Genomic DNA, 72,089 nt, shown 5'->3' with positions numbered 1-72,089 from the left:
GCTAGAGAAAGCGCTTAGGATTTAATAAAGTCATGTAAATTTTGTGATGCATCTGCGCAAGTGATTCTACATAAATTGGGCATAGAGATAATGCCTGGCAGATATTTATTAAAGCAAACCATAATGGATTGCAGGCTTCGTGGAATTCTTGTCTCGAAGTAAGTGGGATTATCTCTGGAATTGAGCAACGTGCGCTACACAAATAACATGCAAGGCCGCATTTGCAGCTGAGCAACTAATTTAGCATAGACGGCAGGCGGTCGGGGCACGAAATTAGTATTCCTTAAATTATGCAGACTAGATTTCTTCAGTCCTAATTGCATCTTGTATTGACCTTTTGTGTTGCCTCGGATTATCTATAGCTGAGGCAACGGCTTAAGTGTGTAAAATGCAATCAAGGTAATTCTTGAACAAAGATAAAGAAATATAGAGAACGTAAACATCATAATGTTTACGTTGGGAATAATATAATTTTGATAACAAGGTGTTTTCTTTTTCAAATTTCTATTAACATAGCAAAAAAGGTAGTACTTCTCATGAATTGCATTTATAGAATTGTTAGATTTTGTTCAGATATAGAGGCTAAAATTATTTTCAATATTAAATGTGTTTAAAATGTTTTTTGGTGCTATGTAGAAAAACAGTTAAACAAGAATTAAGATTAATCAGAAAGCGGTGAAACGCGCCATCTGGTCAGTGTTACTGGACCGGTTTTATGTTCTCGTATTGACAAATTTTATACCCGTGCATAAATTGAAACCCACCATATTGCCCAGTGTACGCATAAAAAATGTTCGCTGGCCGATTTCCAGCCACCAGTGATTATAGGGGTTGGTACAAAGGACACTGCCGGAAGTTGTTTTTCAATCTTTTACTTAAAAATTCAGTCAGCCTACTAACATAAATAAACTATTGAAGAAAAAAATGCTTTACGAACTCGTCCCGATTGAAATTAAAAACAAAATTATATGTTTTGTTATTCGAAGTAGTTTCCTACTCATTAAGTTCTGTTTTTTGAGCTTCAGTCAGAAAATGATAGATATTTTAAAAGAAAAAAACATATGCTACAATTTGGACAAAAGTTAATTGTCTAACTTAAAAAGTTTTAATATATACCTAAGTAACATAAAATTTTTCCTAAAACTTTTTCTGGCGACAAACTAAGTGTAATTTTCGCACTCTATAGAGCAAGATCCCAGAGCCGTAAGACACAACTTATTTTCTAAAGAATGGATCTTTCGGTTCTCAGTAGTCTTTCATGTACTTTTAATACCTGCATGTTTGTGAGACTTGCCCGGTGACACCTGCGCAGGTACCAGGCGAGAAAGGTAACTAAAAATCACAGTTACTTAACTTAAATTTTTATGACTGATTTTTATATATATTTTATTGACTATTACTCTGAAGTCATATCAGAGAAGTCAGACGCTTTCCATGCGCCAGAACTTTTGTCAGACGCTTTAAAGCTCTATCAAAAAAAAATTAACTTAATTTATTTTTAAATGTCTGACTTTTATGTATGTTATTCAGATAACTATTACAAAGTTGTATTAAATCAGTCAGACAGTTTGTAATGACCAAACACCCCTTAAACACAAGAATTACTCAGCCTCGAGTATGAGCGCGATAGCACAATGCGCATGCGCGTCAGAGTAAAATATCTAATATTTGCAAAATTACTTACTGTTTTCAATTTCATATTTTTGCATATCTATTCAAATACGATGAAATTTATAATTAAAATAATAATTAATCATTTTTAAAGTAATATAATATATTGCATATAAATAGGGGAAAATGAATTTTTTTGTAGCAATAAATAGCCTTTCAAAAGGAATGATTTTTATTTTATTTAAAAAATATATCTATAATTTCAATAAAAAAATAATTAATTATGATTAATCAATTGAATAATTATTTTATTGTCTCTTTATCATCTTCATCATCAAAATAATCATTTGAATTTTCATTATTTATTAAATCTCTATACTGTCCACTCAAGTCATCGTCCTCATCATCAGTTAGATTGTCGTTGCTGGCAGAATTTTCCGTAAAAATAAAATCATAAACAATTAAAAAATAGTATAGTAATAGTCAACCTATAACATATAAATATAAGTGAAAGGCGACTAAGGGATAGGCTTACAAACTTGGGATTCTTTTTTAGGCGATGGGCGAGCAACCTATCACTATTTGAATCTCAATTCTATCATTAAGCCAAATAGCTGAACGTGGCCATTTAGTCTTTTCAAGACTGTTGGCTCTGTCTACCCCGCAAGGGATATAGACGTGACCATATGTATGTAGTCTACTTTAATTTCGACACCACCGCAACGGCTTCGATGGTCCAGTGGTTAGCGCGTGAGACTGTAAAGTTGGCGGTCCGAGTTCGAGTCCCAACAATAACAAGATATATATTAATGTTTATTAAAAATGTGTTTTTTTGTGTTGTTTGAGTATTTATTAAAAAAACTGAAAATCAAAATACTACATATAATCATACGGTAAAAATATTTTGTCTGTACATTTAATATTTTGACTGAAACAAATAGAGAATTTTTTTTTACATTTTTTGTCTGTCTGTCTGTATCAGACTGTATGATTAAGATTCAACTCGAACTTTACGCGGACGACGTCGCGGGCAACAGCTAGTATGCAATATATTATATTATTTTAAAAATGATTAATTATTATTTTAATTATAAATTTCATCGTATTTGAATAGATATGCAAAAATATGAAATTGAAAACAGTAAGTACTTTTCAAATATTAGATATTTTACTCTGACGCGCATGCGCATTGTGCTATCGCGCTCATACTCGAGGCTGAGTAATTCTTGTGTTTAAGGGGTGTTTGGTCATTACAAACTGTCTGACTGATTTAATACAACTTTGTAATAGTTATCTGAATAACATACATAAAAGTCAGACATTTAAAAATAAATTAAGTTAATTTTTTTTTGATAGAGCTTTAAAGCGTCTGACAAAAGTTCTGGCGCATGGAAAGCGTCTGACTTCTCTGATATGACTTCAGAGTAATAGTCTATAAAATATATATAAAAATCAGTCATAAAAATTTAAGTTAAGTAACTGTGATTTTTAGTTACCTTTCTCGCCTGGTACCTGCGCAGGTGTCACCGGGCAAGTCTCACAAACATGCAGGTATTAAAAGTACATGAAAGACTACTGAGAACCGAATGATCCATTCTTTAGAAAATAAGTTGTGTCTTACGGCTCTGGGATCTTGGACTACTACACGTAAAATAGAATAACTTGTAACAAGAACTGAAAACTTTCAGCATGTCCGTATTAACTTGCGAATTCCCTTGAACTTATTTTAGTTGTGGTTTCGAAAACAAATAAAAAATATACTACAGTTTGTTGTTGTTAATTGTTCTTGTTCCAATTTTAAGTCGGATTATCTTAATCTAAGTCAACAAATGTTGGTAAGTGTTTTCAGGTCATTCATTTTTTTATCTCCATTGCATATTTTTACTTTACATTATTCACTCAATTTTTAAACTTCACTTGTTAAAATTTTTGATAATTGCATTTTTCATAATATAAATTATATAATGAAAAATGCAATTATATAAATATCTCTTTTGGCAGTATTATATATCTTATATCCTAATAGTCACTTTTACTTTCACAATATAAACTTACCTAAGTGAAACTGGCCAAGCTCTTTTATATCTTTATACGAGTATTTCATTAGCACTAAGTTTTCACCTCTAGCATACAGGCTATAAATAATGCAGCTGGTCATTATTCCCTGTGAAAATCTTTTATTCATCCGTCGGCGCCGACAACTTATTATTATCGGAATCTATTTAAGCGGCGTTTGGTTTGTTTCAAGTCCCAATATTAATAAAACTGCCATTTGAGTGGCCTTCTTTAAAAGATGGTGATAAATATCCTTGAAGATATTCACGTTTTAATTAAGGGCATCAGAATGATTTTAAAAGAAATCTCTTTTTTTAACCGCTTGTTTTTATTCTGACGATGTTTTTCCTCATCGTAAGATCATAATGCTAAAACAATCACTTGTAGTATGCATGCACTACTACATTTTATTTTTGAAATTGATAGTTTTAAAACAAAGAACGGTAATTGAATAAAGTGAAGGATCTTTCTTCCTCTCCGAAGAGCGACTGCAAGCGGTCAAAAGCTGGTAAAATTATGAGAATTACATAATCTATACCGACCATATTTACGACTTGTTTTATAGTCACGTATAGCAAGTAAACAAGTCATATTTTACACCAGATGTGCCACGTGACATAAATACCATACTATTAATATGTAGATAGTCGTTAGGAAACATTATCATTCATGCAAGAATTTTTCTTGTGAACGTTTTCCTGTGTATGGACTGACGACGCTGCAAACGCGTTTATATTTAGATCGAATATCCTATCATATTTGGTGTTATGTCGTATTTTAGTGATTAATTAGTAATATTTTCGGCTTTAGGCTGAGAAATCTGGAGGAAAAATACCAATATTATTAGATAATATTAACTCATGAAAATTAAACACTTTTGTTAAAGGTTACTTTTCGATAAGTTGATAACAATGCAGTCACACTGAGGTCAGACCATAGTGTAAGTTCTCTCCAAGAAAAGAGATGCGAAAAAATTGGATATGTCCTTTTCATTTTAATCTTTGTAGATAGTCAACGACGTATGAGATATAGCCTTCTTGAGCCTAAATTTGATTCCCCACGATCTTTGTCCCTTTTAGGTAAGGTAAGGTAGGTAATTACACTATATGTGTTACTTAATATTCTCCTTATGTTAGTTAATTTGTGCAAGCATTTAGGATCACGTCTCTGGTTTTGACAGCTCCTTCATTTGGTCAAAACTCCTTACAATAGGGATGTAACACGCTGGAATAAGACGAAATGTCTTTATGTATATGCAATGAGTTTGGCATCAGTTTCTGAATTATTTAAACTTGATTTATAATGAATAGTGGTGGTCTCTCAATTAGTAAACGAATTATTGTTATAACATTTATAAACTATTAAGCTTTGCAGTAAATTCGAAATTAACGGTAAGTTATTAAAACTATGACTGACAATTAAATTATAAGTCATTCTTAACATGGCCTTCGAGTCTTGTTAACTATTGACTCTGTCAATCTTCAGGGAAAAGACATGTGTGTGTCATATATTACGATGACAGATAATAAAAATACCCTTTTATTCCTACTTATCAAAACTATATTACCATACTCTATACGTTAGCAGGGTCTTAAATGAGTGGATGTCACGTCGCCAGCACTTGTCCTAAGTTTCCGAGCACTAGCTCCATGCCATGTCTTCAACTTTTCACATAAACTCCACAACTTGTACGTTTCAGCTTATAACAAATTGCCATACTACATTAAACATATTGAAATGCTTGAATATTATCTTCCCGCGCATATTGTAAAAGTCAATCAGGAGAAACGCTTACAAACTTTAAATGTTTCTTTTAGGCGTAGATGTATTCTACCTATTCTTTTAATTTATTTACCTCCGACCCGACAGAGATAAAGAATACCTACAGTTTCGCTTGGTCGAAATGTTGTGTAAATTCAACCCTAGGATTGAATTTACATGATTAGGTAGATAATAATATCAATGTTAGTGGTAATCCTATTATTATTTAGCTTTGTTTCTCTTGCTAGGTAAAGACTTCAGTAAAAGAGAAAAAGACAAATTTGTATCTATGCCACCACTTTATTATCATGATAACCTCTTACCATCAAGTTGAAATAACAAACTGACTTTTACATTGTTTAAAACCACTACTAGACAAATTAAATATCCCACCATCTAGTTATTCAATTTTCACCCTCACAGTTTATTTTCTGTCGACAGTTGACAGTGAATGAAAGTTAAAAGTTTTTGCAAGATGCTTTTTTCCACCGAAATACGTAAATGTTACTTATCAAAACTTCTTTGACAGTGTTGACACGTATGGGGCGATGAAATTGAAACTATTTACCCCCAAGAGTAGAGTGATAAATTGCTTTTTCGACATTTTGCCTCGAGACTATATGTGTGTGACGAAAGTAGTGGTCAATCAATATTGTTACCTCATTGATTTATCTTTGAGTATTCCTAGTCACCTTGTTGTTTCGAACTTGGAGTCGACATCTATATAAAATAAACCCTTGCATTACTGAATGACTGGCCAACAGACAGCGCACAGCCTAGAAATTTAGTATGTAGATTACTTCATTACGGAGCTTTTTCATATTAAACAATTAAAAAACTTCATATTTTCTTTTAAATAGCCCACCAAAATAACATAAAGAAAACTATAAATAACTGGGTTTTAGCTTATGTTTCTTCAGATACTACCTATCTTTTGGTTCTACAACTCATGTTCACATTTCAAATATGTTAATTAAAACCTTAAATGAGTACACGGCTACACGCCCCAACAGAGTTGAGGGTTTGTAACGCTTGTATAATAAAATATTAAAAGAACAGAAGAAAACACACATATTTATCATGTGTTTATCTCTTACAATCAAGTTATCGAGGCTTCATATTGGAATTAAAGTTTATATAATAGCAGGTTCCAATCCCATTGCCTAAAAGAAAAGCCTTTTCCTCGATTGCCTTTAAAAACATGCACACGAAACCATTAAAAAAAAAAACACCTAACTCCTCACCTCACTCACTTACTTCACTATCACTTCCATCTTACACAATATTTGCCCGGTTAAGGGTAACACACTTTTAATTTCTTTGAAGTATACACTTCTTTTTCTACGAACGTTTTTTGTCTAGTGCATTTTTTAGCTCCATTTCTAAACATTCTCTGATTTGTGCTTATAGCTACTTGCGGTGAGTTTAGTGCTGATCCTGGGTGCAACAAAGCGCTTTATACCTACGTTGATGAATGCGACCCAGGTTAGAGCATAAACTCCGCACTTCACATGAAAGTCATCTTAAGTTCAAAATTTGTATTGCGTTTCAGGTTTACATTGTTTTGGTTAATAGTGCGGTAGTAAGAAACTTCAATCATAGTCGTAAGATCCTAGGTTGCAGCTTTGTTTATAAATAATTTTTTTCAATAACTAATATGTTTTTTACAAATATACATATAGTCACGTCTATATCATTTGCAGGGAGGCCAACAGTCTTGAAAAGACTGAAATGCCACGTACAGCTGTATAGATCGATTGTGATTGTGATTTGTTTGTTTATTATGTGACAGAGAATTCCTTTTGTGGCTATCAATTTATCTGTTGTACATTTTACGTGCATGAAGTTTCAATTAAAAAAAATATTTTTATAAAAAGAAACCACACATACTATTAAAAATGTATCGATGAGATATGCATAAATAGTATACCTATTTCAAACAACCGTGCCGTGTGGTTCCCGGCACCAATACAAAAAAGAATAGGACCACTCCATCTCTTTCCCGTGGATGTCGTAAAAGGCGACTAAGGGATAGGCTAACAAACTTGGGATTCTTTTTTAGGCGAGGGGCTAGCAACCTGTCACTATTGGAATCTCGATTCTATCATTAAGCCAAATAGCTGAATGTGGCCATTCAGTCTTTTCAAGACTGTTGGCTCTGTCTACCCCGCAAGGGATATAGACGTGACCATATGTATGTATGTTCAAACAACTCTATTTTTGGTTGGGATGAAGAATAATGTGTTTTAAAAGTTCAGATATTATCAATATTGACACAGGATGTATGTATAGGACAGTTTCATTTACTTTAACCTACAGAATTTTGGGAACGTAGTATTACTTTTCGATAAAAATACCTGCAAATAATTAAAGGCATGAACAAATTACTTGTGACGTATAGGACTAGGATCATATTCGAGATTACCTTCTGATTGAACCGCTGTAAATCAAGAACATCTTTCTCTCTTTGGCGATTTTCTTTCCTACACAACATTTATTTTTATAAATAGAAATGAAGAAGAAATAATTTTAATGTGAAATACCATTTGCGAAAAATAATCATAGCGAATATTGAGATTTAATTATGTATGTAACTAAATTATACACCCACCCACATTCAATGTGTTTTTTTATTAAAATTCAATAGAAACACAGTGTGTTTTGTCTTTCTTGATATCGATAAAACAAAATAAAATTGGTAGCTTTACCTAAATTTAATACTTTTGGGTAATTATCTTTGTTTAAAAGTTAATTATAGTAAATATTAAATTCACCATAATTTATTTTTCCTCGTGCGATTTAGACGACTTTGACAACACTCCACTTGTGAAAACTACATTTAAATCCATGAAGTAGTTTTGTAGTAAACTACCCACTATTAGTTTTTAGGGAAAAAATAATGTACAGAACAGATATTCGATTTTTTCGCCCTTTTATCTTTAAAATGGATATTAAAAATGAATTAGTAAACAGGAAATTGTAAAAAAATTATGTAAATAAAATACACGTGAAATTTTGCAGGAATCATATTTTGGACGGAATTTTTGTCAGTTTTCAAGTTTGTAGATTAAAATTGTTTATTTCGATAATAATAAAATAAAGCTGTCAGAGTCAGAGGGCTTTTCATGAACTAATATAACTATCGTGACCCCCACAGTCACAAACGACATTGCCAAGAGAGTTCATGCCTAATAATGTAAACGTTGAATCATAAACTGATTTTGTTTTTGTTTGGAGTACTTTGTAAAGATATTGAGGAAAGCAGTGTATTTTCAGAACTAATATATTCGGCTATGTTTATTTAATTCATAAAATAACATGAACGTTCTAAGCGTACAGACTTCATCAATCTAAACACAAGGCCATTGATCCCTCTGACGCAGTTTCAGGCAACTATTTTGGTGAAGCGAGTTATGTACAACTTGATTTGATACGGGATACATTAAATTTTTATATGATAAAATTCTAATAAAAACAAAACTTATGTAGGTATCCATTATATCAAAAACATTCATAACTTTTACTTAGGCTGTGGAGTTGAACGCACATGTTTAATAATGTACCGTCGTACAATGTTCTTAAAATTATTATAATTTAATAATTATAATCCGACTGGTAAAATTGCAAACAAGCAGTAATTCTGAAAATAGAAAGAAATCCATTACACTTGTTCCAAAGACAATAATTATTATCCTATTACAAAAGTAAATGAAGAAATTTGAAGATACCCTTGGTAATTTGTCCTTTCTGGTCCGATTACACAAAGCGAAAGTATGGAAGTACAAAATGTAAGAAGCCACTTGGATTATTTTTTTCCACTTTATTTCTTCCCGGCGGATTGACATAATTAAGAGTCAAAGTTATGATGAAAGTCGTTTTGCTAATTGCACAGTAATTCCTTAATTGGTGTTTTAATTTTGAGGGAATGTGGCTCCGACAATTTAATGGCAATATTAGTAAAATGGTTGAAACACATAAACTTTGCGGAAATTTGTTACATAAATTTTGAATAACATTAATTGTGGAACTTGTCAATTCAGTAGGGAAAAATTTTGAAACACGGACACACAGACAAATTAATAAAATATAAAATACATATATAAAATCACGCCTCTTTCCCGGAGGGGTAGGCAGAGACTACCTCTTTCCACCTGCCACGATCTCTGCATATGCATATCTGCATACTTCCTTTGCTTCATCCACATTCATAACTCTCTTCATGCAAGCTCGGCTCTTTATTCATAGCTCTCTTCGCTTTAATAATACCTTAGTATAAATTTAAAGGTAACCTTGTTTTCAAACAATTCATAAATATAAATAAAATAAAGTTATATATATGGTATGTATGGTATAAAATTAGGTTATGTATAAGTTGGTATATATGTTCCCTATTTATTTTGAAAAACTTTTTGTCTCCTTACAGTTCACTAGCTGCGATAAAATTAGATCCCAAATAATAAAGTTTATCTATGGTTTAATATACTTTACACTACGTTATATAGATGATATCTTAATAATGCAAAGAATTCCTGTCGTGTCATATGGGTGATTTAAAATTTCTTCAATCGAGTTTAAAGAAATTAAATCCTTTTTCCTGAAGTGTATAAAGTTCAAAATGAATTTCAGAGGCCAACTGTCCGAACATTCATCAAACACAGCACGTTTGCTCATACAGTGGTCCTTGCGATACCACGGAATAACTGAACTGTGATCTTCGGTTGTCAGTCTGGATTGGCTTCTCGGTATTTATCTTGGATTTGATTTCACAGACATTCGCTTGTGATTCACGTTGAAACTAAAACGAGAATTTATATTCACCCAAGCAGCATACAATCATTGTAAGTATAATATTATTACATCTTTGGCGAAAGTGTTAGGTTAAGTTTCCTTTAAAATGTCATGTTATCCCAAATAATCCCAACTAATAACATTATAAATGCGAAAGTAAGTTTGTTTGTTTCTTATTCATGCATTACCTACAGAACTAATTTTTTTGTAATTTCGCTATATAAAGTATCTGGAGAAGGGCATAGTGTACTTTTTACGTTTACGAAACTAGTATTTTTTTCTGTAAATGGCGCTGGTGTTGTGTATAAATAATCCTACGATAATAATTCTATCATCCATACCAAAAAGGAGCTTTCACGATTTAACTGATAATTATATATTCGTCTCATCTCCTTAATTGGCTATATCATGAAATACTGCCGGCCTACTTTTGACATAATTAATAATGGCACGAGAAAAAAAACGTCGAACAATGTTTTATTTGGTATGTTTGAAATCTGAGCAAGTCTCAATATGCCGCAAAAAAACTTATGATTTGGCTAATAACCTACCCGATATAAAAATATGCAGAAAAAAGGTAAACGACTTTATCGACTAACTACTCTATAACGACGTTTATAAGTTTGAAAATAAAAGAAATTGGTGGAGTTTGTAGGGCTTAAACCGGGACACGTTTTGTAAATAGTTTCTTTCATCGTACGTTGGAAATAGACGTTAAAATAAATTTTCTAAAGTGTACCTTTGCTTTTATTTATAGACGCTAGCTCTGAACAGGAAAAATATCGAAGTAGGATATCGGATGCGGCTCGCAATTTGCTTCGTATGGCATCCGGCTTGATTGGACCGTGAATGCCAACAATACGAATGCGTAATTCAGATATATGGATGATAGTGATCTCAGTAACAATCAATGGAATGTACTGTTCTTCCATGTTGAAGACCCTGTCCTAAAGGGAATCAATACGTGGTATAACATGTCGTGTGTTTGCCATTGTGTTCGGATTAAACAAAAATATTAGTGTCAGATATCATTCTTAAGTTCTACTCGTTTAATAAATCACTAAGGTAAAGTTCTAGAAAATTTTACAGAAACATAAATGGGTTAATATTATTAGCAGTAATTATTACTCAGTTCAAAAATTTTAATGAAATAAAACATGAAACAGCTGTACTCGGGTCGTGGGTTAGATAGAAAAAATATTTCATAAAAAATGTTAAGCTTTAAATCCAAAAATAAATAATAAAACAGTTTATGGTTTTATTATTTTCGTTTTTTTTATCTCGTTTAAGAGAACAGATAATCTTAAAGGAAATTCTAAAATAAAATTCTTTGAATTCATTTACGTCAAGGGTGTAGTCAAAAACTTCAATCTTCCCGGCAAAAATCCCTTTCACAGAAGCAGTATTATGAAGACGGTGGATGAAAGGAGTAAATGGCGCGAAATAATCTGAGCTCTTAGTTCTACGTTGCTGAAAACGAATTTATTGCTCCTCGATACTTGGAGCGGCGCGTTTTATTGACACCTTCGAAACGCACCAAAGTATAAATGAGAATATTATCACTAATAACTCTCTCACCATAGTCAATCTTCAGTGTTCAACTGTTGGTGTTTACGCGGGTTTTATATTTATATAGCATGTATCTAAGCGATACAAGAATTTATTAAATTTATCTAGGTTTAAACATTTCTTTATTTTTGGTTCTAGCTTATAGCGTCTTTAACGTTCTTATACTTCATAGCCAGAAACTACTTAGCATATTTCATATCTGTTACAATATTTCTTTGCCTAGACTGAAACCGAAAATGACGACGTAATGTTTTTTTACTACCATAGATCACAAAAGTGGGAATTCAAAACACTGAAACTTTCAAAGCTAACGTATGTTCAAAATGAAAACGTAAAAATTTCGCTTCGAGTATGACCTTAGACTTCTAACTATGAGTAGAACGAAATATTATAGAAATCGTGTGTAAAGAAGTTGCGTAGATTGACTCTTCAAACAAGAAAAAAGTTAGGTCTAACAAAGATTTATTTTTTCCAAGAGGTGTTACGCTTTCCTCGATGCGTGAACTACATTCGCACTTGGGCAGTTATTTAATCTGTGTTACCGTAGTGATGTTATTAGTTACTTTATTTTCATCAAAATGTATTAGTGTTATTTCATGCTGTTTTGATAGCGAAGGATAAATCCAGTGTGCCAGCTGCTTCTCTTCGCGATTGTCCTTTTAGGCGATGGGCTAGCAACCTGTCACTTTTTGATAATCAGATTTTTTCACCTCAGATACATCATCAGGCCATATAGCTAAACGTGGGCTTTCAGTTTTTTCAAGACTGTTGGTTCTATCCACCTGCGTGATAAATAGAACCAAATAGATGTGATTATATGAGTATATATAAAGATATTTTTGTTTTGTCTGCATCTAAAATATAACGTAAAAAGGAGACAACGAGTTCGGCAACATCATAAAAAGTAAGCCGGGCTTCGCGCGGACATAGAAAAAGTCAAACAAAAAAGCGGGCCTGTTGTTAAAACTCGCACGTAAAACTGAACGGAGTTTTTCACGGATTCGTTAACCAGTTAGCCGAATGAAAGCTGTGATAACAGTGGTTTTACAACTGAAGGTGTGATTAATTTTTTTTATGAAAATTATGTTCTTTCATCACGAAATTGGTTATTATAATAAGTATAGTATATTAAGATGATATAATTTAATTAATATTTTAAAGGTGATTTGATTATCACATATGACCATTGTCACTACACCCAGCCAAGCAAAGCTATAGCCTAGTCTAGCTGAATAGACCAGGGGTTACAGATTTTAAAGGGAGAATTATACGCTCTAATAAATATTTTGAAGCAAATTTTTGAATATTTAAGCTCAATTTGTTACTTCACAGAAATCGTCCGGCTGAACGTGGCCTTTTAGGACTTAGAAAACTGTTGGCTTTGTCTACCATATACGGGATAAAGTAGTGATATTTTATGTTTACAACTGCAGGTACACCGACACAGTAGCTAATAAAATAATCCACAGGCTAGATACATTATTTGAAGCATCTAATATTTCATGCATCCATGTCAAACATGTCTGACAGGCTCTCTTTTGAGGTAGAGGGAACACTGAAGGCGATACACTTACTAAGTCCGTTTTGAAAAATGATGTTTTATTCAATAGTAACAGTTCAGTGGTGGAACGTTTCATTATTCTAATGCCTGAGGTGGGCGATATTATAAAATAACTAGATGATAGAAATGATGCATGCAGGTATATTATTTATTCAAAACATAATCATAAGGTTTGCCTCCCATGATGACAGATGTATCAAGAGTTATTACAGCAATGTACCTAGTTTACCTTTTTTCTATAGCCTTGGAATGTTATGGTTATGTGACCATTGATGTGAAAGATTAGACTCAATTTACACTAGAAAAAGTTATATTATATAGTTAATGAAAATTGATAATTTTTCTAACAGAGTAGTTCAATATAACCCAGTGTTTGAGGTAGCATACACCTGTATCAGAAGTCCACACTCTTCTATAATAATTATATCACAGTACCATTAATTTTCATTATAGTTATAATAATAAAAGTAATAGAATATGAATGTTTATGTGCAAGTATGTATCTTAGTATGTGCACGTATGTGTATACAAATAAAGTGTATAGATTTTTGCCAAATACTCAACTGTTTGTCACAATTGTATTTTGTGTGTAATTAGATATATTTTTATTATTAATTATATTGTATATAGTGCTACTGATTTTTAAATTGTCGTCTAGCAAATGCTGTCTTGACAGCGGACTTCGCTATAATTGCGATGTTCTACGTTTTGATATACTATACATAGAAACGCGATATGACAAGTGATTGATGATTTAGTATACAGGTAGAGATAGTAACTTTTTCGAATAAACAGGGTCATGTACGGAGGTCAAACTCTACGTTTCGATGTCTATCTTCAAATTTATTAAAGTTATTCTACTTTTGCATAACTTTCGATGAGTTTTAAGAAACTTTTATTGTACCATAACTTTTTGTTGTGCTTTTTAACGACATACCACATTCGACGACCACATTCACCGCGTTCGTAATCTTTGAAGAGATCAATTTTGAACTGCAACATAAAACAAACATGTGTAATCGGCCTTACGGTAGCGTTATAGGGCTGTATGCAGTGTCTTATCTGTTGATCTCATATTTGCTGAAGTATCTAGATAGGCCAGGTGTTGCAAAGTAAATGTAAATATTTTATTGTGGGGGCACAAACAACGCCTGGGAGATCAATAAAATTTGTTTGTTTTGTAAAATGCCCTCCGCTGTCTGCTTTATAGATTGTGTACATGAATAATTCAAATACGCGAATGGAAGAGTATCTGCCAGTCCATTTGTTTTAATGTTTTGCTTGATGAAACGTGAAACTTCCAAACCTTTTTTGTTGAGAGGTCGTTTATTATAACATACATACATACATACATACATAAACTCACGCCTCTTTCCCGGAGGGGTAGGCAGAGACTACCTCTTTCCACTTGCCACGATCCCTGCATACTTCCTTTGCTTCATCCACATTTATAACTCTCTTCATGCAAGCTCGGCGGTTTCGGGCACTTTTGACCTGACCCTTCACCAGGACGTCCTTAATTTGATCAAGATATGTTCGTCTAGGTCTTCCCACCCCGACCTTTCCCTCCACACTCTCCTTGTATATCTGCTTAGTCAACCTGTTTTCATTCATCCTCTCCACATGACCGAACCATCTCAACATACCCTTTTCTATTCCTGTAACTACATCTTCTTTCACATCACAACATTCCCTTATCACGCTGTTCCTTATCCGGTCACTCAATTTCACACCCAACATACTCCTTAACGCTCTCATTTCCACTGCATTTATTCTGCTTTCGTGCTTCTTTTGCCATACCCAACTTTCACTCCCATACATTAATGTCGGGACCAACACGCCCCTGTGCACAGCCAGTCGAGCCTTTTTGGATAGTTTCTGACTGCTCATAAAGGCATGCAAAGCTCCATTCACCATGTTCCCCGCGTTCACTCTCCTTTCAATATCACTATCACACTTGCCATCTGATGTAAACTTTGATCCTAGATATACAAACTCTTTCACTTGCTCAACTTTTTCTCCTCCAATCAAAATATTACATGCTGTCATTTCTTTCTCCATTTCAAAAACCAGTGTTTTAGTTTTACTTACGTTCACTTTCATTCCTTTCTCTTTTAAAGCTTCATGCATACAGTTTACCATCTCCTGTAACTCCTCCGCTGATGACGCCAGTATAACCTGATCGTCGGCATAGAGCAGACATTTGACGAGTAATTCATTCATCCTTAATCCACTTTCAGACTCTTTCAAATCTGTCAAACAACTATCCATAAATAGGTTGAACAGCCACGGTGACGCAACACATCCCTGCCTAACACCTTTCTCAATCTTAAACCACTCAGTGTGCGCCCCGTTTATCCTGACACAAGCACTCGAATCCTCATATAAGGATTTCAGTGCTCGTATTAAGAGACTGCTCACCCCATGCATAGAAAGTGCTGACCACAATTCATTCCTCTCAACTCTGTCATAGGCCTTTTCCAAATCCACGAATGTGCAATAGACTTTTTGACTCTTGGCCAAAAACTTTTCGGCTATGCACCGCAAAGAAAAGACCTGATCAGTACATCCCATTCCCTTTCGAAATCCCGCTTGAGCATCCCATATTTTGTCATCAGTTTCATTCCTGACTCTATTAATCAATACCTTAGCATACAATTTGCCGACGACGCTAAGCAGGCTTATACCACGATAATTTTTGCAGTCCAGTAATTATTATAACAGATATTTAAATTAACAGCGCAGTTATCATTTTCTGAAATATTCGTTTAATATATTGTACTTTTACTTTAAATTAAATTTGTAAGACTTAAACAAGTTTTATTTTTATAGAGATCTTTATAACTAGTTTAATTTTCTAAATTCTGCAAAGGAAATATGACATTTCCGCTCCCGGAGCAAAAGTTACCTGCGACAAGTGACAACATCAACTAATTAAAGCTCTTAACGATTTTGAATAGCACTTTGATGATACAGATGAAAACGTCAGAGACATATTACCCACATTTATATACGGACTAGATAGTGAGCTAGGAAACTCAATTAACGTGCCTGTTGCCAACATTACCTACCATGTCATCCTAAATAGCTTCTTAGGATGTTGCTAACGAACATGCTTTCGCAATAGCATTTAATTACACAGTTATTGCATTATGATACGTATTAAATATCGGTTAGTGGCAATATCTTCACAATACACATACTATACACAGCTTTTTTACAGATATGCTTGGTCTGGTGAAAAAAATATAAAAACAAACTCGATTAAATTATAATTTCTGCGTGGTTTCCGGCACTTTAGAATAGAACCACTCCATATCCGTCCCATGAATTTCGTAAAAGGCGACAAAGGGATAGGGACTTCTTAACTTTATATTCCGCTTAAAGGCGATGGGCTAGCAACCCGCGTCACTATTTGAATCTCAATTTTTATCATAGAGCCTTACAGCTAAACGTGGCCTAAGAGTCTTTTCGAGACTGCTAGCTCTGTCTACCCCGCAAGGGATATAGACGTACCTATATATATATAGATATATATATAATATATTATATACCTATATATATAGGTATATAATATATACCTATATATATGCACATTATCTTTTGTGGTCTTTAGTACTTATTGCATCCAACCAGGAGACATCGCCCTCATATGATTACGAGTCAGACCTACCAAAATCACTCTCCAAATGATCTACTCTCATTCCGCAACAACTATATACTTAAAATATTATCTTTCCTTTTTCTTTTCAACTGTAACACCCTACACTCACCCTAAGTAGTAATTAAATTGAGATTAATTACGGTACCAAAATGTTTTTCTCCCTCTAATTATTTATTACTTCAGACTTCCTGTTATCATCATGAGAAGTTAACTATATCATTAAATAGATTAGTGAATACAATAATCTCACTAATATATATTTTAGAAGTAAACATACATACATATAATCACGTCTATATCCCTTGCCGGGTAGACAGAGCCAACAGTCTTGAAAAGACTGATAGACCCCGTTCAGCTGTTTGGCTTTATGATGGAATTGAGATTCAAATAGTGACAGGTTGCTAGCCCATCGCCTAAAAGAAGAATCCCAAGTATATAAATAAGCCTATCCCTTAGTCGCCTTTTACGACATCCATGAGAACGAGATGGAGTGGTCCTAATCTTTTTTTATTGGTGCCGGGAATCACACGGCTACTAAACATGAAAGTAAAAAATTTCTTCCTAATTTTCATGTTCTTCTTTTACATATATATACATACATACATACATAAAATCACGCCTCTTTCCCGGAGGGGTAGGCAGAGACTACCTCTTTCCACTTGCCACGATCTCTGCATACTTCTTTCGCTTCGTCCACATTCATAACTCTCTTCATACAAGCTCGGCGGTTTCGGGTACTTTTGACCTGACCCTTTACCAGGACGTCCTTAATTTGATCAAGATACGTTCGTCTAGGTCTTCCCACTCCGACCTTTCCCTCCACACTCTCCTTGTATATCTGCTTAGTCAACCTGCTTTCATTCATCCTCTCCACATGACCGAACCATCTTAACATACCCTTTTCTATTCCTGTAACTACATCTTCTTTCACATCACAACATTCCCTTATCACGCTGTTCCTTATCCTGTCACTCAATTTCACACCCATCATACTCCTTAACGCTCTCATTTCCACTGCATTTATTCTGCTTTCATGCTTCTTTTGCCATACCCAACTTTCACTCCCATACATTAATGTCGGGACCAACACGCCCCTGTGCACAGCCAGTCGAGCCTTTTTGGATAGTTTCTGACTGCTCATAAAGGCATGCAAAGCTCCATTCACCATGTTCCCCGCGTTCACTCTCCTTTCAATATCACTATCATACTTGCCATCTGATGTAAACTTTGATCCTAGATATACAAACTCTTTCACTTGCTCCACTTTTTCTCCTCCAATCAAAATATTACATGCTGTCATTTCTTTCTCCATTTCAAAAACCAGTGTTTTAGTTTTACTTACGTTCACTTTCATTCCTTTCTCTTTTAAAACTTCATGCATACAGTTTACCATCTCCTGTAACTCCTCCGCTGATGACGCCAGTATAACCTGATCGTCGGCATAGAGCAGACATTTGACGAGTAACTCATTCATCCTTAATCCACTTTTAGACTCTTTCAAATCTGTCAAACAGCTATCCATAAATAGGTTGAACAGCCACGGTGACGCAACACATCCTTGCCTAACGCCTTTCTCAATCTTAAACCACTCAGTGTGCGCTCCGTTTATCCTGACACAAGCACTCGAATCCTCATATAAGGATTTCAGTGCTCGTATTAAGAGACTGCTCACCCCATGCATAGAAAGTGCTGACCACAATTCATTCCTGTCAACTCTGTCATAGGCCTTTTCCAGATCTACGAATGTGCAATAGACTTTTTGACTCTTGGCCAAAAACTTTTCGGCTATGCACCGCAAGGAAAAGACCTGATCAGTACATCCCATTCCCTTTCGAAATCCCGCTTGAGCATCCCATATTTTGTCATCAGTTTCATTCCTGACTCTATTAATCAATACCTTAGCATACAATTTGCCGACGACGCTAAGCAGGCTTATACCACGATAATTTTTGCAGTCCAGCTGTGACCCTTTTCCTTTGTAAAGTGGCACGATAACAGCCTTACACCAATCTTTTGGTACTCGGCCGCTTCTCCAACACAAATTGAAAAGGCAGTACAACTGACTAGCTACTACGCCTTTTCCTGCTTTAAGCATCTCGACCGACACTCTATCACACCCAGCAGCCTTTCCCGCTTTCATACTCTTAAGTGCTTCCACAATTTCGAACATTTCAATTTCGCCTTCCATCTCATTCTCTTTTTCTTCGCTATAGCAGAAATCTTTCTTATTTCCTTCCTTTTTTTCAAATAAACTTTCAAAATAGTCCTTCCATATCTTTAGTACACATTCTTCTCCTTTCACAACGCTACCATCCTGGCATCTGATCCTAGTCAGCTCTCTGGTTATAGTATTTCCTCGGGCTGACCTTACGGATTTCCAGAATACTTTCAGATTTGACTGAAAGTCTTCTGATAGCCTTTTATCAAAATCCTCTTTATACTCTTCTTTCTTTCTAATCACAGCTTTCTTAACCAAATCTTTCATTTTCTTATATTCCTTACGTGCTTCATTCACATCTTCATCTATAACCTCTTGCATTCTTAAGTTAGCTTTTGCTGCTAACAAATCCAGCCATGCTTTCTTCTTTAATCGCACAAGTTCTTGCACATCTTTACTCATCCACGCATTTTTGTGATTTTTTCCTTTCCTTCTTCTACTTACACCACACACTTCAACAGCTACTTTCACAATTCTTTCTTTAAATTCCTTCCATCCATCTTCAATATCGCTCATTTCCTCTAAATCTTCAAATTCATCCTTCAGTCTATTAATATACTTCTTACCTACATCCATATCTTGCAAATTTTCTACTTTTACTCTTTCCAAAGCGCTGGTTTGCTCCCTTACCCTGTGCCGCCAGCGATTGAAGATACCCCTTATCCGGGATATCACCAGTAAATGGTCCGAGTCAATGCCAGCACCGCGATATGCACGGGTATCCAGCACTTTGTTCTTCAATCTTTCATCTACAATCACAAAGTCTATCATACTTTTTAAAATACCTTCCACTCTTGTGTAGGTGTGGATCTCTTTATGTTGAAACATTGAGTTCGACACAAAAAGATCCCACTCTAGACAAATTTCTAATACACTTCTTCCATTATCATTCACCTTTTCGTCACCAAACGCACCAAGCACCTTTTCATATCCATCACGCTTTACACCCACCCATCCATTAAAATCACCTAACATAATAATCTTCTCATTTGGCTTGGTAACTTTCAATACTTCTCTTACACTATTCCAGAACTCCTCGTTTTCGCTTTTTGCTGATGTTGTACCCCTCGAACCCACATCCCAAGGTGCATAAACACCTAGAACGAAGATCCGAGTGATTCCAACTTTCAGCCTAATCCATAGAAGACGAGGGCTGACACACTCATACTCATTCACGCACTCAGCCATTCGTGCAGAAAGAATTAGACCGACCCCTTGACAGCCTCGGCTGGTACTGGAAATTCCAGACCAATACGCCGTGTAAGGGCCGTGCTGCGTCGCGTCGCATCCTTTCCGCTTCGTTTCATTCACGCACAACACATCCAAACGTCTTTCATCCATCATCTGGCATACTTCCTCAATCTTATCCTTCATTCCTCCTCTTACATTCATCGTACATATATATAATAAAGACTATTTCTCTTGTGGGGTAGACATAGCCAACAGTCCTACAAAAACTGGAAGGCCAAGTTCAGCATTTCGATATGAAGGAATTGGAATTCAAATTAGCAAGACAACACAGCAACAAGAAGAGTTCCAAGTGTATTAGTCTTTCTCTTGGGCGCCTTTTATAAAAGATATACTTAGATAAGATAAAAAAGGTATTTTTTTTAAATTTCCATGTTTTTTTTTTATATTTAAATTGTTCCTTTAATAGGTACATAGAAATAAAAGTTATCAAGAGCACTCAAAATTTTGTCTGGTTGAAATTTCCCGTAACTTGTTCCCTGTTGTACGCGTTCGTTAGTAAAATGCATAATGCAATATCATCACAGCGCACGTTCACACCAAAAATGAAATTTTAAGAAAAACCACGTTTATTTTTACCATCTCTTTGTTTAAAATAGATGAAAACTATTCTTACTATTTTTTTTTTACTTTTATTAATTTGAGTCGATTTAAGTGTAAGCCTGTGATGATTTTTATCATAATTTCTACAGCTAATGTTAAATCGCTATCATATCCAAACTAAATTAAAAACTAATCTTAATCTTGTTGGTTACCTTCGCAGTTAAACTACTAATCTGATCTCCATGAAAATTTGCACACATATCATAGAAATCGGAATAATATACTTTATTATACGACACAAAGCGCCTATGGAAAAGGACACACGGTACTTTCCACGCGGGCAAAGCCGCCGTCTAAAACTAGTTAGAGTAATAAAATAAATATTCATTTTAGAACCACTTATAAATAACAAACAGTTTTAATGCACATTCGCGTATTTTCACAATAATAAAACGCATTTGGTTCAAATGATTAAATTTCGAGTGGAGCTTTTAGGGGCTAACTCAATAAAATTCATTTCGTACATAGATAGGAAGGTACGTAAGTAGTTTCGTACGCACTAAAAGCTTTTCATCGGGCCCGTGGATGGTAAATACTTGAAGAGCTTTCAATTAAGTGCGTAATCGTATTACACATATTGTGCAATTTCATTGAGTACACCGGCTTACATAAATTGATTGTAGGAAATGTGGTTTATTACATTATCATCAACACGTTCCTATCGGATTAATGGTTCAACTAATGGATGTCGCCATGTGAAAATTATATTTCAATTTTTCTTGTTTAAATATTTTTGTGAGCGACAACTTTTTAAATAAACTTTAACTACGTTATAAAACAGTGTCATGTCTTTTAATCTTAAGACTAGAAGTCCAATCAATGCAGTCAGCCACTACAGTCAGTTAAACTGCCAGTCTTTATAAACACACAGGATGTTGGCAATTCTTTAGACAATTGGATCATTGTTCATCATCAAACCCACAGTATCTGGGCATGAAATATATAAGAACAAAGAAATGATTTTATTTCTTTAATTTTTAATTCGTAGTTTAAAATCGAAATGGTTCAGCAATACATATATCGGTCCAAATATAAAATTATAGAAGTTTTTTGTTGAAAAATCATATTTTCAACATACTATTTTAATATACCTGCTATAGGTATTGAAATATATGATTAGTATCTTAAATTAAAATTTCGTAAGAGAAACATACATTAAATATCAATCAACAATTAATCTAATGCAAACTTCCTTATAACTACCGATCTTAATTGCCAAAATCTATTTCATTTTGCTCAAATTTAATTAAGAGCATTATTTAAGAGCTGTCCGAGTTTGAGAAAACACAAAAGTTATTTGTTGGAAAGCCCCAATTAAGGGCAAAGCTTTCTGGACTTAATCCAATAAACCTACTCATTTAGTGAACAGAATGAAAGGTAAATAATTTTAGGAAACGTTCGGCCACGGATTGCGCGACAGAGTTTTGTTTCCCAAACGAAGGGTCTCGCAACATAACGACATCTACGTTCTATAATTTGTTGTGGAATACATTAAACAACCAAAAACCACAGCCGTATCAAATGTACAGAAAGAAAATCTCTACAAAAGAAACTCAGAGTATATCAATCTTGTAACGCTTGAGATGAGAAGTGTTTCAGAGATAATTTTATTTTCTCCCCAAGTTCCCATTGGAATTCTGAGTGAAATGTAGTCTGACCTCTCATATTCAAATTATTTTGCTTGGAAAGCAGGGACAATGAGTTCGCAGATATACCTCACCAACCTACTATTACTTATATTAAATAAGAACATAATCTTTTTTTTCCTAATTTTTTTTAACATTATACATAGCGACACTAAATAATAAAAGATGATTAATAACTGAGGTAGAATTGATAAAATTATGAAATAAAGTTATAATGACACGTTTAAAATGTTATGTAGTCTAAGTGATTTGTCTAACAATAAGTAAAAACTTTTCTTGCCTCATATATCTATTGGAAAACAATTTAATTAATACCGAGGATAAAACGTCGACTACAAGTGGACTAGTTAAATTAATTTGTTTAGTTTTGTCTGGGGAACAATGTCCGGAGCTGTCAGGCTGACAGGCGGATCAGGATTCGATGGGTCTAATATATTGGTTTCCATGATAAATGGCAGATTAGTTAATCGAATTCTAGTTTAGTAGACTCTTAATAATTCATTGGGTTACAATAGAAATAACATGATGTTTTCTTTTTTTACTGTGAAGTGAAAAGGATTAACCGATCGTTAAGCCATTACACTTTAACTCATATCGACCTAATTTGCCTTGCACAGTACTTTAACCTTCATGTAATTGATTTATTACGACCTGATTTATCGTCCTTTATATATTTGCATATTTTGTAATTTTATATTAAATTTAGTATCAACCTTTTTCTCTCCCTAAAAGCAAAACCTCGTAGAGTCCTTTTACTTATTTATTTTTACTTTATATGCGTTAAATTTACGATAGATAGACTTGATGCGATATGAAATTATGTACCTAACTCTAGCTTGTGCTAACGCGAAATTGCGTTATAGAGTGTTAATACGTTGAAAGATTGTATTTTTAACCTTTTTAGTACCTATACGTACATATATACTACAAAAAAGAAAATTTGTACTTGTGTTAATCTGACGCTCAACACCAGCTTAATGTGAGTTCTCAAGTGCTTAGTCTAACTCTTAATTAAATGTCACTTAGGACTAAGCACCTCATATGATATTTAAAGACTTTCACGTAAGCTTTCATTTGTGTCTTCTTTCATAAAGTATCTCATTTGTACAAGTTCCAGGGCCGGACTGACCTATAAATAAATAAATTTAGCAGTTGTTCTTCAGCTAACATGAGGAACTGGGTAATAAATAATAAATTTGAGAAAGAAAATACTGCATTTCTGCCCTGCAGCACCTAAAACGCAGTAAGAGAAAAAACGCGGTTTCGAGAAAACCGCGAAATACTTTTTGATGCTTTATTTTATATTATTATTTTATATAATTTGATGAAATGTTTTTACTACAATGAATAACTGATATCAAAGATTGAACTGACATCAAAAATATATCTAACATTTTGTTTATTTCCAAAATATAAAAGTTTTTTTTTAAACAAGGCCTATTACGTGCTATTACTGCATCCAAAAATGTAAACATATGCAGATTAAAATGCGGCAAAAAAACCTAGCACTGCAAATATTTTGATTTGTTTGCAGCGTTGCAGACTAATTTGCAGCAAAACGTTTTCTTTACTGCATTTTAATTTGTATCTTGAATATGCGTGTAGTAATGAAATACAGAAGTCTACTTCTGTCCTCTTGGACATGGAAGTGTGGCGGATACATCATCAACAAGAGTTTAGCTCTTAAATTAAATTGAAATGAAACAAGGAAACTTCTTCTAAGGGTTTTGGAGTCTCAGGATTCACTGTAGGTATTGATGCAGGTAGAACCTCGGAACATAATAAATTTTGTAATGTAACCAAATCTTTACTTGAATAAGACTCTTCTTCTAAGGGTTTTGGAGTCTCAAGCTTCTCTGTAGGTATTGATGCAGGCAGAACCTCAGAGCATAATAAGTTTTGTAATTCAACCATATCACTATTAGAATAAAAATCTATTTCTTTTAAGGGGTTTGGAGTCTCAGGTTTTTCACTGGTTTTTGGTTGGATAAGCTGTTTGAGTTGGGATGAGAAATTAGATGAATCGTTTTGTTTTATGTATTCATAGGAATTGCTGTATTCAAAGTTAGAGTATTTGATTTTATTAATGTCTTGCAGTGTTATATAATGAGACCAAATTCCTTTATCATCGAGTATTTTTGTTGAATTCAGACGATTTTCTTTGTCTTCACTGGAACCCGTAAGCAAAGGAACCATTTTCAAAATATTTTTGGACCTAGCACTCATTTTCCTAGTTGCATATCAGTAAATAATCCTAATAATATTACAAATGTGAAATTGTGTATGTTTGTTCGTCTTTCACTTCGAACGAAGCGATGGATTGGTGTGGATTTTTGTGTGGAAATTGGAAGGCTGGCGAGTGACATAGGCAACTTTTTCGACGCGGGTGGAAATGCGGGCAACAGCATAAAGTCTTCATAAAATCGATAACTAAATAGTTTTAGTTCTGTTTTTTAATAGTAGGCAGTGACCATAAACAAGTTATCTACAAAAATTTCATTTTCGGCACAAGCTTTTATCATCAGGAAGTGTGTCATCTCATGGGTATACACGGTGATTTTGTCATCGTTGCGGAAATTTTGTATATGTTATCGGCAATCTGTATAATCAGGTATTCTATACATGACTTAGGCAATGTATAGAATACCTAAAACGTCATGTATGAAACATTATTTATTTTATACTCTGCCTAGGCATTCTATACAATACCGAATGCATTCTACGCTTGAAGTTTCTCTATGTGGTCATAAAAAAAAACTTAAACCGACCTAGCTTTTTGTCCTTCAAGTTTCTCTACGTAATCATTAAAAAATATCCCAAACCTACCTAGCTTTCTGTTTAGTTTAACATTGACAAATATAGTTCACGATCTATTTATTTAACACATTGCCTGTGAAACAATAGGTACTCTATACAATATCTAGGCATTGCATACATTACCTAGGTAAAGAATGTAATGAACAATAATATTCATAATATTTCATACATTGCCTGAACGCCCCAGGTATTCTATACATTGTCTAGGCATTGTATAGAATACCTGTATTATACAGATTGCCGGTAACATATACATGCTCAGTCCATGATACTGAACAACTTTTACTATGGGGCCAACCTCGAAATCACGAAAAAAAATCAGGTGTTCCATATAAAACTAAATACCTAACATGACCAAAATGTATGGAACAGCTGATTTTTTTTTCGTGATTTCGAAGTTGGCCCCATAGTAAAAGTTGTTCAGTATCATGGACTGAGCATGTATACAAAATTTCCACAACGATGACAAAATCACCGTGTATCCAAACAAGCTTTTAAAAAGTTTCTAGATAAAGTATTTTATTTTAGGGATAAATTGTTTACCGAGTTAGGGATAAATACGGGGTAGTGATTTATATAAAATACTATAGCTATTAGTACTAGCTGCGACCTGGGAATTTCGGGCTAAACATTAGGTAGGTACCTATCATGTTATTCCAGGTTATATTCTACTCGTGTACCAAATTTCATTACAATCTATCCAGTAGTTTTTGCGTGAAAGAGTAACAAACACACATCCTTACAAACTTTCGTATTTTTATTATAAGTGGGTTATAATATGGCTACCTTGAGAATCCCGAAAAAATGTAATTTGCGTTTTCGCACCGACGCGCTGCGTACGGTAGGCAACTGCTAGAGCGAGAAAAAAGGATACGTATCCCGACAAGAACGCAGTAAATTAGGTATCGTTTTAGAGTAAAACAGTCTTATTTGTATACGTAACTAGTTGAAATGCAGTAATAGATAATATTACTGCGTTTTAATTATTTTATACTATTTTGTAAATTTAGATTAGTATTGACTATAATGCAGTAAATAAAAAATATACTGCGTTTTAAAAAGTAACGATCGCGATCAAAAACGTTTAAAACAAAACCAAATAAGGTATTTTGATTTTGCTGCAAATTAGTTGGTATTTATTTCAGGACCTACTTTATGAATACTAAATAAGAAACCGTAATCAACTCTTTTGCTGCATTTTAATAAGTAATTCATATTATATTTATAAATGCAGTAAAAATCCTTACCATACAAAAATGTATTACTGCATTTTAATATACATGCATTAATATTTATTTAGGTATACATCAAAGATTTTTTGAGGCAGAGACGATATTCACTGCGTTTAAGGTGGTGAAATCATGGAGCCGCGTAAACGTAACTGCTCTTACTGTATGTTAGTTAGTTTTCAGTGTAATCTGAAATGCGATTTTGAGTTACTGCAATCTAAAAAATTGATTTTTTTATCTTAAAAATCCTTGTATTAAAAAATCTGTTAAATCACATTGCTCCTTATGACGTACGCTATAAAGTTCAGTATTAAACACAAAACTCTTAAAATGTCTATTACTGCGTTTTAGGTGCTGCAGGGCAGATTTATTATGTTTTGTTTTGTATTTCTCTTAGGTGTAATCATCATCCTCAAGGTATTTGTCCTGACTGTGTCCATCATGGGAAGAACCTTTATATTTACGATGAAGATCATTAATAGAGAAGAAGTGAGTCGATCATACGAAGCGATTGTTATGCTATCCTCGGCAATTAGTAAGTAACAAAGTAAATGCTTTATTGTTCATTAAAGGAGAACATTACAAATATAAAACAGTAGTACAGTACAAAGGCGGGCTTATCCCTAAGAGGATTAGATACAACTTAGACCATAGAAATACATTCGGTTGTCTATAAGTGCAAGATTCTCTAAATATTATTCTCGACGTCGTTAAAAAATGAAACGCATTTCGTTTTAAACGTAAATATAATTAGAAAAGAATCTTAGCTCTATTTATTCTAAAACCCGATCATTGGCACTGACTATCTTAACAGTAAATACAGCTTAGCATTAATTGCGACTATAAAGTAAGTTTTTTTAATTATACCTGAATCTGAAGAACCTGAAACATAAAAAGATATTGACACTCAAAAATCTTAACAACCACACTCACTTTTATGTTTTATCTCGAACAAATTAGTGTAACCGTTTCTGATGTAACGACTGTAAATTTTATAACGAAACCTATTCTAACTCGGATGTTAGAAACGCAAGGCAATCCCAACCAAGAAGAAGTGTAATAAAGACCATTTACGTTTCCAAGTACGAGCTGCTAAGTACCTATACAGAGAGTATGTATAAAGTGCAGTTAACGCGACAGTATTTGTACAGTTGGATGTCAAAAAAGGCAGTTTGCTTTTTTTAAATATTGCTCTTAAATATTGTGAATGTGGAAATTACCTATTTGTTTTGTCTAATAAAAAACAATAAGAAATTAATTCATTGCGGTGAAAACAAGTGCATATCTTGTGTAGATTGTTATTCGTTTATCCATATGAACACATGTCAGTTTTTTATTGAAATAATCAAACTATTCAACACGGAGCTTTCCTTGTCTGGCGGGGGAAGACGTGCGCAACCGTTGGTTTAAAATATTTGTTTATTATCAACTTGAACTTAAATTGCCTATAAAAACATTTTAAACCGCAATCATATTACGGTGCAGCCATTCCGACTGTACTATAGGGGGCGCCAATCGCCGTTGATAAAAACTTCTCCTACACAAACATCCGGGCGCGGCGCACTCAATTACAGAAGTTTGTTGCACAAGGAAATTCCCACATTCAATTTTTTCTTGTTTCATTTCCCCGTAACAGCTTATTAACCTCGTTCCAGCGAGCTAATATTTACGAGGGCTAACGACATAAAAGTTTGATCAGATTCCGTTCGTGTGGCGGTTATCGGCGTGTTTTCAAGAAACAACTATTAAGCGAAAGTGTCTAGCGTTTAAAATCTGCACCACAATATTCTGTTTTATTTTGAGCTTCAGATATAAAATTTATTGAAGAGAAAATTTAAAAACAGAAAGAGGAACAGCGTGATAAGGGAATGTTGTGATGTGAAAGAAGTTATAGTAGCAGGAATAGAAAAGGGTATATTAAGATGGTTTGGTCATGGGAAGAGGATGAACGAAAGCAGTTGACTAAGCAAATATAAAAAGAGAGTGTAGAGGGAAAAGTCGAAGTGGGAAGGCCTAGACAAACGTATCTTGATCAAATTAAGGATGTCCTAGCAAAGGGTCAGGTCAAGAGTACCCGAAACCACCGAGCCTGCATGAAGAGAGTTATGAATATGGATCAGAAATCGTGGCAAGTGGAAAGATGCAGTCTCTGTCTTCCCCTCTAGGAAAATGGCGTGATTTTATGTATGTATGAAGAGAAAACTCGTAAGCAACTCTTTGAAATGAAGATCAAGTGCTATTTTATTTATTTATTTTTTTTATTTAAACTTCATGCACGTAAAATGTACAACAGGTGGACTTAATGCCACAAGGCATTCTCTGCCAGTCGAACCTTTGGACCAAACTGAGATGGAAGTACGGGTAGTGCGATAACGGTAAAAAAAAAATTATATAAATATAAATAATAATAGGTTACTTAATACACTTGCATATAATATATTACAAACATAAGTATGACTATATATATATATATACTCCATATAAAATAAACATACATATACTACATACATTGGATGATTGTGTAAAGTTTAAGGAAATCTACTGGTCAAAAAGAAGATCATGGACTTGCTCCCTGAATGCAAATCTATTAGGCGCCTTCCGAATAGATTCAGGAAGAGAATTCCATAATCTAATGGCTTGCACTTGGAATGAATTCGACATGAATCCCAGGCGGTGAGCAGGAGTGGCCAGAAGAAGGTTTTCAGAAGAGCGAAGAGATCGAGCGTGGGTAGCGCTTAAAAGTGGGAACTTCGATTTAAGATAATCTGGAGCACAAGGGTCGTTGAGAATTGTATACAGCATGGATATTTTGTACCACTGGCGTGGATTTTGTCTTGAGGTATGAGCCAAAAGAGGTCAAATTTATTCTGAAGCAATTCCGTAACTGATTGTAGCTTAAGTGTTTCAACTGGCTTATTTTAACAATGAATAGTTTTGGACTGCAAATTCTTTGTTTAATCTTGTCATTAGCAAATTAAATTGCTGCTTAAAGTTGCATAATTTTGGAATAAACATGAGTTTATATTTTAGACTTGATACCATAGATATAAAACTTTGAAAAAAAATATTGTCATAGATTTCTAGGCTAAAATGTTTAACTTTTTAGAAATACATTTTTCGATTGATTTAATTAAAAGACGTTTTAATTGCTACTTTACTCCTACTGCAGTAGTCTTACTATTTGAAACGTTTAAAGTAGAATAATCCCGTAAATACCATGCCTTAGACACCTACAAAGCAAATGGCCACGCGGTGCTGTGGGCAATCTTCTAGTACAGTACAGGAATCCCAAAGGAGATTATCTATTCAAAGAGGAAGCGCTGGCACTATTTTATACGACCAACTTAAGTGAAATCATGTTCCTCTTTAATATATTTTATTTTAAAAAGAAATATTAAAATATCTGTTTCATAACATATAATCACGTCTTTATCCCTTGTATATATATATGTAATAATATCTGTTATATATGCTTATATTAGAATAAAGAGATAAATCGTACAATAAGTATATGCTCACAGTCAGACCTCATTACTCTTTACTTATTTATTTATTCTGGTTTGTTTTTATTATTTTAGTCACTTCTTCGAACCACAGGGTTTTATTAATTTAATAAAAATAAAATAAAAACCAAATCCAACTGAATATTTCTATGAAAACAGAGAATATAATTTTATTTTGTTATAAGATAAACTTTATTATTTTGATGTCTCGGCTGAAATCAAGTCATTAAAATAGGGGAACATTTAAAAAATATAATCGTAAAGAACAGAGCATGAATAATAAAACTGGTAGACATATTTTCCTTCAAGCTCTCAGTCGTGTTTTCTGCTTGCCCGTATTTCCCTCGGGATGACTCAACTTATAGGGAACATAAGTTGTGCCGATACTGGGTACTTCCATACGGAACAGTGGATTGGAACTAAGGTATATTTATGCAGATTTTCAAGGCGAAATCTGCAATCTGCAATTTATACACGGCCGAGTACTATACTTGAGTAAAGTCAATAAATAGTGGGAAAGACTAATAAACTAGGGATTCTTGCAACCTGTCTCTATTTTAATCTCAATTCCATCATAAAGCCATACAGATAAACGTGGCCTTTCAGTCTTTTCTTTCAGAATAATGGCTCTGTTTACCCCGCAAAGTATATGTAAATGTAATTTTTTAATAGAATAGAATAGTTTATTTTCAAAATTGGATACAAGGTATCACTTATTGACGTCACATCACTTAAATCTAATTATAACTACTACCGCTTCCAAAGCGCATGTGTAGAAGAAGCGGCGGAACAAATAAAGTCCATTAGAATTGAGAATAATAAATAAGACTTTAGAAACTAATAAGTGGTAAATGTATTACCAGTTTTCATCATAACGTTTTCATATTTCATCATAAATCTGATCATCTGAATCATCAGCCACACCAATTAGTTTTATAGATTCGTACGACGCTTGCGTTATTGAGTGATTGCTCCGTACTTACAATAAAATTATCGCTGTGATAAGCGTATCTTTAAGCCTGAAATATAAGTTAAAGTGAAGCGAATAATATAAGTGTTGTGTATATGTAAGAATAAATGGGATTGCAGTTGCAGTGTTCGAGAATTTGTGAGTTTTAAATTCTATTCAATAACACTCAGCACTATCAGTCGTAGACGCCTAATACACGAGCGCGCGGCGATCAGTGTTCTCGCTCGCACGTGCGGTCTTCACCGCACCGGCCGTCCTTGTCTTTGTGTCATCGATGACATTGCATCTTATCTACCGCCTACCGTGGAACATTAATTGTGTTGTTTACAACCTGGCTACGAATATTATTATACAATTCTTTCACTGTACTCACTTCCTTGCTGTGACTTCTACCTAATCAATATTACATCAAAATGCTGTGTACTGCGTGCAATAAGCTTACCAATGCTAAGGAGTCATTAAAATGCATATCATGCAATCATGGATATCACTATAAATGCTTAAATATTTCCACTAATGATTTTAACACAAATGCTAAAAATATAAGGCGCGAGTGGCGTTGTGATACGTGCAATAATGTCACGCGTCGTAATAGATCTGACGACACGCCCGTTCGCTCGCCGTTTACCCATAGAATGTCCAGCGTAGCTACCACTGCTCCTGTATCACTTGATGCTAACATCACTCATCAGTCAGCTCAGCAGCAGAATCAGCTTGCAAATATGTCATGCGATGAATACAATATATCGGCCCTTTCCTCTGATTCTCATTCAGATCGTGGAACTACCCTAAATGAGGAAGCTAGCATCACCATGAAGCAGTTTAGCCAGCTATTTGACATGAAGATAAATAGCCTGAGGGAAACACTCACATTGGAGATTAGACAAAACATAAAAAGCGAAATGTTTAATGTGTCTGAGCAGCTTAAATCGGAATTTTCTTCAACAACTGACTTTCTAGCGGCTAAACAATACGACACGGAAAACACCGTCCAAGAAATGAGTAAAACGATATCTCGCCTTGAGTCGGACAAGGCTGAGTTGAGAGTGCAGGTCGCCAAACTACAACAGCGGATTGGCATAGTGGAAAAGTCATCAAGAAGCCTCAACCTTGAAATACAGGCGGTGCCCGAGCGTCATAACGAGGATGTTGTTGCCATTGTTAAGGGTCTATGCGACACAATAAAAGTCCCAATTTCGGACGGTGACATACGCTCGTGCAGACGTATTGCAAAACTCAACCCTACCTCTAGCCGCCCCCGCACTATACTAGCTACGTTGCCATCGGAGCGAGTCAGGGACGTGATAATTTCAGGCGTCAAGAGATTCAACCGCAGCAACAAACAAGAACCACTCAACTCCCGCCACCTTGGCGTCCCCGGAGATAAGTCACCGATATTTGTTTCGGAGCATTTGTCAGCGGAATGCAAAGATCTACACGCCGCTGCCCGTATGGCTGCCAAGGAAAAACGTTACAAATATGTATGGGTGAAATTTGGTCGCGTGTACATGAGGAAAGACGACACGTCTCCCGCTTTACATATAAAGAACAAGGAATCATTGGAAAAAAATTGTAAAACTTAATATTATTATATCATATATTTTTTGTTATTGTTATCTGTTCTCTTTTTAAATGCCATTATTTTGCTATACAGTTTTTTTATTCTTACATTAATTATGCATATTTTTTATCAGAATGTTAACCGTATTAAAAGTAAATTAAAGGAAGTATATATAGAAATTTTGAGTGATGATTATGACGTGATATGTATGTGCGAGACCAATTTAGACGATTCTATCTGCACCAATGAATTTATAGACGACAGGTACACCGTTTTTCGCAAAGATCGAGATCTCGACCGTACATCCAAACAATCTGGCGGGGGGGTATTGATTGCTATAAAAAAGAACATACCTGTCATTAGGCGCATTAATTGTGAATCTGGTCTGGAGGACATTTGGATTTCTATAACTGATGGCCGTGGTATGCCATTAAATGTTGGACTAGTTTATTTACCTCCTGATAGTTCTGTTTCTGATTACCAAACATTACTAGATAAATGCTCAGACAATATATTAAATGTCTTTGAAAATGAGGCTCAAACAATATTGTTGGGTGATTTTAATATACCCTTACTCAATTGGACCTTGGATCCAACATTTCCTATGTCAAAACGTCTTCAACATAGCAATCCCTATGATGCAAAGTCATCCCTTTTAGTTGATTTCCTCAACTTATGCAACATGTATCAATATAATCATGTACGCAACTCTAATGATAGGTTCTTAGATTTGGTCATATCAGATGTTACTACTCTATCCTTATCAGAATGCTGTCCTTTGTCAACTCCTGATCGACATCATCCAGCAATAGATATCGAAGTTGCGTTACATCTCAATAAAAATAATATTAAAGCAAAGAAGGAAGCTGTTCCTAATTTCCGTAAATGCGACTATGATAAGTGCTCTCTTAGCTTGTTGGATGTGAATTGGAGCGACCTCCTTAGCAATAATGATGTTAATGTAGATGTGCAATGCTTCTACGAAATTTTGAATAAAATAATAAAAGAAAACACTCCCATGAAACGTGTTAGCGACCAAGTTTATCCTGTCTGGTATTCTCAGCCGGTTAAAGCATGTATTGAGGAGAAGAATAAAGTTCACAAAATATTTAAAAAATACAAAAACCCTAGGGACTATGACGAGTTTCAGCTACTAAGAACTAGATCAAAACAACTAATTAAATCATGCCACAGTAATTTCATAAGTGGAGTCGAGGACTCACTTTTAAATGGTACAAAGTTGTTTTTCTCTTATGTTAATAGCAAAAAAAACATGCAATTCTATACCTGATACCATGACTTATGAAAATAAATCTGCAACAGGTGGTGCTGCTGTCTCTGAACTTTTTTGTGAATATTTCTCGTCAGTCTTCACAAGCCCGGACGGTATATCTTCTTCTGACTTCAACGCTACGCATAATTGCTCTTACTCGTTGTCCCAAGTTCACCTATCTCGCGAAGATCTTCGGAAGAAAATAACGAAACTTGATGTCAACAAAGGAGCTGGACCTGACGGTGTCCCACCATGCTTCATCAAATATTGCGCTGACGCTTTGCTGACTCCCTTGCACATAATATTTAGTAAATCAATTACTTCTGGGATATTTCCAAACACATGGAAAAGAGCTCATGTAGTACCCATTTACAAGTCTGGTGATCCGACTAGCTGTTCTAATTATAGACCCATTAGTATTTTATCTGCGTTTGCCAAATTAATGGAATCTTTAATTTATGATCATATTTATTCTCAAGTTGGACCACATATTGAGCAAGCTCAACATGGATTTCTTAGAGGCAAGTCGACGGTCAGTAATCTAATGGAGTATACCAATTTCATCTGCAGGGTTTTTAATGAACATGGTCAGGTCGATTCTGTTTATACTGATTTCCAAAAGGCTTTTGACAAGGTCGATCACATCACTCTTCTGAGCAAACTACAGGCCCTAGGAATTCACGGAAGTCTTTATAGATGGATATGTTCATACATGGAGCATCGCAGCCAGTTGGTGGTTCTCAAGGGATTTTGCTCGGAGCCAATAATCATCCCATCAGGCGTACCTCAGGGCTCGCACCTGGGATCCTTATTTTTCATAATTTACATAAATGACCTGATACCCCGCTTGCGCTGTAGCTCACTATTATTTGCCGATGATCTTAAAATTTTTACTTCCATAAACTCGGTAAATTATTGTATCGCAATTCAAAGGGATATTAACGAACTGGTCGCTTGGTGCGCTGACAACAAAATGAGCCTTGGCATCGGTAAGTGTTCTGTGATAACATTCACTCGCAAAAAGAAACCAATTACTTTTGAGTATAGCATAGGCGGCGAAACTCTGGCTAGAAAATCTGAAGTTAAGGATCTCGGGGTGGTCTTTGATAGTAATCTTAGTTTTAATGGGCACTACGCTATGATTACCAAGAAATGTAACAAACTCTTGGGTTTTATACTCCGTGTCTCTCGTGATTTTAAACGCACTGATAGTTTGATCCATCTCTTCCGCGCCTTGGTATTGAGTCGACTGGAATATGCCTCCATTATTTGGAGTCCACAATACGCGGTCTCTATTGATTTAATTGAATCCATTCAAAGACGTTTCCTTCGCGTACTTTCAGCGCGCCGGGGCCTCAAGCGACAGCTTAGTAGCTATGACCAGCGTCTTAGTTTTTTCAAACTCAATAGCCTTGAGATAAGACGCTCTGTCCAGGACTTCATATATCTTTATAAAATTATTCAAGGTCACTTGTCTACCACATTATTATCAAGCATAAATCTCAGAGTCCCGACTAGATCAGTTCGCATCATTGTCCCCTTCGCCATACCCTCGTGTAATAATAAAGTTTCGTCTCACAATCCGATTCTCAGAATCTGCCGAATATACAATCTTTTACATGTCAAATATAACGCTGAGCAGGTACCTGATATCTTTTGCCTGTCATTAAATAGCTTCAAAACACATATCCGTAGCTTACTGTCATAATCACTCGCTCATTATAGTTGTTTTATTTTATATACTTTAACATGATTTTTTCTTTTTTACATTGGCTTGCTTCCGCTTAGCTTATTGTGTATCAATAATTTGTCTAAGATTGAGTATTTTTTTAAATATGCTCCATAATTCTGTCCTCACATTTCACTAAGTAAGTACTATAATGTTAATCATGCTGAGTACACTTGTTTTTGGTTTTACAACTGGCCATGTTTCTATTGTTTACATTTATATTAAGTTTTGTTGTAAAACTGTTTTGTGTACCTAATAAATAAATAAATAAATAAATAAATAAATAAATAAATAAATAAATAAATAAATAAATCTGTGATTTATTTAAATTTTATTCAAATGCACCATAAACACATCATTGTTTTAATATCAAATACAATATGGATTTTCAAGTGTATTTAATTATATTATGAATATTAAGAAGAACTACGTCCCGAAGATTCGCTCCCGTAAGAATGTCGGGATATAGAACGAAATTTGACTAGTTGATTTTATGCGAAAGATTAACAAACACACATTTGCACACCATACAAACTTTCGTATTTATAATGTTAGTAGGACACGATTCAGGTTGTAAGCAAAACAGCCCTGACTTAGCTTGTTGTAAAGTTATGCAAAATGTATACGAAAAGGTCTTGCATATGCGCTAATGTACATTCCTAGACGTGTCCTCTTACATTCCAAGTTCTCACGACCGTGGCGATATCTATCATGGCAAGTCACGCCATAATTCAACTGAAAATAAACTATTGTTTGCTTTCAGAAACATAACAATTTAGTTGTAGTATCATGAGTTTTAGCCTTTTTAGTGAGCGTTTTCGTTTTGGTGTCGGCTATTGTAAATTATTTTTATACAAACATAGTCCTTCTCTACGCTTTAAAGTTTGTACGCAAAATTTCGTGGTTCAGTGTTAAAACCGCAGCTCCGCCCGTGTTAAAACTGTTAGTTTATAAGTTACAAAGAATAATACAAATTTATCTTTACAATATAAGTATGGATTGTGGTATAGATTATCAATTCGTAATTAGGTATCTAATAGGGTTCAACGAACTAATCACCTTTAAAGTGTTATAAAAGAAAATTCCCTTGCACAATTTGATTATAATTTTAAAATCACACTCCTAAGCACCACCGAGAGGTATGCCCTCGGTGGTACTTAGGCGTTTGTTTTTAATTGTCATAAGCAAGTAAGGGGTAATATAGAACAAAATATAATATTACAGAAGAAGCTTACCTTATTACATTGGTTTTCGTCGTATTTATTTAGGTATACACAACCGGTAACACACAGAAATAGCAAGTAACATAATACAAAAATACTTTTTTCTTGAGTCGTAATTTGTTGGTCTAATAGCTAAAAAGAGTGGGATGTGTAAGCTACAACTCTTTCGGCGCAAACTATATCTGTAAAGTAACAAGATTTTTAAAGTAAAGATACTTTTTTTTTATCAAAGCAAAAAAACTATCAGTAACTCAAATCTTAATTCCATTATTTTTCTATCTCGCAATGGACGTAATATTGGGTTTGTTAGTTGTATTCACAATTTTTTTCTTGTAGTGTATTTAAATATACTTAATGACAAAGTTTCTATGAAATTCCTGCCTGACAACAAACTCATGAGACGTTTAAACATTTTTATACTCAAGTACCTTAACGAACCTGGGACTAAGCTCTTGCGAGAATTTTCAAATATCCTTTCTAACTATATGCTCAGATATTTTTCCTTTACTTTACAGACTAGACTCTTACCCGGGGCTTTTACCTTACGAATTCACAAAAAAATTAAATTCCTGAAGTTTAAATCTATAATTTTTCAATTTATTCATAAAAATCTGTTGCCCGTGACTGCTTTCAATCTTTATAAATTTTAACTTATTATGTCATTCCCTTGTCAACTTTCTACATATGTCAAGTAACTCAATCCTTACAAACTTTCGCCTTTAAAATAAATTGTATAGTCATAGTAAAATAAACTTAAATAACAATATTATCTACTCATTAAATTTGTTAAAATTTGTTGGCCGCAATGCTATACTTTCAATATTTTGTACACAGAGTATGGGGTTACGTTGGCAAATGACGCGATGAAAGAAACTTCTTGTTTGCAACCCGGGGCCGGAAGAGCTACGCAAATAACCCATTTTGCATTATGAAAATAGAATAGATGGAACAAAAACACGAACCCAAATGTTTATTCAAAAGGTCACCTCTTTCATAGCCATCCGGCTTTTAATTAATACAAAAGGATAAATTAAATATGCTATCTTTTAAACTTGTTAGTCAGTGTTAAAAATAACTTTGATATTTTGACTAAACGTAGCAAATTCGATCTGGAATCATTAACACATTGATGATTTTTTTTTATGTACAAATCTGGACGGAGTTTGAAAGCATAATCTACTGCAGAAACTTAAGATTGCATTGTTCCGTACGGTGCATGTTCCAACACACGCTTGGCCTGAGTAGAGTAGATTTATTATTATTTTAACTTGTCTTTAACGTGCCGAAATCAATTTCGGTGCTCAAGCACTTGACTTCAGAAATTAATTCAAACCGAAACTTAGTAAACATATTTGTGCATGAAATAATGTTTTTATTACATTCATTGTATAAAATTGTAGTTCTCTGCCTAAGGTTCTACCTTTATTGTAACTTTGACATTTATTAAAACTACAAAAAAGCATTACAATCGAAAAGACAAAATGAAGATATCTCCATAAATAACATAATCAATAATCGATCCCCGCTAAACTTTCACAGTACCAAACAAGACATAAGTTACAATCTACTTGAGATAAAGATTGAGTCAGCTGGATATTCAGTCTTTCCCACTTTATCTTTCCTTGATGATGTGACACAGGAATTCGCTTTGATGTGTGTTGGAGACGGGAAGCGAATACTAATCATCGCCGAACGCTAACAGATCTGCCGGGGTTCGACTTACCATGACAGAATACTAAAATAAGTAATAATGCCTTGTCAGACAATAGGAGAACAGTAATAGAAATTGAGTAATGATGTAACGAAACTTATTAAATTTCATGATTCATTTTTTTTAAATTAAGTAGGTATTATCTTTAATTCATTATTTATTGCGAAGTTTGGAAAATGAATCAGAACACTCTTGTAGTTACAAAATAATAACTGGTACTTTTAATTCTGACCTTTGTGTTAAGGTAAGGTGACCTTATGATATAATATAAATAATAAATTATAAGTAATTTTATCACATGACTTGGCACCATAAAATACTTTCTATTTCTTTTATTGTTCTGGTAACTTTTAATTATATCTATGTTAACGATAAAACATAAATGTCTCCGAGATTATTGCCAAATCGGTCTTAGATACTGTAATTACAGCGGATAATGAAAAATAGTTCGACATCTTAAGTGCTCATTGATATTAAGTTGTAAGAGGATGTTATATACTTGCGATGTAATATGTCGCACTGCTACCTACCTATGTACCTTAAATAGACGTATCATATTTAGGTATTAGGCATTAGGTATACTTATGCAGTTGTTTGAATAAAATTCAGCCATCAACAAAATGAGTGCTTTCCATTAATATATTTATGCCAAACAATAAAATCCATACATATAATCCGTAAAGTTATGTACAGTATTTGATTATTAACAGATATTCTTATGAATGGAGAAACCAGGATGAAGAAACCTGCAACTGGCTCTTCGGGCAATTGGATAAATAATCATTATCCACTACGTTTCTGATTATTATTTTCTTTGCGGGAGTCAGACGGGAGTCGCTTCGTGTAAGAACCTGACTTACCCAATCCATGGTCGTGGTCATCGGCAGACCCGGACACATCTCCAGATAGGTGAGGACACGAAAAACTTGAACCTACCAGCTTTCTCCTTTTGGACTGATGATCAACATGACGATTCGCTTTATTTAACGCCGAGAGAACGAAAAAATTTAATCAAGTGTTTTAACGCTTAATTTGAGCCTGTGTAAGATATAAATAAAACTCCTAAAGCAAAGTATTTTAAATAACTCTATATTTGGGCAAACATACAAATTGGAAATGTCTCTTTATTTAGTATACGACTTTTTTCCTCTTTGTATTTGAATGACTCTGACATTCACTCAAAAAATACAGTCAGATCCATTTGAAAAATTAAATTCTGTGCGGTGTAACTGTATTTTCATGACAAAAAAAACTAATACTTAATTTCTTACTTTTTCCTTGTGATATATCGCATTTTTATATTTGGCCAATATAATATCTCTTGAGTAAAAAAAGTAAAGAATTGACGTAAGGTTATAATAGAGCAATGTTAGAATATTCGGGTTAGACTATTACCACGCTCTTTTTTTACACGAAATAACTTCCAACTGACCTCCATGAGCCTGTTAACGGGAAACCTAATTCACCTGAGATCCTAGTTCTTAACCTAGATTTATTTTTGACACATATTTATTAGTCACCTCATAGGACATCCACCGAAAAGATTTGGAGTGTCCCTAGTCTTAAAATATATTTATTTGAACCCTCCCACAAAATTTGCACAAACAAAATAAATAACTTGAAAACAAATGACGCCTAGATCCCACTTAAGACTGCCACCGGCAAGTTGCGTTCTGTCGCTAAATTAAACCCAGTTTGTTTGTGTTATACGTATGTATTATTAAAATTTGTTTAGGAGAAATGATACCTTTTTTAGAAAAGAAATTTTCGTTTGTGTATCATATTCGTAAGAAAATACAGACCCGAAGAAACTAAACTCATCACATTTAACTGGATGGTCCAATGGCGGAATTAAGATTCAGGTAGGGATAGGAAAAAGGATATCTAATAAAAAGGTTTTAAACACATAGAATGATCTACTCCTGAAAGCTGAAGAATGCCTGCTTGATGCATTCCAGCACGAAAGCGGTTGACTTCAAACTAATCAAAAACACTCGCGTTATGCGTGTACAATGTACGTAATTTATTAGCGTTTATTCCCATATAGCAATCTGTAGGGATGCCGATCTATTACGCAGACTCCGGCCAGATCCCTGCTCCAGTCGGCTACGGGAGTGGGGACGCACTGGACGCGCCTGTGTTGCTCCCAACGTTCCTCAACTGTATCGAAGTCACGTCGGCCACTCAGTGTTCAAAAGTTTCCAAGTTGATCTCCGCAGTTGCCGGATAGACGGATTTCAAGTGCATCTGAACTATGGATATTGAGATAACTTGAAACTACGGAGTAAACTGGTGAGTCAAGTAATTTGTTCTTCAAAAGTTTATTGTCGAAAGTAATTTTCCGGCATATTTGCTTAAATGATAGTCTAAATTCCGTATTACCTGTCCACCGCCGGAAATGAATCCTTCACGGTAAATGCGGCTCGCTCTGCAAAACTTTTCCTTCGATAAAGTTCAGCGGAACCGGTATCCAATACGTACTTTAGATTGATTAGTTTTTAACTTTGTATAGATTTAATTACTCTGTAGTGTAAGTTCTTCTAATTGGGCATATTTTTTATGGCTTCATTAACGTGAGATAAATACTTATAATCATGACGTATACAAAATTAATATAGTTTAATCAAAATTAATTAATTAATTGAAGCGAATGCAGATGATTGTTTGTTTAAAAGTAAAGAAAAAAATATTGATTTTAATACAGTTCGTCTTAAAATATTTAATTTCAAAGATAAACCCAAATTCCAGATGATTAAGTTTAATTTTTATTTAAATTAATTTAAAAAATAATTGACAGTATGTTATATATATTTCAAGCCTAATAAGTAGCTACTACTTCTGTTTCTGTGGGTAGCATTTATCTGCTTTTGGCCAAATATTGAGAAAAACCACGTGTTTACCCGACCTCTATATTGTTATCAATATAGATGTCCAATTCTTTCATTCGAGTGCAACAACGCAAGCCTGAATAAACGCAAAGAGGGATAATAAGTACGAATTGATAAAACAAAGGATGGCTTGATTTATATGAATATACCTCATTATTGTCACACTGTTATTACTTTGAAGAAGAAAACGCCCGTCACTCCATCCCGCGTAAAGCGAAAGATCCCGTTTATTTTCGTTCCTGCGAGAAATTTGGGAAATCCTTTCTAGATCACATGAGGATCTTCATGCCAAATTTTTAATCTCTAGAGTCAACGGTTTGGGCTATGACTTGTTAAGTCAATCAAACAACCTGCATCTTGTTTTATATATTATGTAAAAGATAAATAAAAGAAGCTTAGTGAACTTTAATTTTTTTCATTCAAAACGCATTTTTGATAGAAGTCGAAGCTTACTTTTAAATCAATGTGGACTTAAGATTTGACAAGGGCACACATGAATGGATTACTCATTTCATCGCTTTTTATGTGCTTAGCTTAGCATACATCAAGACTATCCCTCGTGGGGCAGACAAGGCCTCAGGTTGTTAAGACAAAGGGATTATTACAAAAAATTCTCCTCAAAGTTATAAGTGAAAAAGAAAAGAATGTTTTAATTGAACCAAATATAATTCTAAATTAGATACATCCCTATTAATATGTACCACTTTAAATGTAAATGGGATTTTTAAATGCGAATACATTAACCTACGCTAGACTCTAAATTGTCGGTAAACGAAAATGGGTTAGCAATCAGATTATTTTATCCAGAGAGGATGCACCCGGGATACGACTTACTTTATTAGATTTACTGTCAATGCCAGAGGAACACATAGACAAACCAAAACTTGTCTATGTGTTGACTGTCTTTGGGATTAGGTACCATCTGACTCCAGGGTATGCAAATTTTCTTCATTACATTTATCACAAGCAAGTTTTCCTGGTGCAACCGCGTTTGTGATTCTTTTGAGGTAACCTATCCATCACTTAGTTCTGTCAGTGAAATTTGAGGCCTTCACGTAGGGCGTGGTCAATGCGCTCTTTGATTAGCAATACTTTTAACTGAGTAAATTTCATGAAAATAATTTGAGATTCGAATGCAATTATATCCAAAACCGTTAAATATATGTTTGAGCTAAAGAAATTGTTTGCTTTTTGTCATCGATAACCTGAAATCAAACGGAATGAAACCGTAGACTTCACTATTTGTTTTTCCTTTTTTCTTATTCAATTCACGTAAACATTTCTTCACACGTTTTCCTAATCTCGTATCAGCTCTTTAATCCCCTTTCCGTTTCCAAACACAAAAACGGTGACCTACAAAAATCTATTTTCTGAATCACTGTTGTACACACGTTTAAACTGCGGGATTATCGGAACTGCCACCTGATATATAAAGTCGAGAATGGTTTGGCTGGTTTGAAAGTTTATAGTTCCAATGACAAGCTTTGACACCCGACACTCGTCAACGCTCGTATCTGGAGAGTGACGGATAAGCGCCATTTGTTGGTCCAAGAGGGAACGACACTCCATGATCTAAAACCCACAGAAAGGACAGTTTTTAAATATTATTTAAAAGATAATAAAACTAAACGGCGACCATAGTAAAGGAGCATATTAATCAATGAAGCTTTGATCTTAAAATATATTTTTACCTTGGTCATATTGTAATATTACATTAATTAATTAATATCGTAAACCTTATTATAATAAAGATACATTTAACGTTTTTAATATTTTACCATTACATTTTCTAAATTAGATGAAAAAAGAACAAACTTATCAAAAGCATAATATGGGAAACTATCATATAATCGTAGTTAGTTCGAAAGTGCGAAACTTTCTAATTCTGGAGTAAAACTTCGAACATAAATAATAAAAGACCGCGATAGATTATAACTGTAACTGACCATTGAAGGCTTAACGGTGGTCGAATGATAAAGACGATAATTAATGGAATCCATCCACTAGTAAATTAGTGACCATGAACGGTCGGATCCAACATTTGTCATTGTAATCTTTCCATAGAGGCTATCTAGTCGGCTATTAGAACTAAGTGGTGTTAGTATAATAAACTTATTACACGTATTGCTGACTTTGTTTCAACGAAATATAGAGTTAATATTGATATTATTTCGTACAAAACGATTATACGTTTTAAAAACGGTAAAGTTTTAAATAGAGATACCCACGAGTTATTGTGTTGAATGTAAAGGTCGTTATGGTAATTGTACTTTATCTTATTGGCTAGGAGGTTAATAATACAAAATTTACTTATGATGCAAATTAGGCTAATTACACATCTGCGATAAACGAAAATCCGTTAATTTCCGTACCCGCGAAATTTTTTAGAATTTACATGGAAAACTTTTTAATGTTTGAACTCTGCCGTGCATTTGTATGTCGGCCAGTTAGTTAATTAATGCCGTCTATTATATATTTGGATAAAGTAAAGAAGACAGTAAAACATGGAAGTAGGTATATTGTGCTACAGAAAATTAATAAACAAAATTCAGGTACCTAAGTTAAATTTCTTGGAGTTAAATACAACTGTAGTTACATAATTAAATAAACAAAATACTTACTAACAATATATATCAATATCTATAACAACAAAATGTATCTGGCACAAATTTGAAATTTTGCCGAATCTTCAATTTCTATTCATTCAAGCTGCCCCAACTTTCAACAATTCTGCCATATAAAACCAGCAAACGTAAACATTGTGGAGTGGAGCGAATTTAGAATGCACATTCGACGGTTTGGTTTCCGCTAGCCTTTGGCCGTTTATCGAATTCTGCTTATTCTGTGGCGACGCCCAAACATTATTTCAAAAGTTTAAATTTTATTTGTATCTAGCTTTAATTTATTGCTACCTACACGCACGACTTAAGCGCCACCTACAGGTTTTTCTAAAATCCCACGGGAACTATAGTTTTTACCCGACTGAATATACTCTATGTCCTTTTCCATACACTTAATTATACAAAAGCAAAATTTCAAGAAGATGGGTTGAGTAGCTAACGAACGCGTAAAGAGATAACAAGCAAACTTACTTTCGCATTTATAATATTTTTTGGGATTACTTGTAGATACTCTTCAAAATTACCTATTGTTTAAAATTTGGCACCTCTCAGTATTGAGAAATGACTGACTGATTAACTGTACGCACAACCCAAAGCGCTTAGTCTAAAATATGGAAATTTGAATGCCAATTCCTATTGTGGTCTAGGATGCGCTATGAGAAGATTTTCCGAAATTCTTTCAAAAACAGAAGTTGTGAACCGGAATCTGTCACTTCAGGAAAGCAGCGTCAAATATGGAAAATTAAAGATTTCCCTTGCCACGATCTCTGCATACTTCTTTCACTTTATACACGTGCAAGTTTTACGTTTCAAGTTATAATTTTTAATACAGTACCAGATTCTTCTTCGAATGAGATTTGTTAACGTTTAGATTTCGTTTTGGTAAAGGCTAGTCAAGAGGGTCTTTTTGATTCAATGCTGGCTGTGTCACTCTCACTTTATGCTATAATTGAAGGCATTATAAACTTCATTATGGAAGATAATGAACTTTTCCACAGTTCCAACGCCTTCATGTCGTATTTTAATTAGAAAATTATTTTCTTCAGAACGCTATTACCTTTTGTTCCTAGATTTTTATATCTATGTAGATAAAATTAGCACATAATGAAACCCGTTTTTTCACGTTTTATATTCTAATAACCGCCATTAGCCTAACAAAATATTTTCTAGTTCTCCATTAAATCCATTAATATTGTTCTAGTAAACAAGATATTTTTGGTCTGTTTATCAATAAAAGTGTGTATTTATTTTTTATATAGAACGCTTGTTTATTCCGACGTCATCTTATGAAAAATTCAAAATCGCTTTTCCCAACACCCGGATTTAAACGCAATGCGTTTGGAATATCAACTCATCCTGGCGGGATTATTACATAATGAACGATTGGATTGTCGACTGTAAATAATATGGAAATTCGCAGCCATGAAACAGTGACCTAAAATATGAAGTTCCAACGGAATTCTGATTGTCTCGTAACACGGTAATAAATCAAACGAAAGCATTAAATTTACTAAATGTAAATTTACGAGTAGCACTACATATTTATGTAATCGGTGGTACAATGAAATCAATAAAATAAATTTAAATAGTTTATTAAAAACGTTGGTGATAAGTCATACTTTACCTGCATTGGAAAAAGTGCATACGGCGCCGTACACATTATTAACTTTTATATTCTTATTTTAAAAAACTTGCATTATAGCACAGGTATTTAAACTTTTGTTTATACCGATAATTTAAAACATTTTTTCTATTCTTTGAATAGAACACATACAAGCTACGCTACCAGATTTAATGGGACTTGTTATAAATCGTGACGTTTACGCTAGTAATACGTTTATTAAAAGCAAGTGAGATTCTACTTGGAAATTGGAAAAGTTAGGGAACAGTTCGCTGGCCGGGCAGCGAATGAATCATCTTAATTGTTTACTTTCGTTCGTGCCGAATCAAACTCTAAGATTGTTTGCTTTCACTAATCTCGAACATACCTAATTAAATTCTGTATTTACACAGAATTTAATTTAGTTGGACATGATGGAATAACGTTTTTCTAACCGTTTATACAGCAAAGGTTGGCTTAACATTTAGTGGGTCTTTCATATTGAGTTTTGGCTTATTTTTAGATGAAAGATCTATGTAATGTTTCCATAAACGAAACAAAAAACGCTTTGCTGATTTCCAAAAAACATAAGCAAGAAGAGAATAAACAGACATATTGACTGATTAACCGACAGGTCAGAGTACTTCTGAAATATTGTTTACGTGACCGCGAACTGTATTTATAGATCACATTATTTCCTTCTTTTCAGATAATATAAGGCTCGTTAAGGTAAAAATAAATATGATGAAAATATTTATTACTTCATTCCGGTGTTTATCCAGGTTGCGACTTCCCTTGGGTTCGCATGAGAATATTAACTAATTGTGTTGAATATTTCTAATACACATTGAAAAACTAATACCTATTATACTTGCTGTCACAGATCCTAAAAAGGTCATCTTGACCTACTTTATTTTTTTTATTCTAAGGAGTAATATTGTCTCTTAATATTGCCATTTCAAAAATAATGTTGTGATTTTTTTAAGTGTATACTTAAACGGAATCATGAAATTGTCAAACACTTAGATTAAAGATTAATAAATAGATCGAAAAATTTAATATTAGATTCTTTAAAAAATTATTAAGTCTTAAAGCTAACATAATTATATATTTAATGTTAATAGCATTCTATAAAAAAACCTTTAGAAAATAGCAATATCTAGATAGATAGAAGGATGGTGAAAGAAATAGTCATGGACTGCTTGTTGCTCATACATTAGTTATGTATTATTTTTCTTTAAAGATACTCGTAATCTTCAATCAGTAGTTGATGTACTAAGATAGAATAAGAATTGCTTTATTCATAATTTTTCTTTGGTGCTAGACCAGAGTGGAATCGAAAATCGTACTCGCTTGTGTATTACTCACATGTTCGCTAGCTCTAGTAGAGGAGACGTGTTTGTACTTTGTTCTATTTTGGATGCCATCAATGCAGACCGCAAATATCTAAGCTGATGTTTACTACTTACTAACATGTCGGAAATGTCGGTGAGCATTTGAGAGTGCTTCGGTAAGAATAAGTAGGGTGTTATAAACATGTGGGACCTAAGACATAGCATCTGATCGTCATAGCGTTACGCCTAGAGTGCAACTTATGAACTTGGGGAATTTATTAATAATCTAATATATACAAAATTTATTTTGATACTATCACTAAGCCAACCAGCTGAACGTGGCCATTCAGTCTTTTTAAGACTGTTGGCTCTGTCTAACCCGCAAGGGATATTGACGTGACCATATGTATTTATGTATGTTATTTTAATGGTTAAATTAAATGTCTATTAAAAGGAAAATCATAATTAGAAACGCTACCGAAGCAAATGATATTTCGTTGTGTGTCTGACTGACAGACAACGCACAGCCGAGCCGGAACAACTGAATACATCTGAAATTTGGCATGTAGGTCATATCTTGTTTTGGAATTACCGAAATTCCCGTGGAAATGAAAATTCAAAAATTTTTTTTTCTACACCCAGGTGCACTCATGACTTTCACAAGTTGTTACGAGTGCCATTGTAAGTATTTTCATATCGTTTTCAGTTATGAACGTAACGACTGAAGTTGATAAAAAAGGGGTTATAATGAGAGAGGGGTTATAACGTTTAATATAATATAGCTACTCATCGACATTAAATATATATACGGTTTTTCCCCATAAATAATAATATCCATCGATGGGCAAGTTTCCACGCCGCTGAATGTACATTTTGTGTGACAATTTGGCACAGCTAAGAACGGTTGGCAGTATACATGCTGACACGTTGTTAATTTGACACAATTGTCTTCATTTCTGTGTAAAGGATGCTTGAATAAGGAGAATATTTATTGAATACCACTGAAGTTAACTTAATTTAACTTGTTCGCTATTTAATCATGAATACTGGATGGCTTATGATGCAATTGAAATTCAGAGATGCTGTCAGGTTGCTAGAACGTCGGCAATTACAATTTCATTGAATAGACAAAATTAATGAAAATATGACAACGTAATAAAAGTATTTTATTATTCTATTAAGGATTCACTTTTAATTTTAGTTAAAAAAAGTTATACCTATAAGTGTTCGATATATTTCGTGAAAATTACTCGTAAAAAATGAAATTACTGATCTCGATTGAATGTAGACTCAATTCCCGTTAATTGGAATGTCATCAATGCTTCAATGTCGAGAAAAGTTAGAACATTGAAAACGAATTTCATTCAGTCATCGCTTACGTGAATCAATCATACTTAAAATAAAATGAATTCTTAAATTAGGCCTAAAAGTCTTACTTTACCTATATACGAAAAAAAAAAAAATATTTTGGAAAATAAAATCAAAGTGCTACGCATTCACGAACACTTTTTAAAAGCATGGTAATTAAACCTATTAAAAATGGGAACAGTGCAAGTTTGCTAATATACCTACCTATACTTGTATGTTTTTAGTAAAAGTAATGTATGTGAAACTAAATTTATTTTGATATACATTCCATGTGTAAATATATATAAATGAGGACCCTGACTGACTGCATGACTGAAATATTAACAGCACAGCCCAAACAACTGGGTCTAGAGATTTGAAATTTGGTTTGTATATTAGGTAGTTAAAGGAATTTCCGGAAATCTCGCGGGAAAGGAAACTAACGGGATTTTACGCTTTACTGAGGCGGATTCACTGGTATTCATTTTTAAATGAATGAAATAAAAATTAACATAATGAACGTAAAGTTAGTATAATTATAGAAAGCCACTTTAAACCATTTTTAAATAGAATAAAATTATAAAAAACCACTTTGACACAATTGAAAATAAAACTTAAAGATAAAAATAAAAAGCAATAACACCGTTTCCGCGCCTTATGTTTTACAAAAGCTCCGCATAGCTCATCCACGGTAACGGTCCGCTGGGCGTATTAAAAATTGATGAAATTAGCTATGTCTACAAAATATATGGCCGATAAAATTTAATTAGTGACATTAACAATGATGAATCGCCCACTGCTCGCGGCGTCAGCGTAATTGTATTGTGATTTCGGAATAATCGTGTGATCAATGAGCTTATAACAACTTCTACTTCAGTTTAATCATTGTAATATTAATCTAGAGTCTTTAACAGCTTCGTGGTAAAGATGAAATTATTTTATTTAAATACTAACTGACTTATATATTTGTCTCTATGCTGAGGATGGCAACAATAGTGTGAAACGCTATGCACGGAATGATCTTTAGCTGCCTTAAGCAGAGATTACGTTTCGGTACCGTATATGCAGATTAAAAAGACCATTCTGCAAGCGTCATTCCATACATTCTTCTAGATACGAGTATTAACTATTTGCTGGATAAGTCAAGAAACTGAAAGCTCAACCAGTCAAGTCTTAATCGACTCATCCATTATTTATTAAAATGAATATAATTCGAATAAATATGTTAAACACTTGTATATGCATATTTTCATGATGATCCTCAAACTCGGAAGTTTGTACATAGCTAAACACACTGCCATGTCATTAAACGAGCCGCCTTCAAACTTTCCTTCAGTAATCGAGTTTTGTGTTATATCCGATAAAAGAAAAGTTTAAATCTTATTTGCAAGATGAAAAACTTCATAATAAACAAATAGGGTCGTGGTTCACTTGTTAATTGTTACGCTATAGTTGGTAGGTAGAGGAATGATTAAATAATAAATTTATTGTTGTCTTGTGTCATTCTTGAAAATTCTGTTTTTCTCAATCGTTTTCTTAGTTGTTTTATACTTGCATGCTGCTTGCGAATGCTTGCTTTTAAGATTTATTGTTATATATATATATATATATATATATATATTACATTCTTTTTTTTAATAATAAGAATACCTAGATTAAAGATTTTACAATCGGCTAACTGCCTAATACAACTTCCGCTGGGAATTATTAACGTTATTATTGATTTTGTTCTATAATAATACTTTAGTATACACGCGGCTATATCGGTATAAGAGTCTGTTGTTCCAAAGGAAATTTCGGGCAATCCTCTCTTAGTACTTACTCTTCTAGACATAAAAGTACCTTCGTGCCAAATTACAATCTCTAGACCCAGCAATTTACGCTGTGCGTCATAATGTCAGTTGGACAATAAGTCAGTTTTTGTTTTGTGTTTATTCACGAAAAGAGATGATCCTGTTTTACTCCACCGGAAACCCTTTAGCAAATATAATTACTTCCTACTTCAATGAACGAGTTAAATGATTGAATCAACGTGCGATTAATAAAACAGCATAGTTCTAAGATTAATATTATTTGACACAGTTCTATTTGAATAATGGTTCTGAACTGTTATTCAAAATTAGTTTTAACTCAACCTACTAACGTAGGTTCAATTCGTATATTAAAAAGCCTTGAATGAGAAATTTTCCATCAGCTGAACTTGTGCCCCTACCGCTCAGCTTTGAGGAGTTAAGCCCCCGAAGGTAATTTAGTAGGTTATTATTTTTCATAGCCTCCGGAATGCTTTGTTTAAAATAGAAGTTTCGGGAACAAATTGATTTCAATTTCAGCTTCTTGTTATTGTCAAATTTTTAAAGAGAAAAATTTTTTGTTGCTTTCCAAAGCAATAAAGGTTTAGAGGATTTTGATTTTATTTTGGTAATAAGGTATGTTGGAGGTTCAGCCATTAGTTTTTGGAAAAGTTAGCAAGACGTATTAAATACTTAACGTATATTTTCTTAACGTACTTGTACCAATATCAAGAGTAAAATCAGAGCAAGCCTAGTACCTTCCATTCAGACATATGCCTTTAATCTCGTTTTTATCCCCTAGATAGGGCAAACAGACAACATCTTCCGAACACTGAGATAAATAATACAATTAATTTAATTAATATTTATTTTTCTACAAGCAGCAATATTATTTTAAATAACCATCTATGTCGTTGGAGAAAACCCACTGATTAAAATTGTTATCAAAACAAACAATGAAAGGCACTTGTGTCTGCGTGGGTACAAATGGCAATTAATTAATCCCTCCAGTTTAATCGGAAAGCACCGCTGTATTTCCTTTGTGCAATTTTCGGGATTAAACATTAACGATTGCTGTGAAATAATAACAACTTGGGAGGCAATTGTGATGTTATTTATAATTTATGCGCCTCGTAAATATTTACAAATTTAAATAAAATATAATTATAATTATTCGATATATGATCGCTAGACATAGGTTTGGAATTGCGGTCATATGGTGTAACCAGGTTCACTGTTTGAGCGTAATCCTACCATGGGCATCTACCCAAACTACCTACCTACTAATTACGCACATACACACCAATTGGTTATTATTGGTTGGTACATACTAATGACTTCTCTGAGATACATTTATAAGTTTGACTGCAAAACGGTTGCGGAGGTCAGATTGGAGGCGCTTTATGTAACACTAGCGACCCGTCCCGGCTTCGCACGGATGCACAGCCGATACTAAATATATCTCTATTAGAACTAACTAAAGGACCGCCCGCAAAGCGGCTAACTAAGTTGCTCACTTCGGGCACGGGACACAATGGGCCGTGCAGCAGAAATCGTAATATTTTAATTTCACCACAACTTCAAAACCAAACGTCCAATTTTAATCATTCAAAGACCAAATATTATCTACATAAATTGTACTTATTGATGAAATTATTTATTTTGATAAGGATTAATAGCATGAGTAAAAAAACGCGTTTAAATGTAGACCAAAAAAAACTCAAGATTTTTAAATAAAAATGTGGTTGATGTGCCTTACTCGACATATATAGATATAGTGTGTCGCGGACTTTTTTGTAGATATTTATAAGATCTACAATTAATTAAAACATTTTATGGTTCTATCTTTTGTAGTTTAGGCAGCGTACGCAAAATAAGTAACTTTTTGGTTGATTTTTTTCAGTTTGTGTCCGAAAAATCCAAATATATTACGGAATCCTATTTTTTTCCAAAATAAAATATAGTCTATGTTACTCGTGGATAATGTAGCTTTCGAATGGTGAAAGAATTTTTAAAATCAGTCCAGTAGTTTTTGAGCCTATACATTACAACCAAACAAACAAACAAACAAAGTTTTCCTCTTTATAATATTAGTGTAGATATCATAGCCACTGTAGAATCGTGGTAATGTGGAGCCCGGGCTTCCTTCGAGGAAAATAAAAATTATGATGGTTCTTACAAAATCTCTAATGGAGTAAAATACCCATTAAAAGCTTGTTTATATTTATGTTTAAATTTCAAATAATTTTATCTTTTTTTAAAGGGCCACGAAAGTCATTCACCTACTTGGGACGCTGAACACACAATGTTATTGCAATGACGTCGAAGCAATATGGCCATTTCTACTCGTCTGTCTATTGGAAAATGCGGTATATACGCATTTTTGATTATCATTCATACTCGGATACTGCAAGGAGAAGAGCAAACACAATGTCCGAGTCTGGCAGAGAATCCTATATGCCCGTGCTATAACTTCAAAGAAGGTAAAGTTTATAATACATTAGATTACTCCAGAAAGGTGAAACAATACTTTTAAGAAATTCTTAAAAGTAAAGAAACATTTTTTACCTTTTTAAAATATAATTATCTCATTAGATATCACTCATATCTCAGATTCATATAATTATTTTTATTTCAGGGTTATTTTTAGAATGTCCGAGTGCAACGGCTGGGGTTGTGAGAAATATAATATCAAAGATTCAAGGATCAATTCATTCATTATCGATCTATGATCTCGAAAGTACCACCACCGAACTTAAGTCGGAATTGTTTCCACCAAACACCAAAATATTCAACTTACAAATATCGCAATCAAATATAAATAAAATAAGTTCCGATGCCTTCTCACTACTGCGGGATTCGTTGATGTCTTTGAGCATCATTTCCAGTAAATTAAACAGAATTCCACATGAATCTTTTTTCGAGCTGTACAATATTGAATCACTTGATTTACAACTCAACGACATCAAAGAAATACAAGCAAACACTTTCCGAAATCTCAGATTGAAGAAACTAAATTTGAAGGGAAATAAAATTGTCAATATTTCTGAAAATGCATTTTACAATTTGGAAGAATCACTCACAGAACTCGATTTGACGGAGAATTTTCTCGATATTTTTCCCTTGCAACCTTTGGGCCGATTAAACAAACTAAACAATTTAAGGCTAGCATGGAACAAAATTCATTCAATACCAGATAATTTAGATATTACTATTCAACATTTATTAACCTTAGATTTGAATTCGAACTCGTTTACTGTTATAGAAAAAAATTGGTTTCGATGTATGCCAAAGATAAGAACGTTAACGTTTTTTAGTAATCAAATTCAGAAAATACATGAAGAAGCATTCAATTCACTGGTTGATCTTGAAACTGTTGATCTGAGTCGTAATAAGATTATTAATATTGATAAAAATATTTTTCAAAAGAATTTGAAAATTCGCACTATAGACCTCAGTTACAATCACCTTCATCATATTAAAGGTTTATTTTCAAATCTTCATCACCTATCTGAAATATTTTTGTCTGAAAATAATATTTTAGAAATACCAGAAGATGCATTTAAAAATACAATAAGCTTAACAGTTCTCAATTTAGAACATAATGCTTTACAAAAATTAGATCCAAATTGCTTTTCTTCATTACAAAACTTGACTCAACTACATATGGGAACAAATTTTTTGAAAAAGCTTCCTCGTAATATTTTTCATTACAATCATAAATTAGTAACTTTAAGTTTAGATAATAATGAAATAAACGAATTAGATGAATTAGTGTTTGATAAATTGGTGGAACTGAAAGAAATCCGTTTACAAAATAATAAATTAGGTCACATTAAACGGAGTGTATTTAGCCCACTACCTGAACTTTTAGAATTGCATTTACAAAACAATGTAATACAAACTATAGATTCCCATGCATTTATTACACTCAGACATTTACAACATATAAATTTGCAAGCTAATCGTTTGACTGCTATTGGGGATGTATTCCCGAATAGAAATTCTTCACTTGTATCCATTCAACTTGGTGTAAATTATTTATCGTTACTAAAAAATAGCTCTCTTAGAGGGCAAGTAAATGTGCAAATAATGTGGCTCAGCCAAAATAATATTAAAGTATTAACTTCAAATTTATTCAATGATTTGTTAAGTATTCAAAGGCTGTATTTAAAAAATAACAGTATTGTACATATAGAAAATAAGACTTTTATGCATTTAAAAAAATTAAAGTACTTAGATCTAAGTAATAATAAGCTAGTAAAACTGAACAATGAAACTTTTTATAATCTTGTAACGCTAGAAGAGCTTTATCTTCAGCACAATTTTATAAATCAACTTGCCAAAGACACTTTTAAATATTTTATAAGATTGAAAATATTAGATTTGTCACACAATGAGATTATTGTATTAGATTTTGATATTTCATCGCTGCCTATTAAACAACTCCGACTTAACAAAAATTCAATTTCCATAATCGAAGCAGACTCACTGAAAACTTTGCCAAACTTAAGTGACTTAGAAATGAACAATAATCTCTTGACTTGGGAAGATATTATTCAAGTTCAGATACCTGGATTGAAATCACTCATTATAGCTAGAAATAATTTCAATGTATTGGAAAATAAAACATTCTCTCATTTACCTTCGTTACAAACTTTGTCAATGGAAATGTCGAACATATCCCAATTGCCCTCAGCAACATTTATTAAAAATCAGAATTTATTACGAATAAACTTGGCATACAACAATCTGAAAGATTTACACAAAGATGTTTTTGCCTATACAACAATATTGCAAGAATTGAATTTAAAGGGCAATAATTTTACAGAATTTCCACATGTAGCATTATTTAATATCACCTCTCTGGAGATATTAGATTTATGTCATAACCAATTGCACAGTATTGACTTCTTTAAATTTGTGGGTCTGCAAAATTTAAGGATATTGAATTTGTGTGACAATCGCATTTCTATTTTAAACGGATTCACCTCTCCTAGCTTACGGAATCTTGTAACATTAAATATGAGTAAAAATAAGTTAACTGTCATTCCTCCAAATTTTTTTCAACATTCATCGATGCTAAAAGAAATAGACTTGTCCGAAAATCTTTTTAAACATATACCTAGTGCTGGAATATCGGATTCCATACTACCGGCTCTCACAACCTTAAATATGTCATCTAATCTTTTTAAACAGTTGTTTCAAGTACACCCAACTAGATTATATCCCGTCATGGAAGAATTGGTTATAATAAATACAAACTTAACTATAATAACGAGCAAAGATTTTGAAAACTTTCCGGTACTAAAAAAATTGGTTCTCAAGAAAAATTCAATAGAACGGCTATCACCAGGTGCATTTTCTAAGTTGCACAGTTTAGAAAAGCTAGATTTAAGTCACAATAAACTAGAAAATATTCCTAGAGAGAGACTTCAAGGATTATATTTAGTACGGATTGTCAATATTTCAAAAAATGTAATACGGGATTTGGAAGAATTCACATCGGATTTACAAAACTTACAAAAGTTGGATATCTCGTGTAACCATATATCAAAGATTAATAAAGACATCTTCCGGGGCTTGCAAAGCCTCACAGAACTTTACTTAAGCAACAATTGGCTGTCCGCTATATCCTCAGATGCCTTCCAAAATTTGAATAAACTCACACTTATAGACTTGAGCCACAACTACTTTGAAGTATTCCAGATGAAGATGATATTAACAATAGAAACACAAGTGAAGACTTTATCTTTGGATGGTACGTACTTTACCTATTTGTTTGTAATTATAGACAAATGACAAATTTATTTAGGTCTAATATGTACGTTTTTCACTTGACTATTTATTAGATTACGACTTGCGATAAAAACCATTTTTAATTTTTTACAGAAAATCCATTAACATGCAACTGTGAATCGCAAGATATTTGGAAATGGATGCAAGATCACTATAAAATTGTGTTAAAACGTAGCAGTAATTTGCGCTGCGAACATCCGGAAGAATTGCACGGTTATAGTTTCATCGAACTCCCCGCTCAGAGACTGTGTGACATGCCTATAGTAATCCGGGTCGCCATACAAGATATTCAGACATATTCCGTAGTTGTCTCATGGCAAAGTCGCAACCAAAGTGGCTTAACTGGATATCAAGTGGCTTACTTCAGTGAACAATCCCCAAGTATCGTAAGTACTTTATCGTAGTAAATTCTTTATCATACTTGACTAGATATTATATATTTAATATAATTATGCAAACTATAAATTATTTTTTTTAAATGAATTTGTATGAAACCCGCACGGCAGCCATTACAACAAACATTTGAATACAAAGGCTGTGCATCACTTCAATGGACCATAAAAAATATTTATGTTTCTCTCCCGTGGATATTCGGATGTGCCGCGAATCCGTTTAAATCTTCATTTTTAACAATGTTTCATGCTCATTCTTCTAACCAATTAATTCAAAAAGTTAAATTTCTGTCAAATTATATAAATAAATTATTGTATATAGTTCTAGCGAGCGTGTTATTATTAATGTTTTTGAATATACCTCCTAAAAATTGCATCAAAATCTATAGAAAGCTTAAAAAAATTTACAGAGGCGAAGGTCAATTTTATTTCAAACTTTGTATTGATAGAATAACTATTTATTTATGACCTTACGACACATAGTCAAATTTCGATTAAGACTAACTGAGATTGAAATCAAAGGAACGTGTTCAAGATCATGACTAAGTTTTATGTTTTTCCTGGCTACCAAACCAGCATGAAAGCTTTGATTTACATCACAAATGTTATATCAAAGAATAGAAATATGATACTTCCTGCAGAAAATATCATTATTTATTCTGACTTGGCAATATTTTTCACAGATACGAGGGAAGCTCTTGAACGCGACAGCCCGATCCACGAGATTGAATCACTTGACGCCCGGCTCCCGATACACAGTGTGCGTATTAGCAGTCGGCAACTTTGGCATTTCGTCCTCTGCCACCTCGTCTGTACCCGACGCCAGAATAGCTCCCTCCTTTGATAATCCAAGCATTCCATACGGAGACGAACAAATATTCAACCACCTACGGTCTTACATGAACGACTCTCTGACTAGCAAATGTTCCACAGTTACAACTATAGAACTATTTAGCACGGCTTTAGACAGCCCATTTTCTAATACTTACATGGGAATAGCTGACATTTTAACAAGAAGACTTAGCTTGGTTGTGGGATGTTGTATTGGATTCATAGTTTTCGTTGTATTAGTGTCCGCTTTAGGCTACATAAAGACTAAGAAACGTCCGGTTGTGGCGAAAGCTGAAGTGCAACAGCCTCCCCAATACATTTCCTACGATAACTTCAATACTCCTACCGTCGAAGTCCAAACTACCGACATGGATATCAATACTATTGCGGACAAGACGAAGCCGCAGTGCAAACACGAGTAAACGATATTGTATGTGCAAACATAGGTCGGAAGTTTCAACAACTTAAAGAGCGATATGGGTACGGATTTTTCCAATTTGATTCCCTCGTGAATAGGATGCCACTCAAGCTGAGATGAAACCTTTTATACCTTCATCGTCTTTGAAACTTCTTTCACGAGTTTGGCAGACAGAAATGAATTATTGCAACTACGAGCTATCAATAACGAAATGTGTGATAATCGAAAAACTTTGTCGTCAGTGATGTACCTTCACGAAGAAATAATTTATCTGTGCGTCATTAAAATTATTATGTAGGTATATTTATTTAGATCAGAAGTTTAAAACTTAAGTATGTTTTGCTATTAAATTATTCAATTTCATTTGCGTAGTCCGTTCCTTTATGCATTCAAGTAATTTTTCTCGGCAAGCAAGAGCGCTCTAGAGCCTTGAAAATAAAATATTTGATCTCTGAAACACACAGAATACTTGATATTATTTTGCATTTTATGATGTTTCTTTATATGTATCCACACATTAGGAACGTACCATCTGATTCATAAACTTTATCATTGATTCGCCAAAATGGTTATTCCTCTGAAAACCCCTAAGAGTGAGGATTTAAGTTTGTATTATTTATAACTATTAAAAGTGGTCCTATTTATTATGTTGATGACTTTGAAAAGTTTATTTTAATCTAAGGCATAGGTGTACCTAATAAATAGTATTTAAATACAATGAAGCTGTGTTATATTACACTTTAATGGCAAGTTTGGTAGAAATTACATTGTAAAATAAAAACTTTGTGAAAAATATATACTACTTATAAAAAGGAATTACCGAAAAGTTACTTTAGTGACTAGGATAAGATCGTGTAAATGAGCGAAAATATCAGACTTGTTTAGATTAATTAACACTGTACCAAATTCTGTTGATATATGTTTTAATTGAATTGAATTTTGTTAAATATAGCGTAAATATTGTAGTATTGCTAATAAAATGTTTAAAAGTACGTTGTTTTCATGAGTATGATTTTTCACAAATTATTTGTAATTATTTTGTACTAAAACTAAATGAAAATATTTTTCTGTTAAAAACATAATGGTTTATGGATGAAACAAAAGTAGTACAGTACTCGTATACTCATCAATTGGTAAGGAAAGAGAAGTATGACAAGGAAAAAAGATATAGTAGTTTATTCCATTATTGGGCTGGTGGAAGGAAGCAATGTCTTCTTTTTTTCAAGCAATGTCTCCTGGCGTTTCCGGTTACATTCCGACCTATCTGAAATTTCTTCTTAGTCGTGTCACTCTTGACAGAGTGGTCGTGGTCATCATGTAGTGTTGGAGGCGGGCGCCAATGTGCGCCTTACAATGTCCCGCCATTTCTCCCTGCTGGAAGTCATCCTGCTGCACTCGTTGGCGGTTCACTTAAACCGCCAATCACAGACTTTATTTGGTCGGTCCATCGCATAGGTGACCTGACGCGCGGTCGAGAGCCTTCCGCTTTACCCTGGACAACAAGCCGTTCTATGGATCGGTTGCCTCTCCTTGTAACGTGTCCAAAGAATGAGCTATCTGGAATAGAGCCTATAATATAGTAGGTAAGTCAGGTTTTTACATAAAGCGATTGCCACCTGACATCGGCAATCTTAACAGAGATACCGAACGCATATTGGATAATGCACCAGATGCATGTGCATATTCCCTTAGTAACCTTTCAGGACATCCACGGGAAAAAATTGAATTGATAATATTCCAAAATGCTATGAACTGTATGGCACTTCAAGAGCTTAAAACCTCATAAAATTAATTAATAGACTCCTAAAATAAAAAAATCAACATCTTGCGAAATGGGGGTCGTGGTCCTATAAATTATAACATTCAGGCGTTTACATTGTAAATCTTGTATACAAAGCGCTAACATTCGTTTTTGTCCGTCTGTGTTGCCCTATTAAATGGATTAAATGAATAATTCAGTGGGAAGAGCCGCGGTCGGCGTGTCTTCAGAGGTTTGTATTCGTGGCTATATCCCTCTACTATTAAACAACAAAAATTACGACACACTCATACAACGATACACAACATCCAACACTCATCTTCCAAATTAAATTATGGAATTAAACAAGATATTTAACATGCTAATACTACAATGCGAAAATTTGACATTATTGTTGCTGTTGATACACTTTTGCATAACTATTGAATCGATTTGGATGAAAATTATCACTAAGTGAGCTTATACATTATAAATCACAAAAACATTTCATGTAAAATTTTGCCAAGACAAGACCCTGTATAACGTACACTATCTTAAAGTAATCAGGTATTTTGTAAAGCCAAGTTTCTAACCCTATATGCCCAGCTCTAAATCTATAAGCTCTAATTTTACACTAAAGTTGCGACGAAATACTACAGCAATTCTCGTAGCGAATACTCGTAGCGGGTAGTTCGAAGCGCGTAACAGCGTTTTTTCGCTCTAAATCTTGTAGGCGTGCAACCCGTGGACTAAACTGGCAAGTCGGCCGCAAGGACCTTTTGTAATTCGTCGTTAAAAAAATCCTTTTTCACAACTGTCAACCCCGCAAGGGATATAGACGTGATTATATGTAATGTTATGTAATGGGATTCTGAAATAGTAACGGTCGTTAGCTCATCGCCTCAAAGAATAATCGCAAGTTCTCTTGATTGACATTTACAATATAAACATACTATGCTCTTTCTTTCCATACCAGCACGGATTACTAGGGATTATTTATTTATTTACCAATTTATGTACACAGAAAACATCAAGACTGATAAACACAAGAAACAAAATTATTCAGGTCCTTAAATAATTAATGAGATTATTCAATCGTTTTGTAAAATGCTAGACAAAAAAACACAAATCTAGATCTTATGAAAACACAAGGATTAAAACGAACGATCCTCATTTCATACGGGGTAGACATAGTGAATAGTCAAAAGAATGTTAAATAAGAAAATTGAGAACCATGGATGGTTGAAGGTGATAGTGAATTTAGGCTTAAATAAAATGTTTCGATAACAAAATGTAGGCTAGGAACAACAAGACATTATTTATTTATAACAACAGAGAAAGCATCGTCTATCTTGTTGTACATTCTGTAAAATGCATCAGGTTTTCTCTTACAAAAACATTACCTTTGTAGTTTCGCTTGTTTCAATCCCAAAGCTACATTGCTATCCGTTCTCCATTAAATTGTAGTGAAAAAGTTAAAAATGTACTTCATTTTCTATGTAAAGTAACTACGTGTTTGTAGAGTAACGTTTTATTTTTCTTTTTATATTGGGGTAGTAGGTTACGAATTAAACATAATGTTTACTCAATATTATTGACCAGCAAAGTAACTCATTAATGACCTGACCAATAAACATACATTTATTTATATCTCATTCATACTGTTAATATAGAAATAAGAATTTATTTATTATAAGACTAATGACACAAGGACGCCGCACCCTTGTCTGATTGCGACACTAATAATAACAGAGGTTGCCAGGAGTATAAATAAAATGTTAGGCAATTCTCACTTCAAACGACAAGACATAAGGTGTTTAAAACTAAATTTACGAGACCAAATCTTGTCTTTTTTTAATCCAACCTTAATTTTATTTATTCCTATTCAGTAAAGGACTGGAACCAAATGGCTAGGGCTCCTTTTTGGGCGACAGGTATTTGTATAACTACTTGGACAGAAGATGAAGGTCCAAAAAGGATTTTATTGTAGGAAATTGACAATCGCAAAGATCGAAAAAAATGATATGACCTAACTTGGGATCGAACGCGGAAACTTAGAAGCCAACAGGATTAATGAAAAAAAAATTGATTATACAATTATTGCACACAAGAATAGAACAAACTTAAGATGGCGGCGTTGCCGTATCATGCATTTTCTATTTCTATTAACGTACATATATTCATATAATTACGTCTATATCCCTTGCAGGTAGACAGAGCCAACAGTCTTGAAAAGACTGAAAGGCCACGTTCAGCTGTATGGCATAAAGATGGAATTAAGATTTAAATAGTGACAAGTTGCTAGCCTACAAGAAGAACCCCAAGTTTGTAAGCCTATTCCTTAGTCACCTTATAAGACATCCACATGAAAGATGCACCTTTCTTAATCATCTAACTCCATCAAAAAACAAAAGTAATCACAGAGATACTGACTGTTTTGTTTGCAATACATAAATATATTAACATAAATGGGTAACATCCTCACTAATAGGATTTTTCTGTGATATCGTATTTTGTGTTGTAGTGGAATAATTCAAATTCAGTTCACGCTCACAAATTACCTCGGTAGTGGACTCGAGCCCAACAACCTGGCGACTACGTTTCGATTCCAACTGGAATACTGAGTTAGATAACATTTCAACCAGATTTCTCGAGTAAAGGGTTTTACTGGACCTGCAACTTTGAGGACAGGGCCACGTTTGTATAAAATAACTCTGAACCCGACAAACTACTAACTATACCAACAAATCTCAAACTTTATGAATAGCATCGGATGAAACGTTTGTGTCCTCATTATTAAAGTACCCGTGAACTTCCCGCCATATATTTCTTGACCACTCGTTCACCGGGGTTCGTATATTTCAGTATTACGAAGAATCATTACATAAAATCAAAGCCGCCGTAGTAAACCGTCGTTTAACCGAAACAGTATCAAATGTTTTCATTACTACAAACCTTACACCAAACAAAGGAGCATTCAGCTCTCGGCCCTAAATCGCATAGTGACCGTAGCGGTCACAAAGATTTGTTGTTTCTGGTTGTGAGGCAAATAATTCCAAGGGAAACGCATTAACTCGTGCCAACAATACCCATGTAGAATAATATATTATGGCCGAAACATACATATTTCAGCGAAGCTACTTCCTCTAATATGTATAATAAAAAAAATATTACTTTAATAATGTATACAAGTGAATTTTAGAATTTACTTGCAATTTCTAATTAAAATAATTTGTTGAAAATCCCTCGGAAGTAATAAAAAATTAAACCATCAATCAGTGCCGCAACTAATTTCATTAGAATGGCCGCTGAAATTCCTTCAGTTTTTGTCGACCTTAACTAAAACTAAAATAATGAGGGATTCTTTGCTAAGTGGCAATCAAGGAAGATTGAAAAAGATATGCATCTTGACAGTTTTACATGCAAAAGGTAATTACTTAATTAGTTACTTGCAATTACATATTTTACAGCGATAATTTAGTAGAAATTTAACTAAATTTATATAAACAAAAACGCCGAGTATTTTTTTTTTCTGAAACCCTTTTTTTTGGGATTTTCAAACTTTATAAGTTTATAATAATATATAAGTTCTGAAAATATTTAAAAATCCACATATTGTTCCTTCTAAATTATGGTTACTGAAATAAGTTCACTCTCAGCCATCTACAATTGCACCCTAGAATGGGCGTTTGTCCCAGTTGCGTGAAGAAACAAAGTTGTTTACATAATTATTTTATTAAATCATTACATCAATAGAACAGGATCAGCTCACTCTCACTCACTTCATGTATCTCAGTTCGTCTAGATTCAGTACGTACAACGTTTGTTTGGAACCAATATTTGCATGTCAACTCAGACTAAGTGGTGCTAATGGCCCACATCAAACCTGTTTGCTTAGTCCGCGGGCACTTGTAATACAATATGACGCCTTCAATATTGGCCAGCGAATAATTACTACCCAATGTGTCCTTTCTTCTCTGTTTCTTAATGGAGATCAAATCTAATTATATCAGATGAGACATACTTAACACAGAAAAGAGTCAGATTTGATCGTGTGCCTCCACGCATTTTTGTCGGGCACCTTACCGATACGACCACCGACGCTATACAGATGTTATTTCTATATATGAGTAACTACATGGAAATAACATATAAAATAAGGTGCCGTGTAGCAAAAAGAATAGGACCACTCCATCTGTTTCCCATGGATGTCGTAAAAGGCGACTAAAGGATAGGCTTATAAACTTGGGATTCTTATTTAGGCAATGGGCTAGCAACCTGTCACTATTTGAATCTCAATTCTATCATTAAGCCAAACAGCTAAACGTGGCCTATTCGTCTTTTTTGTTCAATTGTTGGCTATGCCTACCTCACAAGGGATATAAACATGATTATAAGTTTGTAAGTTTATCTAAAATAAGTAGTCAAACATATCTAATCATTTGCATAAGATTCTTTATTCTTATTATCTATATATATAAAACTCTTCCGTTACTGAGTGACTGACTGACAGACAACGCACAGTCGAAACTACTGGTCGTAGACAGCTGAAATTTGGAATGTAGGTTCCTTGGGATATGTAGGGGAGCACTAAGAAAGGATTTTTGGAAATTCAACCCCCAAGGGGGGGAAAAGGGGTAAAAACCTTTCTATGAAAAATCTTATTCCTTGGGTTCTATATATATAAAACTCTTCCGTTACTGAGTGACTGACTGACAGACAACGCACAGTCGAAACTACTGGTCGTAGACAGCTGAAATTTGGAATGTAGGTTCCTTGGGATATGTAGGGGAGCACTAAGAAAGGATTTTTGGAAATTCAACCCCCAAGGGGGGGAAAAGGGGTAAAAACCTTTCTATGAAAAATCTTATTCCTTGGGTTTATAAACTTGAAACTTGGCATGAACACGTACATAGGCAAGTAAATATGTTTGACATTATAAGTTTTTTCAAACTACCCTCCAATCGTGATATAGGGGGTGCGATTGGGTGACTGATTTATTAACGCACAGCCGAAACCGCTCGGTATAGGAGTCTGAGATTTTGAACAGAGGTTCCTTTAGTAACATAAGTGAGCACTAAGAAGGGATTTTTGAAATGTCAACCCCCAAGGGGGGGAAACGGGATAAACTGAGCCGGGGCTGCGGGAAAGTTCTAACGAGATACCGTGGCCCCGGAACGCAAAGGGCAACTGAAGGAACGAGGTGGGTTTTAGTCAGTAAAAGTCTGACACTCCCTTCCGTTCCACCCAGAGCGGGAGAGGTCATTTGATGATTTCCCATCCTTAAAAAAAAGACTTTGTATGACAACTTTCTACTAATATTATAAAGAGGAACAATCTATTTTTTTATATGTTTGTTTGTTTACACATGTAATCGATAAACTCCGAAACTACTGAATCGATTTCAAACATTCACCATTAGAAAGCTACATCATCCCTGAGTAACACAGGCTATATTTAATTCCAGTTGTAACAAGATTTCAGCCTGTGGAAGAAAAAGCCCTGTCGAGATCATTAAAAAACGCTATATATAATCGAATTACACGTGGGCGAAGCCGCGGGCGGAAAGCTAGTTTTTAATGAAAAGAGAACGGAAAAGCGAACCTTATCATGTAAGGTTCTCTTTTCCGGCTTAATATCATCAGAGATCTTCTATGACAGATAGGACGTGGTAGCCCCGACCTCTCTTTACACTTATGTAATGTATGTATGTAAGTGCATACGACACTCAATATACCTAGCGATTCATGTTATAGCGAAATTCAATCTTTACAAATCAATTTCAGTGCAATAGGACACCTATATGTGTCTTTCTGTCACCAAATTAAGGTTTATTTCTTTTAAATCTCAAAGTTAGAGCTGTTCAGAAACTTTAGAAGAATATACAGGAAAATCTGAAAAAGAGTTTTCATATCCAAATCAACGATCGACGGTCGACCAAAGATACATTTGAGTAATTTAGAAACTAGCTAAACCAGAAAAACCTACACTGAAACCATCCGACCAAATTCCTAATATATAAGTTTGTCAAATTACTGAATTATTAAGGGCTGAAAGGTCAAGTTAAACGTCACATTTATTACTAAGCAGAATAAAGATAGGTCGGTTTTTTGCCAAATTAAACTCTGTTTGATCCCTATTTTGTTTATATTATAGGGGAAGGTATGATAACAAATTCAGAGAGAGCCCATATCGGTATAAAATGTGTGACGTTATCGGTATTTCGCTGGCCGAAGCCGAAATACGAATGACTAAACCCCGAATTTAATTGGATTGAAATGTTTAGATATTTTTTTAAGGAAAGAACACATATGTGAAATTTTTAAATATGAACACACATTCTGCAGCCACAGTAAATTTTGACAGATGCAGTAATCACAAGCGAAGGCCAGATTTATTTATTTAAAAATACTTTATCGTACATAACAGTATTACAGAAAACATTATAAGACAAAAAGAGTAATGCACAACGGCGGAGTCATTCCTAGAAGGAATTTCTTTCAAATCGTAACCTTCAGTCGAAAAAAGAGTGTCTGAGCAATATTGCGACGGCGAAGTCTCGTTCAGTAACATCGCAACATTCGCAACGTATGAATACGGTTGGTTCCGAGAAGGAGCCATCAGAATCGTATTAAGTTGCATACTCGTATGTGAGGCAAATATTCATTGCTAATACCCTGTCGTTTGGCGAAATTCGCGGCGGTATGTTATTGCCGACACATCTGTGCTTTCTCATTTATCCCATAATTTTACTGAGTAGGAAAACATATCATCCTAATGGCCTAATTTAACGCTAATTAGTTCAACTAGTGAGCCAGATTGCTTTGTTCAGGTAATACCATGGTTACACCCGTCTATAATAATATATGTATAAAACTTTTAATATGAATAATAAATTTAAATTAAGTTATTAGTTATTCATATGGTTATAATTATAACGTATTCCTGCAAAGTTTCATCCTTTTTTTAGTAGTTATAAACGTACATAAGTATGTAAGCGGGAGCGATGGTTCGGCTCAACCGCCACCAAAGGTAAGATCTTCCGCCAGGCTGGAGTTATGCCTGGGGAAGCGCGGTTCCGATGATGTTGAGTCGTTGAGGTTATATTTATGCTCCAATCTGTGAAGTCTTTGTAATCGCGATTTAGATTCTTCGCTGCTGTACCTAGGCTGAGCGCGTCAATTTCTTCGCTATGATTGACAAATGGTGTGTGATGCTAGTGACGACAGCACTTTAGAAATTTTCCATTCAGTTTTTCAATCAGTTTTTTCTACAATTACAGGGGCATCCTTTTCTACACTAAGATTACACTAAGAAAACCACACCGGTCAGTTGAAAACTGTCCCTATTATTCGTATGTCATCTATTTTAATTTAAAAAATCTTACGTGACAATGCGGCCATAAATATCCGAAATGTATAAAAATAATAACAAAACAACTGACTTAATACAATAACGCAACAACATCGAGGATATAACAAGTCAAGTTTTGTTTCTCGCGTCAGTGGCCGTCCCTTCACTAACTGAATAACAACAATAAGAGAGGCCGTCTGTCTGTGAACAGAAACTTACTCCACAGCAATCTAATAAGAAATTGGGCGATAAGGAAAATGTTTCATTGACAAAGAATAAACAGCCCGCTCAATTCTGTTCCCGCGATAAATGTATTACAGACATAAACGAACTCTGTTCAGGCTATGATTGGAGTCAACTATTGACTTGGCTCGATAATACCTTTAGAAACCCGATTCGAATAGAACAAGTAATATTAATTAAATATGGTATTACAAAGGCACAAACACATATTGAACTTGCCACAACAGTTCGAGATGTGTGTTCATCATCATCCTCCTGGCGTCACTCCCGATTATAACCTCATCTCTCTGGTAAGAAGCCTTGAATCCACCTCTGAACAAATTACTGAATTTGGTGAGTCAGTCATTGAAAGAATCTATATATATAAAACTCTTCCGTTACTGAGTGACTGACTGACAGACAACGCACAGTCGAAACTACTGGTCGTAGACAGCTGAAATTTGGAATGTAGGTTCCTTGGGATATGTAGGGGAGCACTAAGAAAGGATTTTTGGAAATTCAACCCCCAAGGGGGGGAAAAGGGGTAAAAACCTTTCTATGAAAAATCTTATTCCTTGGGTTCTATATATATAAAACTCTTCCGTTACTGAGTGACTGACTGACAGACAACGCACAGTCGAAACTACTGGTCGTAGACAGCTGAAATTTGGAATGTAGGTTCCTTGGGATATGTAGGGGAGCACTAAGAAAGGATTTTTGGAAATTCAACCCCCAAGGGGGGGAAAAGGGGTAAAAACCTTTCTATGAAAAATCTTATTCCTTGGGTTTATAAACTTGAAACTTGGCATGAACACGTACATAGGCAAGTAAATATGTTTGACATTATAAGTTTTTTCAAACTACCCTCCAATCGTGATATAGGGGGTGCGATTGGGTGACTGATTTATTAACGCACAGCCGAAACCGCTCGGTATAGGAGTCTGAGATTTTGAACAGAGGTTCCTTTAGTAACATAAGTGAGCACTAAGAAGGGATTTTTGAAATGTCAACCCCCAAGGGGGGGAAACGGGATAAACTGAGCCGGGGCTGCGGGAAAGTTCTAACGAGATACCGTGGCCCCGGAACGCAAAGGGCAACTGAAGGAACGAGGTGGGTTTTAGTCAGTAAAAGTCTGACACTCCCTTCCGTTCCACCCAGAGCGGGAGAGGTCATTTGATGATTTCCCATCCTTAAAAAAAAGACTTTGTATGACAACTTTCTACTAATATTATAAAGAGGAACAATCTATTTTTTTATATGTTTGTTTGTTTACACATGTAATCGATAAACTCCGAAACTACTGAATCGATTTCAAACATTCACCATTAGAAAGCTACATCATCCCTGAGTAACACAGGCTATATTTAATTCCAGTTGTAACAAGATTTCAGCCTGTGGAAGAAAAAGCCCTGTCGAGATCATTAAAAAACGCTATATATAATCGAATTACACGTGGGCGAAGCCGCGGGCGGAAAGCTAGTATTAAATAAATAAATATACACGGGACAAATTACACACATTGAGTTAGCCTCGAAGTAAGTTCGAGACTTGTGTTACGAGATACTAACTCAACGATACTATATTTTATAATAAATACTTAGATAGATAAACATATTTCTATGCAGAGTTCGTGGCAAGTGGAAAGAGGTAGTCTCTGCCTACCCCTCCGGGAAAGAGGCGTGATTTTATGTATGTATGTATGTATAGATAAACATCCAAGACCCAGACCAATCAGAGAAGTTCGTTTCATCATGCCCTGACCGGGATTCGAACCTGAGTCCTCCGGTGTCACAGACAAGCGTATTACCGCTGCGCCACAGAGGCCGTCGAAAGAATATTGGACCATGGTTACATGTTTCCTCACAATGTTTTGCCTCACGTTAAGAGCATCAGTTATCAATTAAACTAATAAACATAACACACTCCTATGCGTTAATTTTCCGCATTCTCATTATGTACAAAAATTTCACATTACTCCGCTGCAAATCATTTTAACAATAGAATTTATGTACATCAAAGTACATTGCACTGTATTTATTTGCACGAGAATACAAACCCTTAACAAAATCAATGTTATTAATCTATTAATTGCGTGCAAATTGCATTACTGGTTGTTGATTATCCTACGATTTACATAAATGCAGCCGATTTAAATAAATGGACGATGGTAAATCACCAGCAATTAAAATAGACTGTACAGCATATTACTGTTGCTATACTCAAACTTCTGAAAAAATGGTTCCAAAAACATAAGTTCCTTTTTTATGTTACAATCCAATCACCAAAATGTTTGACAGGATCTTATGCCGATCTATATCCGTATATACTGCAGTCGATGAAAAGGCAAAACTTAAATGAATTTTTGATAAAAGGCGTTATTGTAACGATGTTACTCTTTCAATGTGGTTCCATGCACCAATATAAAAACCAAAAGGACCACTCCATCTCTTTCCCATGGATGTCGTAAAAGGCAACTAAGGGATATGCTTATGAACTTTCTTTTCATTCTTGATCTTTCAGAAAATCTCCTTCTAGGCCAAGGGCGAGCGACCTGTCACTATTTGTATTTCAATTATATCATTAATTTTCTTTCAATACTGCTGGCTGTGTCTTCTTCGCTAGGGATATAGATTATTATCCTTCCTAGAATTATATTAAATTAAACTATATTAAAAGAAATACGATAGATAGATATTAGGGATCCAATTTTCAATCGATCGAAATCAATAACTATTAAAGTTAATATCTTACTCGCTGAATTTTTTACACCATCTAAAATAAATAAAGATTCGAAATGTTTTCGTACTCAAACTTGCGTGGAAATCGGGCCCCTGTTGATTTGGTTATTGCCGACAATGGATTCACGTCAGCGAGCAGTAACTACGTTAAACGATAAAAGTCGCCACTGAAATAGAATTTTAATCGGGATGAGAGTTGTTTGTACGTATTTTTCTATTAAGTGATACACAATTTTGTGTCAGACAACTATGTATAACAAATTTACATGGTGATTTTAAAAAGGAATAATAAATAAATACAGGACAAATTACACAGGTTGACAAGGCCTTGAAGAGAGTTCGAGACTTGTGTTACCAACTATCGTTGAATTACGATACTATATTTTATAATAAATACTAATGTAAATAATCTAGTTAAATATGCAAGTTTCCTAATAATATTTTCTATCACCGTTTGCCTTACAAACTGATGCTAGAGACCTGCCCCTTTTTTTCTCATTAGGTACATTTTGGATTTCCAGTTGGTCCTAGCTATCAGGAATCAAGCAACGAAAATATCTAACCAAATCCTATTTCAGCTATGTCACTAATATAATCACGTATATATACTTGCGGGGTAGGGGTAGTGAAACGTGGTCTTTCAGTCTTTTGAAGTCTATTGGCTCTAATAGACTTCAAAAGACTGAAAGACCACGTTTCACTGTGTGGAATATTAATGCGTAATTGAGATAAAAAATTTACTATTTTGTTAACCATGATCTAAATTTGATTCTCATCATTGAGTTTGCTATTCATTGCGCTGTAACACGTACAGGACAACAAAAACAACTCAGGCAACCAATGTATTACAGTAAGTGTCAGACAACTGAAATCCAGATTCGTATTTTCTTTTCTAAAGTTGTACATCGCCTATGTATCAAAGTGTCTCAAAGGAAAACTGGCAGACAAACCTTAGCCTGTAGTGTAAAAATCTGCGTTCTACAAACGAAATCTCGATTTCAATGAATAATAATAAAATATATGTCACGTTGTCCTTGTGGTAAAGAAAATAACTAGCGTCCGCCTGTGATTACGCTTACAGCTTGTATATTATTCTATTGGAAACACTATATTACTGTAATGCTCCATTCAAATACATTTAGTAGTTTAACAAACTCTCGCATTTAAAGTATCAGTGTGCAGTATCATGGCAGTGTCATGTTGAAGACATTTATTTCCTGGTACAAGTAAGCAACAGTTTATGTGATGTTGCCTCACAATGCCAGGTGATGATGAATCACATTGAAATTGTTCCAGCACACTCAACAAAAACTTAATGACACTTTAGAAAGTCTATACTCGTCTTTTGCAACATGAAAAGTTTTTAGTAAAGGAAAAGATGTCCAAGCGAGTAAACGTTTAACTGGGTGGCTTAAATATTGAATCGAGATTAAATTATGTGACAGGTATAAACAAGAAGCTCAAGTTTATTAGGCAAATATTTTTATGTACCTACCTAAACTGCAATTTAAAATGTCGTCTTCCAAAATCAAAAGGCATTTTATGTACAAAACAAATACAAAGGCAATTGTTCATTTCAAAAATGGAACATAAAGCCTTAGTTTCTGTACGCTTAAATTTCCGTTGCAAAAAGTGCAGTAGCACAGTAATCCATTGAAACCCGCCGACAATGGAGTTTAGTCGATTAAACCCACAACCAAACATTCGCCACCTGCGGGAAAATGTACCCACAGTGGGATTGTAGGGATTTGTGAGAATGGAAAGAATTGCTTTCACTTTGAACATCTGTCGCAGAAATGTATTTATTTATTGTTCTGCGTTGAGAAATGTTTCTGGAGGCCGCTGGCTGAATCGGTGATGTCGATAATGTCTATCTCTATTGCTTTATTGTTTTTATAACTACTCATGCCGTCTGGTTCCCGGCACCAATACAAAAAATAATAGGAACACTCCATCTCTTTCCCATGGATGTCGTAAAAGGCGACTAAGGGATAGGCTTATGAAGTTGCGATCCTTTTTTTTAGGCGATGGGCTAGCAACCTGTCACTATTTGGATCTCAATTCCATCATTAAGCCGAGCAGCTGAACCTGGCCATTCAGTCTTTTCGGGACTATTGGCTCTGTCTACCCCGTAAGGGATATAGACGTGACTATATGTATGTATAACTACTCATAACAAAGAATTGTCAAATGACTGTCCTTTTTAATTCTTCTAGTAAGGTTAAAGTTACAGATTTATTTTGCCTACTCATAACGAAACAAACTAACTAAACTAACA

The 72,089-nt window shown here is 34.2% G+C and overlaps 2 protein-coding genes across 3 annotated transcripts; both read left to right on the top strand.

Moving 5' to 3' along the window:
- Positions 1-31,220: 31,220 nt before the first annotated feature.
- Positions 31,221-58,708, top strand: LOC106134738 (chaoptin). 2 transcript variants are annotated; one of them, XM_013334861.2, is made up of 5 exons: positions 31,221-31,381; positions 52,584-52,803; positions 52,959-56,081; positions 56,213-56,505; positions 57,195-58,708. In XM_013334861.2, the coding sequence occupies exons 2-5, from the start codon at positions 52,653-52,655 to the stop codon at positions 57,762-57,764; spliced, it is 4,137 nt and encodes a 1,378-aa protein (XP_013190315.1). In that variant the 5' UTR covers positions 31,221-31,381; positions 52,584-52,652; the 3' UTR covers positions 57,765-58,708. The 2 variants fall into 2 exon arrangements, with proteins under 2 accessions (XP_013190315.1, XP_013190314.1); XM_013334860.2 differs by lacking the exon at positions 31,221-31,381 and adding an exon at positions 40,856-41,032.
- Positions 33,013-40,970, top strand: LOC132902101 (uncharacterized). The gene is made up of 3 exons (XM_060945922.1): positions 33,013-34,036; positions 34,128-35,719; positions 40,788-40,970. The coding sequence occupies exons 1-3, from the start codon at positions 33,013-33,015 to the stop codon at positions 40,968-40,970; spliced, it is 2,799 nt and encodes a 932-aa protein (XP_060801905.1).
- Positions 58,709-72,089: the final 13,381 nt, after the last annotated feature.

Source organism: Amyelois transitella, chromosome 9 (assembly GCF_032362555.1).
Source record: "Amyelois transitella isolate CPQ chromosome 9, ilAmyTran1.1, whole genome shotgun sequence".
Taxonomy (NCBI): Eukaryota; Metazoa; Arthropoda; class Insecta; order Lepidoptera; family Pyralidae; genus Amyelois; species Amyelois transitella.
The sequence above is the reverse complement of the archived record's forward strand: the minus strand, read 5'-3'. Positions and strand labels throughout refer to the sequence as shown.

Coding starts and splice junctions, on each gene's coding strand:
- LOC132902101 (XM_060945922.1), top strand. CDS start 33,013: ATGTGCGAGACCAATTTAGACGATTCTATCTGCACCAATGAATTTATA. Junction 34,037..34,127: donor CGAGGACTCACTTTTAAATG/GTACAAAGTTGT, acceptor AATCTGCAACAG/GTGGTGCTGCTGTCTCTGAA. Junction 35,720..40,787: donor TCAAATATAACGCTGAGCAG/GTACCTGATATC, acceptor ATTCCCATATAG/CAATCTGTAGGGATGCCGAT.
- LOC106134738 (XM_013334861.2), top strand. CDS start 52,653: ATGGCCATTTCTACTCGTCTGTCTATTGGAAAATGCGGTATATACGCA. Junction 56,082..56,212: donor GAAGACTTTATCTTTGGATG/GTACGTACTTTA, acceptor AATTTTTTACAG/AAAATCCATTAACATGCAAC. Junction 56,506..57,194: donor GTGAACAATCCCCAAGTATC/GTAAGTACTTTA, acceptor TATTTTTCACAG/ATACGAGGGAAGCTCTTGAA.